The sequence below is a fragment of the Empidonax traillii genome, unplaced genomic scaffold (genome assembly GCF_003031625.1).
Source record: "Empidonax traillii isolate 1590-97213 ecotype Southwest subspecies unplaced genomic scaffold, ASM303162v1 scaffold205:size1172791, whole genome shotgun sequence".
NCBI classification, from domain to species: Eukaryota; Metazoa; Chordata; class Aves; order Passeriformes; family Tyrannidae; genus Empidonax; species Empidonax traillii.
In genome coordinates, this window is record NW_020955398.1 from 1,024,214 (window position 1) to 1,075,373 (window position 51,160).

General features: G+C 40.4%; 1 protein-coding gene across 3 annotated transcripts; it reads right to left on the reverse strand.

Moving 5' to 3' along the window:
* Window positions 1–4,624: 4,624 nt before the first annotated feature.
* On the reverse strand, window positions 4,625–36,679 carry PRKG2 (protein kinase cGMP-dependent 2). 3 transcript variants are annotated; one of them, XM_027887272.1, is made up of 19 exons: window positions 36,591–36,679; window positions 32,676–33,182; window positions 27,355–27,521; window positions 25,657–25,770; window positions 22,735–22,840; window positions 21,402–21,465; window positions 20,382–20,459; window positions 19,237–19,331; window positions 18,402–18,470; window positions 16,985–17,083; window positions 15,885–16,035; window positions 14,435–14,571; window positions 14,184–14,273; window positions 13,843–13,984; window positions 12,900–13,063; window positions 12,096–12,218; window positions 11,111–11,173; window positions 10,339–10,405; window positions 4,625–9,338 (listed from the first exon to the last, which is right to left on the reverse strand). In XM_027887272.1, exons 2-19 carry the CDS (start codon window positions 33,167–33,169, stop codon window positions 9,243–9,245), a joined length of 2,319 nt encoding a protein of 772 aa, XP_027743073.1. In that variant the 5' UTR covers window positions 33,170–33,182; window positions 36,591–36,679; the 3' UTR covers window positions 4,625–9,242. The 3 variants fall into 3 exon arrangements, with proteins under 3 accessions (XP_027743073.1, XP_027743074.1, XP_027743075.1); XM_027887273.1 differs by lacking the exon at window positions 10,339–10,405; XM_027887274.1 differs by lacking the exons at window positions 19,237–19,331; window positions 21,402–21,465; window positions 22,735–22,840; ... (2 more) ...; window positions 32,676–33,182; window positions 36,591–36,679 and having other exon boundaries at window positions 20,382–20,391.
* Between the last annotated feature and the right edge of the window lie 14,481 nt (window positions 36,680–51,160).

Below are 51,160 nucleotides of genomic sequence, written 5' to 3' on the forward strand. Positions count from 1 at the left end.
ATTAAGTGAATCCTATTACAGCTGAAAACTTATTTCTCTTGACAAGGGATGGTGAGTCTCTGTGAGCCCTTGTGATTGTGAACATGAGTGCATCTCCTTCTCCCCATGAGGATAACAGGCAAATTTCACAAGTCAGTAAGAATATTTGTGTTGCCATGGTCAGCATTGTGCCCCTAATGGCTTTTCCAGTCTTATTGCCTCTTGCCTGGCATGGGAGAGAAATGATCCTGACCTGACCTGTCTCCCTCCAGTGAGATGGGCATAACCCAAACAGTTTAGGGGGAAATAAATTCTGACATGATTTAAAACAGTTTTTCCACATCATAGAGGAAACTTTTAACATCACTTAGGAAGACAACCAGGCCAGTTGTGTTGCAGCATTTACATATTTTTAAAAAAAATATCACTAGTGTTAATGCAGCTTGGATCAAACCCATCCATTCTTCGCTGAGCCCACTCCAGGACAACAAATGTAGGGTAGTCTCTTGCCATGAACTCATCCCTCCGCTTTGTCTGGTAACATGCATTGTAATGGTGCCAGTGAAACTTCTACAGAAAAATTTGAGTTGCTCTGCAGGCTTCTGAGCTTCCCTGGCCCTGAGGAGAGGAGCTCCTGTCCTGCTGGCATATACTCCTTGCCAGACCAGGGAACAGGAAGGTGCCAGGTGAGAGTCACAACATTCAAGTGCAGCCCTACTTCACCTGCATCAGTCCAAAGGGGCGCAGGGATCCCCACAGGCCTCACCCCATGTCCTACTGCCCCAGCCAGGGAGCAGGGAAGGCTGGAATGAACTGGAACTGGGGGCAATTCCAGCCCAGGACTTGTGTGGCAACACAAGTCAGCAGGTCATCCCTGAGACCTTTTTTCAGTCATGAGCTCTCATGACAAATAAACATTGCTTTGTTGTGAAATAAACAGTGTCCTTACTGGAAGAGGGGAAGGTACAACCCCAGCAGTGTGATATTTGAAAGTTTAAGCATATCTGATTAACTATACTTACTGTTCTAAACCTCCTATCCTAAGGCTTCGGTTGAAACCCCAAGTCCCTGGCCTTTCTAATTATATTTATACTCTCATTTGGCACTGGGTGGCAGCAACCATATGAACACACTATTCACTAATTCATTTCTTCCTATTCCTCCTCCATATTTTCACAGTGTAAGTGCCAAAGCAATAAATTAGAAGTGGTTATCACTTTTTGACGCTCTTATATATATATATATATATATATGTATATATATATATATATATATATATATTTATGCAAAATATTTAATGACTTAACTGTTACCTTCCCTCTTGGAATGAGAAGAAAGGTGCATTTTTATAAAACTCTTAGATCAAATGTTCCTCGAGGTGGTGGGGGAGAGGGAAAAGGTTTTCCCTGTTTTCTGACTTCTTCCCTGCCTGTCTGACTGTCCAGCCCTATGATGATAATGGCACATCCAGAGTATTTTCTTTTCAAGCTGGTTTGTTTATGGATCCTCTGCTCTGACTGTTGCACTTCTTGGCTTCAAATTTCAGTCTCCCACAAGCTCCCCCGTGTCCTTAATGTGGCTGCATCAGTTAAATTAGTCAATTATGTTGCTGTTACTCCTTTAGCGCATTATAACATCCTAACAACTGCTAAATGCAAGTCCTCTGAAGTGACAGGATGGGAGTTTCATCCAGAAGTACCAGATTCCATGACTAGGCTGTATTTGTTTGTTGGTCATGGTTGTTGTGGTTTGTTGTCTGGGCTGTGGTTTTTGGCCTTTGATTTTGATGAATGTTCATGTGATCTAAACTAAATTTGTTTTCTATTAATCTTGCAGAATTATCTTAAAACATAATTGTTCAGTCTGAGTCGCTCAAAAAAGTAACATTTATACCCTTTTACAAAGCAAGCTAAAAGAAACTCCAGGCCCTGTATCCATTCAAAGTGAAATAAAAATATAGAGAGTTCACATTCCAGCACTGTTCTCCCTCATTGACTGAACCCCTCTAATTTATTTCTATATATTTGAGTCAAAGGATGTCTAGCCTGTGATTTCTGTGACAGCTGTCTCATTTTTGTGGAATGTTTCTGGGATGACACTGGCAGCTCTTGTCCTGTTCAGGCCAGGCCTCACAGCAAGTTCTGCTTCAATAAAAATGATAAGAGCCTTTTCTGGTTTTTCATTTTGTTTTCTTTTGGTTTTGTTTGGTTTGGGTTTTTTGTTTGGGTTTTGCCTCCGGTAATCACAACAGTGGGTGGATTTCCATCCCTTGTGATTCTAATAAGAAAGCTAGGAAAAAAGTCGGATGATAGAGGGGTTAGAGCTGTACACCGACAATTCTGGCCAGTGTATTCTGAAACCATGGCTGAATCTGTGCATCAGTTCTTTTCTAGTGCCAGCTGGAAAAACTGCTGAATGACCTCCAGTTGATATAAATCTACTTGGCTTCAGTGCTTCATGAAGAGGTTGTTGGTTTGCAACATCCAAGGCTCTTGATCTGGAGAAAAGATACAAGCCAGAATAAATATAAACTGGAAAGATAAAAGCCTCAACCACAAGACTTTCAGCTTGCTCTTGAAAGCACTTTTAATCAAAGCGTCGCTGAAATAACATATCCTGCAAATAGGTAATTAAAAAAACTCAACTTAAATTGGATGGCCCCTCTAATGATGTTATAGAAAAGCTATACAGTCAGAAATCACTTTAAATTCTCTTCTATTGGCTGAATTTTAAGTAATTTTAGGTTTTACATCTGTCACTAGGCCAATTCTTGATGGAACTACATTATCTTCCTTTTCAAAATGCCTTTCTTTCCTTTGTTGTGGTATGAAATGCCCATACAAACAGGGGAAAATAAATACTGTGCAGGGAAACCAGATAGTCAGAGCCACCATCAGCCTGTGAATACCAGTACAGGCCAAATTCTAGACCCTTTGAGCTCTAGTAACATTAAGAGTTTTTTGTAATGGGAGCTTTAAAAGCATTCAGGCAAGAGATGGTGAGAATATAGGGCATTTTGGATGGTGGGGGGATGGTTTGTTTGTTTGTTTTGGTTTTGATTTGGTTTGGGTTTTTGTGCTGTATCTATATGATATGCATACAGCAGCATTCTGGTAGTTTTTAGGCAGGAGGAACTTGAAAGTTATGAAGCTGTTATTTGGCCAGGCTGGAACCAAATCTGCAAGCCTTCTCTAAGGGAAATGGGCAGGAGAAAAGTCAGACACTCTATCTGCAAATCAGATGGACTTAAAAACTGGAAGACAAATGCTGTGCTTTCCTCCTGGCTGGACAGACAGACAGTTGCAGAAAACAAAAAGCTTTTCGCTGCTGTGTCTTGGTAATGAAAAAGAGCCTGTCTCTCTGGTGTGGAGCTGTTGTGTCTCCTGTCTTGACTTTAGGACGCTCAGAAGTAGTGATGTACACAGGCTGACTGTACAATAGGATTCACTTTTTAATCCATTGGTCACTCCTGGTATCACTGGGAGATGTGGAGAATGCCACCTGCTAAGCTGGAAGCAGGCTTGGATTTTTGGTAGACTTCAGACCCTGCAAGCAAAACCAGATGCAGTAGTTTCCAACAGTTGTCTTGTAACAGCTGAACAAATAAATACGTAGAATTTATAAAATTCAGTGTGACAATGCCTACTGTTAAAAACCACACCAGCTCAAACAATAAACCGAACTAAATCTAATCTTCAGTTTGTAGAGAGCTTGTTGCAAAATAGATTTCATAGAGCTTGACAAGACAACCTCAGTTTTGTGCCAATATATCCAATTTCTTTGTTCAAGGTGTGAGTAACACTATCACTAAAATAATTTCCTTTACAGTACTTTTGATGCTTTTGAGGTACACACCTCTGGGCCTCAGCAGAAAAGTGGGCCCTTCAGGGGCTCGGAACAGCTCCCCATGTTGCCTTCTGTTAGGATTACAGCATGTTCCTTTCTTAGAATAGTACTGATGTCCCAAAAGCAGCGTTCTTTCACCCAGTGTGCAAGAGCCAATCCACACACAATCAATATGTTTGATTTTATTTCATATCTGTGCCAAGATGGGTGCTAGGTGGTAAATCCACAAAGCTAGCACACCTTCAGTATGCCAGGTGCCCATTTTTATACACTTCAAATCAGTAGAAATCAACGTGTCCTGTATATGTAACAACATACATTAAAAAGCTATAGTGATTGGCTTATCATTGATTTGCCTCCATTTAAAGATACAGTACACACTTACCTTACTGTGCATGCTTTGTGAGGAAGGGGCTAATGTGAGCAAGGGAAAAGCTTTGCCTGTGGGCTAATCTTAGCCTGTGGGTATTTTACAATGTCAATGAGCCCAAAGTTTGAGCAGAGTTGTTCTTTGGCTTTGTAGTTTGATTTTTAGTGTCCTCCTGTTCCTCAGTTCTCTGGTCATAGCTCTTGGTTCCTCTAGGTTTGGTTATTCACTCTTTTTTCCTAAGTTTTTTTATTTGTTCTGTACTACACTTCAGGGATTCAGTGAATTTTTAACCTTCTCATGGTACTTCCTTTCATCAGCACCACACTGTATCTTCCCAAAGATACAGTGGAGAAAGTACCTTGCAGCTTTTTAACGGCCCATGGGAGGGCTGGGGGATTGTCAGCTTGCCCACAAGACAAAGAAGGGCAGTCAGTCTCCAGCAAAATATCTGCTTCTGGTGCCTAAGTACAATCCCTCTACGTGACAAACAATGCATAAGCTGAAGGAACCAGAACATGGCTCCCCTCTGCTTTGCTCTCAGCAGGATGAGGCACTGCAAGGAACATAGTTCAAGATAAGGCCTGGCATGTTTCTGTTGCTCCTCCTCTCCTGCAGGGAAGCTGATCAGAAACATCTCTACCGCAAGCTCTCGGCAGCCAGGCACTCCAGCAGTGTACCTGTACTTCATTTCTGACTCTTTTGAGTCCCATTAGAGTAGGTTTCAGCTTTCTTTTTCTGGAATGTTTTTGGCTTAGTAAGGCAGCATGGAAAACAATTGGGATGTCCCCAGTGACTAGCTAGACTATTCAGCAGCTGTGTCTCCTACTATTAGCCCCATAATTTAATTGGAATGTTCATTCTGTCTTTTGCTGTTGCTGGTCTGCATCTTGGTACAGGCAACAGATTTTGGCTCTGCAAGCGCGTCAGATGAGCTAAAAAAGAGAAGGGCCGCTTCTTATCTGCCACACATCAATGAAATGCTGGCTGGTGGGGGTCAGCCACAGTGTGCCTCTGATTTCTGTGGATGAGGAGCTTCCCGTATTTGAGTACTTTTGTCCCAAGTCCTGTCAATCAGCGATGAACCACAGAATATTAGGAGTTGCAATGAGCTCAAATTCAGGAGTTCTGCCAAAGGACGCACCTGACCTCTGATGTAACTCTTGCTGCTGTCCCCAAGACAGACTGCTGGGCACTATTTGTGTGGCAAACAACAGATCATGGATTTGTGAGAAAATAATTACCCACTTTTTCTGTGCCTGGTGTGCAACTCAGTTTGCTTTGAATTTATAACTCCCTGTCTGGCATCATGTTGCACACAATTGCTTTTGATGACAAGACAGTGACAAGAGCAGAGACTGACTAATAAAGGGAAAAGATGCTTCTCGCTGCTCGATCATTCCCTGCTGGCCCAGCCTACTGAATAAATCTGTGTTGGGTCTCAAAGTAACACTCAGCCCTCTCACCTGGAGGTGTCCCAGGTTCCCAAAGCCACAGGAACATAATGTTTGAGGAAGACAGGTTACATCTCTGCATGATTATGGATGCATTTAATTTTACATCTTCGCATCTGCTCTCTGCGCAGCCTCCTCCTTGCTTTCCACGTTTGGGAGGAATTAACGATTTTACTGATGCTACAACATTCAGGCACAAAGAACTTAAGAGATAAAGAGCACCAGTCCTGTGCTGCCTTGCACAAGGGAGGATGAATTTAGGACAGTGTGCTATGCTACAGTTGAGAAAGCTGTCTTTAATGGTCTCTTGTTTCCCACACTTTCTAAGCAATCTTGAAGAAGCCAAATTGTCAAACTGTCAAAGGTGTTAAAACCCAAAGCTACACACAGCTCGCTGAAGGGGCTTTAAAATCGTCAAGGGACTTAAATCTCCCAGGACTTTGTCAAATAAAGATAAAAATTATTCTTCTTGCTGCTACATCACAAGGTCCCTGGGGACCACAGCAGGGGAAAGCTGTGTCTGTTCAGAGGTAGCTTGTTGAGCAGGGGGAAGAGAAAGGGATCTCAGGTGCTCTGCATTGCAAGTAAGACCTGTTAAGTCCTGCCTAAAATTGCAGAGACTCCCTAAATATCAAGACAGCTATTTCTTCTCATTAAATGCAAAAATCTTACAGGCTTACACTCTCTAACATCCTCTCCACAGCCCCTTCTATGATCAAATGCAAATGTTTGTGGCACTGAAGTTACTTCTTCCCCTTTCTATTAAGAGGTGATGCATTCAGGCATTCGGGGTGGCCAACCTCACCCTTCTCAAAGCCTGAAGAAGCAGCTGTGAGGACAGGGTGAAAATTAATCATTTGCACTAAAAACTGGCTAGAATTATCACATGCCTGGGACTTTTCTCTCTCACTGTGCTTCTGCTCCTACCTACAAGTCTCTCTGAAGTGCTCACCTGCATCTTCACTCTGATGTGCTAGCTGGGGGAAGGCACTTTGATCTACCCAGCCCAGGCTAACTGTTCCTCATCTCTGCCCTCTGTCAGGAAGAAACATCATCCTTCCTGCCTCCTGAGGCATGTTCTCTTGTGGCAGAAGTACAGGTTAAAAAGCATGGCTACAGCTGGGTTTCTCAGGGAGCCACACAATAAAAGCAAAGCTGACAAGACAGGAAGGCAAAGCACAGATAAGAACACCAAGGACAGAACTCAGACAGTTACTAACATATCCACAGCATGATCAAAATCTATTATTCAATGGCGTTAAATTAGAAAAGGCAACAATAAGGACAATCTGATCATCATCGTAACTGTCCATTCAATTTTCCCATGATCTCCTGCACTGTGAAGCTACTTGAGCCTGAATCACTTATCTGCTTGTTTCACATCAGCATAACTCCACTGGTGCCATGCTGAAGTCTGAAGTACATCTGTTGTCATAGTTCAAGTAATGTTTAGCCTCTACTGTATCAGCTTCTGCTTGTTTCTGGAAAACTTCAGCTCAGTCAACTGCATATGTGCCAGAAATAAAATGAGTCAAATGTACCTGGGTACTCTACATAAGCAAGAAATGATCTGCGACCTCATTTACTGTAGCTTCTTATGCACTCATTTTCTCAACATCCACTAGAGAAAACATAATCTGACGGGGGGATATGCTGCAAGAAACAACATCAGTGACTCTGATGCCCCTTCAGGGTAGTCTTTCCTGCCTCAGTCTCTTCTGAATCTTGTAGACAAGAAGTATAAATCAGCACTACGAATCTGGACTGCTGTATGGAGTGCACTTCTAAAATATTAATGTCCTGCCCACTGCACTGTAAGCTTACTTTATTTGCACAAAAATAAACAAGATAAGTTAAACTTTATAAAGAAAATATATCCTACAGCTGCACAGACTTAATGCTAACTGAACTAAACTTATCATACAGCTACTTCTTCACTTAAAAAAAAATATATATACACACCATTATTATTTTTAATATATATATATATATAAGGAAACTACCTGTAAGTACAATGGAAAAATACATTCAAAAGCTTTTTATAAAACTTGGCGCAATATTATTTTGACTGTAATAAAAAATACTTATGGGAGAAAGAAAAATGCACAGAGAAACATAAATACCTAACTTTTAGTGCTTGTCTATATCCTGAAAAGAAAATCTGGTCTTTGGTATTGCTAAACAGAGCTAGTTGCAAGCATCTACAGTCTCAGCTTATAGCCTCTGCTCCATCCTCTCTGACTGTGTGTGTTCACCACCATTTTGCAAAGGCTTTGCTGGCTGAAAATTTCCATAAAAATTTGCAACCAAGCAGGGAAACAAAACCAGCCAAACATGTAGTGTCTTCTTTCAAGGGCTCAATCCAACCTTCATTAAATTAAATGGAAAATGTTCTACTGCCTTATTCAGTCTGAAGGTTATACAAAATATTTAAATTGATTTGCTGTCAAAGCAATGGCCACTCAGCAGTAAAGAATAATTATAACCGTGTAACAAACCATTGAACTGCCCCTGTGGCAGTCCCCCCCTCACCCGGTGGAAAAGTCATGACTAGCAGCAGCTAGGAAGACTATCCAGCAGTAACACAGTACAAGTTTCCTGGGAGGTTTTCCACCCAGCACGTGAAATGCAGTGCGCTGTGGGAGCTTCAGTACTGAAATTCAGATTGGACTTCATCTCTGTGGGAGCTGAAACAAATCCTAACAGGGTGCATCAATCTCATAAGCCCAGTAGGACAATCAGGAACAATCCTGTTTCAACAGCAGTTGTAGTTCTTCACTACAGAGCAACAGAATTTTTCTGTATAAACCATGAATGCACAACATCCAACTGCATTTTTTTTCCCCTGTAAGGTAAATGCTTTTTGTCCATCTATTTTATCTTCTCACTACATAAAAGCAAAACATTGTAAGAAATAGAAGCAGTAAGGGAAATATAAACCATAGTCTGCTTCTCTAGGCAACTTCTATTATGTATATACCTTGCTTCCTACTGGGCTTTCATTTGACCTGTGTCATATATTCAACCTGTTGCAAAACTCAACTGACAGAGAGGCAGCCTCCACAGTGATACTCTTTTAGCTGCAGCATCAGATCAAATTAACCTTTCAGTAACAGTCTCTTTTATACATATTTCTGGATTAATGCAATACTGGACATTACTGGGAAAAAGTGAAACACAGCAGACTTCAGATAAAATGAAAAATAAGTGCCTATAGTTGTCAGCTGATAAATGCCACAGAGTTATTGGCTTCCAATCCTCTCCATCCAAAATAAAGACATATGGTAACCTTTTTAATATCAAAGTATTAGCTACTGACATTTCTAACAGGAAAACCATAAATCCAACCCACAGTGTCTGAAAATACTCGTAGGGACACTGTGTATCAAAACACACTCAGGCTATATCTGTTGACTGAATGCATGCCCTTGTTATAAAGAGATGGACACGGATTTTGGTGCATTGTCCAATCAAGCTCTGGTTGCTTCATGGTCTTCTATTCTTCAAGAAGAACTGTAGTTTGTAGTAAGAAACAAGATAGCAGGTTTAGAACTGAAGCCTATGAGTCTCTATAAATGCCCCAGAAGAAACAATTATCAGAAATCCTTGTCCCAGCCTGAAAGTTCATCTGGAGGGGTTCCCTCTTCAGGTGGATAGCTGTCAAAGTAGCTGTAATCAGTCGGCCCAGACAACTAGGACATTAAAAACACAAACAAATGGTTGTTTCAGAAAGTAACTTTTGAAAATGTTCATCACTGATTATGCATAATTTTTATTGCTACCACTGTGGAGATGAAAGGCTGGTATGATACAGGTGACTTGTTTCAATGGAGGCAATTCCTCATTCTTTAAAAGATAAACTTCCAGTAATTAGATTGTACAACAGAGCAATGGCAGTAGCCTTCCTATACAAAAGTACTTCCCAAATATTATCAACCCCAAGATTTCACCAAAGCCCTGTAAAGTCAGTAAGAAAGCTGGGCCACACTGCACACAATTTTGATTCGATTTTCTTTGAAATCAAATCTACATTCATATAGTAGCTACTCAAAGCAGATCTCTGAATAATTTTTTTGTTTCGAACTGAGGTCAAAGTGAGTTTCAAATTCTTTACTCTCAATCTCTTTGCATTTTAGGGAAAAAAAATTGGCCATTTAAAAGAGGGAGCTTACTAAAGGGCGCGTTGTAACTCAATAGTAAGAGAATGCAGGAATTTGTACTCTGCACAGTAATGTGAACAATGCGTCTTAATAATGTGCCCATTACCAAGGAAAATATGTTTTTTTCAGTATTAGTTTCTGACCAAACACCATTTATTCTAGCAACGGTGAAAATCTAATGCAAAGTACAAAGGCAGAATAATATTTCCATTATTTATATTTTATTTATATTTTATTTATTTATATTTCATTTATAGTTTATTTATATATATTTATATATTTATATATTTATATTTATTATTTATAATTTATATTTATATTTTTATATATTTTATATATAAATATATATTTATATATTTTATTATTTATGTATTGCTTGCTGTCTCTCTTTCTTTCATGCAATTTTCACTAAAAACATAAAACTATAATAATTCAAATGCACCTATGGGAAATTTTGCTATTGCCATCAGTTGTTCTTTGAAGCCAAGCTATATTAGTAAAGCATTATGATATTGAAAGCCAAAGCCAGTACCTCTCTTTTTAAAGGTGACGTTAATTTCCTCACTTTCAGACTATCCCAGTTAAATCCACTCAACCACCTGATTAAAAGAAAATGAAAGACAGACAGGGAGAGACCAAAAGAGGCTTGTTTTCTGTCATTATGATATGAACAGCTGAAAAACATGTGAATAAGGGCTATAAGAATTTTTTTTATGACAGCTCCTGCCCATGTAACAACATAGTTATTAGAAAGAGGAAACTCAAACACTGTCATTGCCATACAAGGAAGGGAGAGCTTCAGGACCACCAGAAACACTGGCACTTCTGTACAGAGGAGATGCAGTGACAGGCAGGTTAATACAGGTTAGTATTGCCATGCAAAGACTTATGTGTCCCCTTGGAATTCATCCCTCTTTACAGCATGAGAAGAAGGAAAGAAGCAGAAAAGTCAAAGAACATGCACGAAGTGCATGGTTTAGAAACAACTCAGACAAAAAGAGAAAGCAGAAAATGTTTGATCTACAGAGGACTGTCTTCATTAGCAAGAGGACAAAAACCTAGTATTGCTTTGGAGCTCTTAACTACTCATTCTTAAAAAGCAACTGTTTAAAGGTCAGGAGGTCTGAAAGGCAGATGCTGAACACGTTGCGGATTTATGCTCATATCATCACTTAGTGTAGCTGCACATATACTCAATAGTAATAGAAATCTCTCTTTATGGGTTTACCAGACTGGGTTCTAAAATATTAAAAATATATCAAATTAAATCCCAAATTTTCTTCTTGGCAGATTCTTTTGTTTACCTGTGCTTCTTGATGTCATTAATTCCATTCCTCAAATTGCCTAATCTTTCTGTAGGGTTTTGCCTTAAAAGAAAGAGAAAAAAAAAAGGATAAGAATTTATAAAATATTCCTATTTATTTAAACAGCATTTATAGGTCCTAACTGCTTGCTTTTAACAGTTACACAGGGATGGAGCTTGCATAAAACACGTGGCCTCTTAAGGAGACATAATGAGGTGTTGCTCACTGCTCCCCTCTTTTAAGGATGGAGAAACCTTCTAGGGAGCCAAAACAGTGTAAATGGGCTGTGAGAAGCAGCAGAGTGAAATCAACTGGATGAATTTTGGTTGCACATCCTTTTTTTCGCTTGACCAGCAGGCTTGGTCATGAGTTACAAAAGGAGCCAAATCAAATTTTACAAAGTTCCTTTCAAATGCTGATAGACAAGCATGTTGTACACTGTTCCTAGTGCCACAGATGAAATCCCATAGGAACTGGGAGTTCAAAATCAGCAGTGTCACTAGCTATGCATGCCACTGTGCACTAATGCTTCTGAGTTATGCTGGCCCTTTTGAAATACTGCCTTTTGCATTTTCAAATGCGCTTAAGTCAGTCTTTAGTGCCCTATGTTTTCTGTAGAAACTATAGGACTAAGTAAGTTTGGAAGTATTTGGGTTTTTTTTAACCAGTGTGCTTAATAGCAAAATCAAATCCCTTAGCTCTTTCCTCAGCCCACGCTTTGCAAGTTTTCCCTAAGATGTGTTTCAGAAAAAAAGTCACAGCTACAGAGAGAGCCCAGAGCCAACATTTGTAGATGCTACCTCTGCCGACTGAGAGGTGTGATACATATTCAGAGGCATGCAATGCATACTGAATATAATCAGAATGGCCCATACTATGCATAACAATTCTAAATCAAGTTGTCAGGAATGCAACACTCTAGTCTGAATTCTAAAAGAGTTCAATCTACCTACACCCAGGCTTTGCCACAAACTGCCCCTCCTACCTGCACAGTCTGCGGATCAAATCCTCAGGCCGCCTTGTTATTGTTTTAGGAAAATCCAGCTTTTCAATGCCTTTGAGAATCAAATTATATGTCATCATCTGATCAGCCCCAGAGAATGGTGGACTAGGAAAAGAAAGTCACACTGACAAATGGAACGTCTGACAAGAGCAGATGTGGCCATTACTTATCAAACCAAATATTTGAGAATATGGAAAAAAAGCACACCTTTCCAGTTTTGCAACCCTCACCCTTTCAGCCTCTTTAAGATATTAGAAAGGTTGGAGAATGAGAAGCTTCCTGTAGGTATCAGGGAAAATGCATGACCATATGTGCCCCTCTAAGCCAGCTCTGCCTCTGGTCTAACTCAGAGAAGCTTCCATGTTGTATTACCACTGAGCATTTGCAAAGAATTGTCATGGGAATGTGTATGGAGGAAAAGAATGAGCCCTGCTTACAGTTCACCCACCCCACTGTACCCCTTCACCCTCTAAGGAGGAAAATAACGGTCTTTTGTAAGTTGTTCCTCACAGGAAACATCATTATCATCGTCATCAAAGGAGCTCTACACCAGCTAATTATAGGCTGTGCCTGGCCCTTTCCTTGGATAAGTAAGCCAGAACTGAGTGTATGTACCACACTTTGTCTGTGGCATTGCTGAATGATGGAAGGTAAGACATGCGTAAGAGGCAAAACCAAATATCATTTTGCAAGTCTCCAACAAAACCTGTTTATTTTGAAAGTAACTTTAAAAAGGTCTCTAGAAACAAACAAAAAAAGTAAGAACTTGGAATAGGAGGCACTTACCTGCCAGTAAGGAGTTCATACACAAGAATCCCAAGGGACCAAAAATCCACACTAAAGTCATGGCCTTTACTCAGAATGACTTCAGGAGCAACATACTCAGGAGTTCCACAAAACGTCCAGGTTTTCTGCCCTGATCCAATCTTCTTTGCAAATCCAAAATCAACCTGATCAAAATCAACATGTGCCGCATAATGCAGAGGTGTTTCATGCTGGGAACCCTTAAAGTCTTAATTGCTTCCTGCCCTCCTGCAAAGATCTCAGAGTTGCTAGTTTAGATCTAAAACAACTACAAAGTGTAGCTGTGACGGAGAGAGAAGTAATTCCACTAGATCATTCAATGTTATAAAACAGATCCATTTATTATCACAAGTAATTTTCTGAATTATTTTCCTTTTGAAGACAACAACCCATGATTTCCTTGAGGACATGAGATTTACCGCCCCTGGAACACACCGGGTTGCTCACTGTCCTCAGACAGGATATTTCAAGTTCTTTGAGGGGCATTCTTGTTGCCCTTTTTACAGACATAGTCAGGTATGGCAGTTCTTTATTGTGTTCCCTTCTACAAAGAGAGGGAACCTCTGATTGTAGATTAAACGAATGAATGTAGAACCTAAGATTGCTTGAGGCTGGACAGGGAGGTAATTCTGCATCCAGGAAATGTAGGTCCTGTCTTTACAATAAAACTAGCTGCTGGGAGAATTTTTTTTTGCTATTTATGCTGTGGCAAGAACTCTCAGAGACTGCAAATCCCCAATTTGTCTGTCGCTTACAATGCCTTTGTTTCTCATTGTGCAACGAGAAGCCTTCCCTCTATTCTGCTGAAGCACAAGAGTTATTGAACTCTGGGATCTTGGTTCTATAATTATATGCTGTCTATTTATATTCCTCTTGCAAAGAAACAGGAGACAAAAGGACAGCATTACAGTGGATTACATCTTACCAGTTTTATATATCCTTCAGCATCCAAAATTAAGTTTTCTGGCTTCAGGTCTCTGTAGATTATTCCTATGTGATGTAGATAGTCAAAAGCCTCTGTCACACACCCAACACAGAACTTGGTGGTGAATTCATCAAAGCTGCCTCTGGAAGAAACGCAATCAATATCCTTACAGACAGTTAAGTTCTAAAAATGCCTCACTTATTACCCAGATAACATACAAAATATGAACCAAACTGAAACAAACATCTTTTCACTCGACAGCCCTTGAATAGAGAACCTACTCAGTAGACACGTGGAGCTGACTGGTGATTTTAAAGGGCAAGGTTACACTTTGTTGTTACCTGTCTCTCAGCAAGCTCCACAATTCCCCTCCAAGGCAAGCCTCCAGGAGCATGTATACATACTTATTATCCTTGAACGTGCGATATAGTCTGTGGAGACAAATGGTAGCAATGTAGGAAAAGCAAAATAAAATGCAAGACTTGCAGTGTCTTTTCCTCAGAACTCATATATGCCAAACCTCACTCCTAATAATGCTGTTCAGTTGGTCAGCTGGGGGTCAACATTCAAGGAAACCTTACGGTCAACTTACTTTACAATGAATGGAGAACATATCTGCTCAAGGATTTTCTTTTCAGAATAGATATGCTCTTGTTGTTTGGTGTCCACTACGTGTTTCTTCTTTATACACTTCATAGCAAAAGCCACATTCTCATTTTTCACTTTAACCTGTGAATAAAAATGATGAATATATATGAGGCAAAGAAAGGACATTTTACCAATCAGTTCTCAGTAGGTATACTGATATCCATCTTTTCAAACACAGCACAGGACCAAAATTGCTGGCTGCAATGAGGACAAATTCCAGATATCTTGCAGAACTGTTATGGATTACTTTAAGTCAAGAATCAGATCTTTTTAGTTTCCCAGTCCCCACTTGCAAAGGGAAATAGCAGCAGTCTGGATAGGTACTACACATTACAATGAGTTTATACCACAGTGGGTCCTAATTTCAATTTAAGATTTCTAACTACCAGCATAATACAAAAGAACAAAAAGTAGAGGCAGTTTAGGAAGAATATTTACAAATTATTTTGCATTATGCTGAAATATTATCCAATATGCAATAAAAAGATGGAAGCTAAAACAGGGCTTCTTAGAAACCAAGGAAGCAGTTATCTGCGTTCTACAGCTGGATGAGAATTCAATTTTTAGCTTATTATTCAGGTGAAGCTGTAGAATTCCCAGTGTGAAAGTTCTGTGGTTTTTTTTTTTTGTTTTGTTTTTGTTTTTTTTTTTTTTTTTTTTTTTTTTTTTTTTTTTTTTTTTTTTTTTTTTTTTTTTGTTTTTTTGGGTGAAACATGAATCAGAATAAAACAATTGATGGTTTAACTACTGTGAAGGATTATTGACTTCACTAAAACCACAAAGTCTCCTTTAATTTACCTGCACCTTCAGCAGCCTGCACAAAATGCTCTCAGGTTTTTCTCAGATGTTTGCTACTCAGCCAGGGGAGAGTGGAATTTAAGACTTTAGGCTCACAAAGCTCTTGGTATCCCAGAAACACAGCTGTTCATGCTATTGAATATGACTCAAAAGAGCCATTAAAAAATGTTGGAAATTTCACAGTCAACACAGCTCAGAGACAGATCACACCAGTTATTAGCTGTTGTGGGGCATCCTGAAGCAATTCTAACAACAGACTGTGTGATGCTGTGGAGATTATTTCAGGTGCACACAGAGTCTTGGCAAAAGGCCTGCAATTCAGGGAACACAATGCAGGTAGGCACATCTAAAAACTCCACATGCACAAACTGATGACTGTGTCTAGTGACCAGGAAGATACTTTTAACAGCAGGAGATGGATTTCCTTCTTTGCATGTCCAAGTCCTGAAATATTTTTAAACTAAGCATTGCTTTATACAGTTTTTCTGCCTGAGAGGCACAATCATGTAATATATTAAAATCCTTCATATTATTCAGTGGCTAAATCAATCATCTAAGGCAGAAAACTATTTGAATATGTTTAAAACAAATCTTACAAGCTCAACCCTTCCGAACCCACCAACACCCAGAGTTGTGACAACTTCTAAATTCTTGAATGGGGAAGGAGGGAACTGGGCTACTTTCTCCTTCAGCTCTATCATCTCCAAAGACACCTCTTTAGACAGCTGTCCACAGCAGGATCTTCCTCTGCATTGAGAAAATTAACATAGGTTAGTGCTCTTCCTTGCTATTACCTTTAACGCTTCTATATAGAGGAAAGAAAGGGAAAAGGAAAGGAAAAGGACAAGAAAAGAAAAAGGACAAGGAAAGGAGAAGAAGGAAAGGAGAAGAAGGGATGGAAAGCTTGCTTATTTCCTAAGAGAATCCTGACTTTATTTTGTGCAGAAGCACTTTCTTTCTGGACATCCTATGGAAGTAAATTAGAAGCAAAATGCTGCTGAAGTTCACTGAGTACAATCAACAGTATTTTTATCAAGAGAGGATTCATTATGAGAATCCTACTTTAATGTGGTCAGCTGCAAACCTTTGGGTGCTCCAAGTTGGAGAACCAATGTTGGAAGGACTGTGTACCAGTTCCAGTAGAATGATCAGAAATAAGAATGCATCTGCACTTCTAAACAGAAGAAAAACATACTCTACTAATATTTCCAGTAGTGCTCAGGTTGAAATCATGTGGCCCACAGCTAAAAGCAGACATCAGTATCATCAGTGCTACACTGAAACATTAAAAATAAACTGTCTTCTTTATGTATGCTCGTTTCTTTCCGAAATGACAATTAGTCTTTTGCACGGTAATACAGTTTCATTAACTCAGTCAGGAGTCAGAGTAGGATTTTTACCAGTCAAAGAACTTCCCATGAGAATGCAAAATTTATTTGAGCACAGCATCACTTCTGTTCTGTGCTCAGTTTTCTTGGGATAGAGAGAATTCTTGTTTCAAAGTCAATATACTGAGATTCTATGCAACTTTTGCTTCAGGAAAAGTTTCTTGGACTCCATAAGCATATACAGACTGTTTTACTACAATGACTGCTGTCCATCTCCATCAACTACCATGCATGATTTTGTTTACGTATCTGTCACTCTTTTTTATGATCACCTACTAAAGATATACCTACCAAATGATCTGACTTACTTCGCATGTCGCTTTTCATCAGCCTGGGCCAGATCGGCCACATAACCTTCAAGGTAAGTTTGGAGCTCCTCGTAAGTTCCAACAGTTTGATTAAAGGTCCTAAAAACAGGAATGAAATATTATAAAATGCTGAACACTCAAGTCATGATCCAGACAAAGCTTTACATTATCACTTTGACAGGATTTTAAGAGCTTTGAAGAGGCAGGAACCCGGTGAAATACCAAACTCTTGCCAGAGGGCAGGGAGACAGAGTGCCTGATTTCCTCAGGTCATTTCATGCTATGTTTAAATAATTTAGAGCAGGCTGGTACTTTGCCTCCCACATGCGCTGTGGTTATTAAGTGTGGTTCCACCATTCCTACACTGGGAAACAGCTTGGCATGAGTCCAGGCAGTCAGTCCTGCCCCAATGGATAAAACCTTTGGTACACAGTGCCAAAGGGACTGAGATCACCTCTCCTGCATGACAGGTGAGTAACAGCACTGTGGGAAGAAAAGACTTAGAATAGACTATTTCTGTTGGAAGGTACCTACAACCACCACCTTGTCCAACTGCCTGATCATCTCAGGGTGAACCAAGCTGAAGCATATTATTTAAGTGCATTGTCTAAATGCACTGAGCATCTCACTAGGAAGCCTATTCCAGTGTTTCAAGAGAGCCAACTTTAGCCTTTTCAGGGACCTTCTTGGAAAAATCCCACAGAAACAGGCCCTGCAGGAAAGAGGAGTCCAAGAGAGTTGGTTGATATTCAAGGATTACTTCCTCCAGACTCAAGAAATGAGCAAGAAATTGGGCAAAGGGGGCAAGAGACCTGTCTGGGTAAATAAAGAACTCCAGTCATTACTCAAGCATAAGCAGGAAACACACAGGACATGGAAGCACCCAGGAGATGGGCCACTTGGAATGAATATAGAAAGGTTGTAAGTGTGAGTAGAGATGAGACAAGGAAGGCCAATTCCCATCTAGAATTAAATCTGGCCAAGGATGTCAAGGACAACAGGAAGGGCTTCTTCAAATACATCAGTAACAAAAGGAAAACAAAGGACAATGTAGGCCTGTTACTAAATGGAGGGGGGACCCTGGTAACAGAGGACACAGAGAGAGCAGAGTTACTGAACATCTTCTCTGCACTGGTCTTCACTGACAAGACTCAGGAATCTCTGACTCAGGATAAACATCACCACTATAAGGGGAGAAAGAAAAGAATAACTTTGAGCCACTCTTAAGCTTCTGTGTGCAGGCATCTGCTGTCAGCCTCTTTTTCTTAGTACTTCAAAACCATAAACACTCATTCAGTGTTCCCTTCAGAAAAGATTGTGATTTTGTCTATAGTGAAGTCACATAAGCCTTCTGAAAGTCACATGTTAACCTACTAAAAGAGGATGCAAGTCTTTTATTGAACTGCAGAGTACTTACTCTCTGTCTATAACGAGGCACTCCACGTTGTACTCATCTGCAATAACGTTTGCTGATCTGACGTCGTCACTAAGAATTGAAATGTACTTTTTCAGAAACATATCAAATATATCAAAATCCTCGAAATAGTGAGGATTCACACTGTACCTCACACTGTACCCATGGAGGATCCCAGCTTCTACAGGTGAAACTCCTCAAAGGACTTTGCAGCCTGTATCTGAATTAATATTGCTGAACCAAATACAAAATTGTACCATTTTACTAGTCATTATTATCATCCAGCACAGTATTTTTTCTGGTTTCAGTAGGGTTTGGATCATGACATCCTTTAGCAACCTTCTAAGAAATTAGGGTGAGCTGTAATTAGCACTATATCAGGATTTACTACTTAATTCTGAAATGATCCTTGAATATAAAACATTCCACAAAACCAAAAAATTCCCTACTCAATCACTCATAAATATGTACTATATGACTCCTTCTGTTTCTTACTATCATGGGCGAGGGAAACAACAGCTCAGTCCAGTCATGATGGAGCTTATCCATTTTAAAGTCATATAGATCCTGGAACAAGTTTTCATCACATCTTTTACTGAAATATAAACAATAAGCCACAGCGCAGAGAGGGCCAGCATTTGACTTCTAAAGGGAAAACTAAAGGTAGATGACAGTGTATAGTTTTAAGTTCTATCTGCAAAAACCCAAAACATTAAGGCAAAGTCAGTCACTACCATAATCTACTTTACAATCAAAACATATGTTCCAAAGAATCGAATACATAGTGATAAGGACAACTGAAATACTACATATCATGAATCAGACAATGGGAACTAACCTAATAAGAGCCTTTTCTCCAAAGTAATCCCCTTTATGTAGATTTTTAATCAGCTGAGGCTGTGAGTGATCTGCTGTACTTTGGGTAACTACCACCTGGAAAGTACAGGAATAAACATTTGGTAAGGTTTCCTTTCTTTTATGTGTATTTCATAAATGTCTTGAACTCTGTAATGTTGCAGAGAGAGTTATAAATATATTTAATTACTCTTCCCTCTCAAAAATTTAAACCAAACCCTGACACATCTCTGATTTTTGCTGAGAAGAAGGAATATATTCATTATTGCCCACCCCCAAATATTTTCTCCTCATACCTTTTAAAACAGAGCAAAAATAAGTCACATTTTAATGAAAAACTGAAAAATACTTCAGTTCCCACCATGGGCAGGGATCATATGAACTTTTTGTCTTCTCAGCTAAACCAATAGCCTCCAGAAGAATTAACTAGCATTTCCCCCCTCATGAAACTCTGCTTCCACAGTAGCACACATTCTGCTATGCCCACATTAGCAAAAACCAAATCAGAATATCTCCAGACACAGAAACATTTTGGAAATCCTCCTGGAAATTTATTGATGAAAATTCCTCTGATTTCTTTCTTCAGAGTCCCATGTCAGCTGCCAATGTAACAGCTGATGGATAAAGGCTGCTGCCTTATTCCTCTGGGACTAACAAATGACAGGAATAGATTCTGAAACACCTAGAAGGGCATTCTCCATTAAGCCTAAGACTTCATTACTTTTTAGACATTTCACAAACCTATGTTTTGACCATCAGATTTTAAATCTAAGGAGAAGACATAGGATCAAAGCTCATTTACAAAAAAACTGACTTTACATCTCTGCTGCAGTGTCAAGAGGCTTCAGGACACACTTTAATTACATTATAATTAGAACAGTATAACATGGGTTCATTGTGAATGGAAAATTAGTCTCCCTGAATCTCTGAAATGCTGCTCCAGGCTTTCATCACGGTATTGTGGATACTCGATACAGTGATACAGCATCCTCAAAAACACTCTGCACAGATTTTACTGAAGATCACACCCTTCAAAGTAGCTTTTGAATTGTAAGTGTTTGTACATAACCTACTTCATGCAGGTTTATGTATGTACTTACTTTATAAGTTAGGTTTATAAAATCTTACCTTTCCTTTTGCTATTATGAAGAAGGTGTTCCCTTCTTCTCCTTCCCGAATAACATAATCTCCCTTGTTATAGTACTCCTGTTGGGGAGGGAAGGGAGAGACAATATTCTCTAATGAGCTGTTAGCCTTTTTGAAAGTTCTCATTACTATGCAGAGTTCTTAATACCTGTGCATCTTCCATTAATGTTTAACTTCCTATCTCCTTCATACATTATATCCCATATTGTGCAACCATTCCACTACAGAAAGAGAGAGGCCAATCTTAATGCAGCAGCACATTATTTGTTTAAAAAAACCACAACTCTTGTGTCCTCCTTATGAAGCAAGGGAAAACAAAGGAAAAAAAAATTCGAAAACTCTTAAAAGAGTTCTAAATCAAAAACCTATTTCCAAAAGTAATTTCAGGCTTGACATCTCAGTGGGAATGCCTAAGTTATCTGTTGCAAGCTACCAAGGCACCAATTTGTCTGTGTCTGCTAAGGAATCCTGACCACCATTACCATTCATTACAATGCAGGTAATGAATTACCTGATTATTTAACTTTCAATCAAGCATTTTTTCCGTGTTAACTTCCAGCTTTGTGATCTCAGTGTTTCCTACAAGTTCTCCCTTGCCAGGAGCCCCACGATAAAGAAAAAAAAAAACAGCCACTGTTTAGGATATTGCTGTGCTAAGGCCATTTGCCATTTCACATAATCAACACCATGATCTCCTCATCCCCATGTGTTATGGCCACGCATCACTTGATCTGCCTCCTTCAACTTTGTACTTAAACTTAATAAAGGCTAGATTATAGATCTCCTATCTACTTGCTCGACTACTTCATTGCCAAAAACATAATATTTAGTGACATAATATTAAGTTATTATTTGCTGCAACCTGGAATTCCACTTTGATCAATACAAACCCACACTCGTATTACAGAAAGCTTGGTTGGTTTTTATTTTTAATGATTTATTCTTCTTTGTTATTTTGAAAGCTTACTGAACATTACTTAGAAGAACTTAACAGTATCTTACCACCTCCAGGCAGTCCATGATCTTGGTTAATTTATCTTCAGGTAAGTTTTTCAGCAGGGACACACTTCCAGAAAACAGAAATGCAGAACAAAAAAAAAACCAAACCCAAAGTTGTCGTTAACACTTTTTTCATGATCTGATCTATACAATCTGTACAATCACATTTTATAGCTAGTTAAACTGGTGGTGAACACAATACACAACTAAACCTTAATTTGGAAGGTTCAAGCATTCTTATCTTGTTTTTCAGAGAAACAAAACTCGCACAGCTTACAACTTAGAAACGTGGCAAACATTGGTCAGTTTGTAAATCAACTTTGTATTTCAGCAGCGGAAAAAACTCTAATGGGCATAGGGATTGATTTCAAAATTCATTCATACAGAATCCAGTAACTGCAAAACCAAGTCATTATAGTAGTCCAAGGACGTATTTTCAAATGCACTGCAGAGACTTCAAAATCAGACAAAGGTAAAAATTTCAGCACTCCTTGGAAAACTGTTAAAAGAGAATCCAATTACAGTGATGACTTAATGAACTTGGCGGTAAGAATGAAAAAGCTTTCCACCCTGATCACTCAGACTAGTAAAAATTAGGAAATTATAGAACTTTCTAGCTACTCAGGCTCAAAAAAGAATTATATATAGAAGGGAGAGATGGATGTAAAAATACACATGACATTCTATGCATGGGTAGGCTTGATTCTGTTATGCCTTCAAATCTTGATTTGAAGGCATAACAGAATGGTCATTCTTTATTTAAAAAATCAAAATATGAAATGAGCTAATTATGGTTTGGAACCTTTAATTTCACTATCTTCCTAAGGAGAAGCATGGTACAATGCCCAGTGTTCCCTGCAGGAGAGAGAATTATTCTACTCTGCAAATTTCCTGGTAATTTACGTTGGAATCAGTTCATAAGCTGAGAGACATGCAGATCTCCTATTCAAGTCTCCAAGGGATAAGGAATATTCCTTAATCTACTCCAGCAGCAAATCAACTACTAGTTGGAGGATTTACTTAACTCTATTTATTCATTATACTGTTTTACTTCTAAACAGGTAACTTTTCTACACATTTATTCTATTACTTAAAAGCATTCAAGCACCTCTTGAAGTCTCCTAATATAATGTGCAGGAGAAAAACAATTAAAATGGGAAAAACTCTCTTATGAATCTTACAAAAAAAAAAAAAGGAAATAGGTAAATAGGCTTTTGAGGCTGTATTTACATTAGGAGCATTTTTTTCTCTCTGTTTACAAGACAGACATAGTATTGTTGTGCACCTTAGTAAGTAGCCCAAAACAATATCAGAATTAGGAACTCATTATATTTACCTTCTAAGGAAGTTTCTGTATTGCTCTTGTCTTGTTTGTGCTGTCACTCTCATGATATTTTGAAACACTTCTCTGTCCAATGCCCATGTTTTAACATTAGTGATTGCTTTTAGAAAACAAAAAACCAAGAACAAAGTCAACAACGTTTTCAAATTATTTGACGGACGATATTACAGTTTGAGGTCATGGTACAAGACAGATGAGCACTTTCAAAAGGCCCAAGGGCAAATTTTAAAACATCCAGCACCTACTGCAATCAGACTTTTAAGAGAATTCAACTCCCACTTAAACAATGCCCACTAAAGTAAGGCATAGATTTTCAAATGGTTCCTCCATGGAGCACTTTCCACGTAACCCCATAGGCTGAGTAACCTTGAAAATCCAGCCATTTACTACGAGCACAAACAAGGCTGAACACTTGTGAAGATCTACTCTTATCACAGACAGTCATTGCACCCAAAAGCTGCAATCTGCAAAGGAACTGATTTGAAAGAAACAAAAACTTGGCTGAAGTTTTCCAAACTCTGTGATGCTGAATTCTGCGGTTTGGGTTCATCTCTAATTCAGATTACATGCAAATGTGTGTGACATATCCAATAAGATAGAAATAACAGAAGTCAAGAAACATGTTTAATTTCATTTAATCCTGTGATCCTCACACAGTTTTCCTCCAGTGTATCCATCTTATAAGGAAATAAAGGGTAATTGAAACATTAATGATTACCTTTCAAAAGACAATCAAAATATTAATACAGTAAGCATGCACAAGATTCAGCATCAAAGATGCAAACCACTAAGCAGCCTCCGTGGGCAATCATTGACACAACAGAACACACTGCATCTTTAATTTTTTTAAGCAAAAGAAGTGATCCTGTTTAATTTATTCTCTTCATTTTAAGGATGTTACACCATATACAGCAGTTTTCCTTCTGTCATGAATAAGAACAAAACTGCTTTGTCTGGGATAAAGAAAAGCTCCAGAAAAATTGAGTGCAATTTACTTCCTCAATTTATCATAAACATAAAATAATTTTACAGGAAAGAAAAATACCAGTTTTAAAACGATGCACAGTCATTGGTTGTTGTACACATGATATAACCATATACTCTGCCATTTAGCAAAACAGCTCAAAAGATATTTTTGGATGCTGGATGGGAGAACAAAGATATTGCTTTGGTTTTGTTTTTGTCCTAAATGACATCTTTCAGTTTACCTTCCATGAAGAAAATATGGCAAGTATCCAGGCTATTGTGAAATATTATTTCCTGTTTCTTGCACCTTAGCTAAATAAAGCAGTTATATGGCTAGAAAAAAGCCTGCCGTCTCAAGGGCGAACTTAAAAAAAAGACAGAAATTCAGAAACGTAGGAGTAAATCTCACTGCCAATTTCAAATACAGCTAGTGCACGTGAAGATGCTGCTGAGTAGCAGCAGCCACTGAAAAGCTGTTTGGATAAAGTCCTTTACTTGTCACTTCTCAAAGACTGCAGGAGAAGGGTGTCACTAGATCCAGCATAAGAAAGGGTTTCCCCATGTGTATTTACGAATCATGCTCAGTTATGTCATTGTACTGCTCTTCCTCCACAAGAAACACGGGAAAGCTACTGGGGAGGGGTAGGTTCCTGCAGTGATTTCAAGTATTCAAATACCCTTTTGTGTCCATAATTGGACAATTCTTGTCCTACCTCAAAACCAATTAATGTTAACAAAGGTCTAAAGCAGCTTGACATCTTATTATGCAGAAACACTACTTTCTAATGCTAATACTGTACAGCAGGCAAAAAAGAAAAGTAGGGAATATACTCAAGTAGAACAGCATGCTAGTAAAGTAATCACATTACTGATGCTGCTCTGTTTATCAGGCAGCAACAAAAACAGATTACATGTAATAACTTCCATCTGCACAGCCAGCAATGATTAAGTGCCTCAACTGGGTGCAGGAAGAAAGACCAAAAGCTTTTAAAATAAAATAACTTCTTGTTTTATTCCATTTGCCCCTTATTAAGTCAAGATGAACTTGTCATAACCAGTAATGGTGGTTCAAAGTCCCTGCAGATTTAGATGAGAACAGAAATTAGTCTTCAAACACAAGTAATACTTACAGAATGGTGGAGAGGAAAAATGATGAACTTAATCATATTTGGTCATTTACTTGTTTGTCACAGAAAAATTATGGCAGGTTAGAAAAGGAATCAAGGGTTATTTAACAGATGAATACTCAGGAAGGGGGATATTTGTATCAGAGCAACACTTAACAACTCCACCCTTGTCAGTCCACAAACACAAAATGCAAAAAGCCTTTGCCTCAGATAAGCAGCATGTCTCATCTGGAAGTTTCATTTCTCCCACCAGCATATCTGAAGTCAAAATCAAATCTCCCAAATGCCAGCTGCAAATTAATCTAGGCAAGACTCAGTAACATAATGACAATACAGAACTAAAAGAAGTACAAAAGAAACTAATTCCTATGTATCATATTTCCTCTTGAATTAGACTTTATCTCCTCTAGTAGAAACACCATGGTTCTAATATCTTTTCAAATTCATTGTAATTTAGCCTCAGGTTTGCGTCTGACACAAGCACATAAGAGCCAAAGATCATCACCACTACTAAAGCATCCAAAATTAAAACACAGTCCTTCCTTGGTAGTTAGTATGGTACAGATCAGGCTAACCAGCATACTTTGGAGATGCCTAATTGTTTATCAAGGGTTATGCTAGACATGGAATTATATTCATGGCATAGTGTTATTAGAGTTCCCAAGCAGAAAGAACACAAGGAAGGAAACATGAGCTTACTGCAGACACTCAAGAAATGCAAACATTTATGAAATAAAAACTTCAAAATGAATCTAGATATAACAGGGACCTCACAAAAATACACAGTTTTCATTTTGAGCAATATTGTTATTGTTAGGTATACCTTTCACAGAAGCTGTCCGTGTGCAGTTGTATAAAATGGCTAGTTCACCAAATGCTGTCCACACAGGTATTGAGGATAGCAGCTTATTCTGCTGAAAGACTTCCAGACTGCCCTCTGTCAAAAATCATCACGATAACAGGTATTAAAAACTGTGCTCAACTGTACAAAGTGAATGGAAAACAAATCAATATATTTCTGACTTTGCCACTCCCTGGAACACAGGAATGGGAGCAAGGATGCAAACAGTGCTTTGAAACACACATACAAACCCGTAGAGATTTAGCTTTTTGTAAATGTTCTGCTAATCTACAAATCTGCTCTCAAAGGGAAGGCCTTTGTAAATTCTAAAGGGATAAATCTTGGCTACAACAAACAGTCAGTAATGGTTCAGGTAGTTTAGTGTGGTGTAGACAAACTTAAGGTCTTAAAACATACAGTCCACTGAAGAAATTACTCATGAGGTTTGTCTGTTCATACACATGTATGTGTATATGTGTGCAGAATGCAAGATTAAAAATTAAAAGCACATTATATCTTTCCTCAAGAAATTGTCTTACTACAAATTGTCTTACTACAAATCTAGCAAAGTCTGAATTTCTTCATAGGTTGTGGCCCAGAAAAAATTTCCAGGTGCACATCTTCTTTCTAATATTTCATCTTTTTTCAAAATGTTATCATTGTGTCTTGCAAGAATATGACTATCTCATTACAAATCCCACCTCCTCTTCCTCTCCCAGCACCATTTATGTTATCCTAACACAGATACCATCTTTTTTTCAAACTAATCCATCTTTATGAAAGCAGAAGACAGAAAATGTTTTTCCAACATAAAGCAGGATGCTTCTGGATTAAATATTCCTGCCTCAACAGAACATACTCCTTACAGCGTGAACTCCAATTCATATGAGTCTCTGGGCCTTTTAGTGGTCCAAAATTGACAAAATATGCAAATTAATTTTTAATGGTGAGATGATGAAAGAGACAATTGCTCCCAGGAGCAACTTCCAGGTGTTAAACTTGGGGTCCGCTATGACTGATCTGCAATTAGAGATTTCTGTGTAAACACAGTAGCAGTCAGCACAGATGACTGCAGAGAGATTACTTCAGACCTGTTGGCATAGTCTTATGAAAGCTTTTTTATCCTAAAGCTTTTTATTTGCCTTGTTGTTTGTTTGACTTTTTCCTTTTTTTTCTTTTTTTTTCCCCCAAGAAAAATCCAAACAGGTCTTTAAAAAATACCCAAAAAACCTTGCAGCTTTGAGAGCAGTAAATGCAGACCTCATCTCAATTTCAAATGCACAGAAAACTAGTATAAGCCCTCATGAATGTTGAAAGCACGTTTATTTCAGAAGTGGCTTCACCATTGAGAAGTTTTCTATATTTTACATAATCCCTGTTCTTTCTTTTGAGAAAAAGGGCTTGGCTGCACAAACAACAAAAAGGATTTGCTTGCCTCTATGTTTTTAGAAGTGAAAGAGGTCATGAAATAGCATTAAATCAAGATTCAAGTTTCCAAGGTGCTTTTCGTTTTTCTCACTCTGTTTCATAAAAGTCACAGGTAAAACTTGCATTGCCCTCATCAGGGCCAGCATAAATTATTTAGGAGCACAAATACCATCACTGTGGCTTTCTGCCCAAACTTCTGAACTACTTTCTTGTTTCTTCCACTTGTGTGTTATATAAGCAAGCAATATTCACCTTTGAGCACAAAAATGTGATTGCCGTGTTCTCCCTGTCTGATGATGTAGCTGCCTTGCTGAAAAGTTCTTTCATACATACATTCCACCATATCTCGTGTCTGGTGAGGCTCCAGTCTCTTCAAGAACTGATTTCTGCTTAGGGCATCCGTGATAAGCTTCTTCTCACTGGTTGCAAAGAAAAAAACAAAGTTTAAAATACCCAGCATGGTTGTGGTATATTATTCACCAAGCATTCATTCCTCTCAAGATGCTCCCCTTTATTTCTCATACTTGCTCAGCCAGTACCACTGACAAATATTCCAATCCTTGCAGGATTTTACAGTCCTTGCAGGAAGACAGGCTCCCCAGAAAGTTTTGCACTGTTTCTTACGATATTCTTTCCCCATTGCACAACTCAGATATGTAGCCCCGCTTATCTGAAGGAAAGAAAACTGAAATGTATGTCTTCACATAGCACTGCCTGCATTAGGATTGCCAGCTTTTCTAAGATTCCAAAGCAATTTTTTCTAATATCCAGCAAAAACACAGCACCGATGATTTGAAAGTCAACATTGATTGAACTAAAACCTCATCAAGAGTTTCTCTTTGAGTTGTGCAAAGATGCAAGTAAGTTAAAGTATGCAAAAACATGATTAACAGGTATTGTTTTTTCTTAGGAGAATGTTAGAAGATACTGGTGGTGGGTAAAACGAAGCAAGTTGTAGATGGGTGTGGCTGAAAAATGACTACAAAGTACTTCCCTTGCATGGGTAAAATAACATTGATCCTGTGGCATTCCCTGTTTATAGCTACGAAGCAAACTGATTTGAACATTGTTCCAAAATTCACAAAGTAAGTCCAGGACATAGGAGAGGTGTGTGTGGAGGTGGAGGATTAGTGCTGATCCTTTCCTGCACCACTCTTTGCCTTCCATCCACATCCCTGAAAAACTCTTCCTACCCCTACTGTGCTCACTTCCTTTGCACAGATGACAACAAACAGCATAAATGCTACTACCTGAGGAAAAATCCTGCATAGTTTGGTCAGGTGGGATGCCAAATATTTTCTTAAGAATGACCAAACATGGGAGAATCTTCCCAAAGCAGGCCCTTTCCTTTACTGCTTCTCAGAATTTTTTGACTATAATTGGAAGTTGCCAAGCCACTCTCCATGATATTTGAAAAGTCATGGTAGTCAGGTGAAGTTCCAGGTGACTGGAAAAAGGGAAACCCTATACCCATCTGACTAGAGTCAGATCTGTCAGAGCCCTGAGGGCAGTAATAGGCCTTACCTACACTGCTCAGCCTCCTTTGGGACCACCACACATCCTCTGCCCATCAGAATGCATACTCTCTTAAAGCTCAGGTCTGGGCATTCAGTTCTTGTCTGGGCTATGGTATAGAAACAATTGATTTTGGTTTTGCCTTCTGGATGGGTATTGGTCCAATACTGTAAGTACTTTTTTTCTGTCTCTTGGTTAGAGCTTGCATCTGATTGCTTCTTCTGTGGGACTCTTGATGGACCCTGTTATCACCACCTGCTCAGCCCACCCTGTCCAGACCTGGTTAGTGAGGGAATTGTCTGTGCTATAGTAACCTGGTCCACTTATTCCTGTGGAGCAATCTTGTTCTCGCTGCTCCCAGAGACAGTCCCTGCATCATTTCCTGTCTTCGTAAATACACAGGTATGAGAGAGTTGTAAAGACAAGAGCAGTCTATATTTGAGCTGCTGGTGGAAGAGTCCAGTGACTGGACTTTAGGAAGAAGAAAATATGGGAAAATAAACAGTGGATGAATTCACTAATAATAACTAACCACTTGAGATAAAGCAGGCTATACATACCTACTGGGCAATCTATGAGTTTTCATTGACTTGTGTATGTCTGGGGTCAAGGGCTTCCTATAAAGCAGTGCTTTGAATCCATGTCAGAAATGGACACAATCAAACAACTGCTGCACTGATGGAGCTTTTATGATTAGGTTTCCTTTACTGCTGAAATGAAATATAAATTCTGCCTGTAAGTCCCATGTTCCTAACATGCATGTAAGGTAGTGTAACAAAGTCTGCACCCTGATAGTTTCTGAGGCATTTAAGACCTACTCTAATCAAGTTAGCTATGGTAAGGACTATGTTTAGAAAAGGAGATCATAACTCATGAAAGCAACAGGGTTATTGGAACATAATCTCTAACTTAGTTTTCTGCTAAAACCAAACTTGCTAATTTAATTCACCCTGGCCTGCATCATGCATACAATGCTGCAATAAAATAGAGTAATTCCATATAACCAAATACTTAAAACGAGTACAAAATCTTCCAGAACTACATAGGAGACTATGCTGTTTCCAGGAAGCGCAGTTGGCCACAGAGTGAAGGACTCATGAGTATGGTAACTATAGCTCAGGCTCTCGAATCAGTTGCTTGCTCACTTCTGGGCATCCAGCACACTAACAGTTGTCCCTTCATGTCTCCTATACCTGCTCCACTTTTGAGAATGGCTGCTGGAAATAATTAGATGTCCTGAGAAGACAGAAGACATGTAGTGCAGTACTTGGTGTCGGTCGCTGTCCTTATGAGAACTACTAAAATGTAAAAAGGGGGTGCACAGAGACATCGAATCTTCTGGTGTTGAGGTATCTCTTGGTCCCACTGTTACTAGGACTTCACTGCCCAGGGCGAGTTTTGCCACAGCATCCTTCTTCAGCTAACAGCTAACCTGCTGTTAGCTTTCACAGAAATGTTCCCCCTGCTTCTTTCAACAGATTCCCAGTCAAACTCTAGAAACAGCACCTGAAAGCCTAAGAATAGTTTTTTGTGAACAGGACTGGGAATTTATTCCCATCATAAGACAGATGTTACCTCACAGGTGCAAAGGTACAACATGCGTTTTGCTGTGCAATGCTTTCTCTTAATATACCTTTCTGCTACTAATGAGAGATTTTTGGCAATCTGCTCGCATTGGCTGATAAAAGATATCAATGTCAACGGTCAAGACAGTTCCTCCCCAGCCCATAATGGCTGATAACAGAACTGGGTCATGGTGCTGAGCCCGTAATAGGAAGGGACTTGATAAAGGCAGTTTAAATGCTGCTGATGGTAATAGCATTCTCTGTAAGGACACGGAAAAATGGAGAACTATCCTACAGATAATGAGACACCTGCATTGTTAACACTGCAAAGGTTAAGAGATTAAAAATATTTTCCATTTGAAAGATTTTGAGAGATCTGTTCTCATATACCATGGTAAAACTCTGAAATATTCAGGCTTTAGTTAAATTTTCAATGCTTAAACTCCCATTAAGGAAAAAACCTCATTTTTTGAAACTGAGATGGATTTATCCAAGTAGCTCAAGAGAAGAAAAAACATGAAAAAACATCCACTCATATAGGATAGATAAGAACCATTGAAAGCTTCTAAAACTTTCATTAAAATCAGTCATGCTGAGATACTCCCAACAAAAACATGGCACTTAAAACCCTACTAAATGAATAGTATTAAATTATGCCATTTGTTTTATAAATATTTTTAAAAGGGATAGGTGACACTCTGGACTCAATGCAAATTCAAGGACATAGCATGGAGCTTCCCCTCCTTCTGAAATAACTGCATTCACAAGTGTGTACCAACACTGTGCAATTATCTTATGGAGAAGTGAGGCTTCATTAAGTCATTTCTCTGTAAAGGAGAGGCAGCCACTGGTATGAGCAACTCTAAACACTTCTATAGACACAGTTAGGCTAAAGAATCAGTATTTGCTAGTTACAGTGGGCAGAATTCTGTAGACAGAAAAGGTCAGACTTTGTTCTTACATGTATGCCACCTATCTGAACTTGACCTACTACAGTATTTACTGCCTAGGTAAGGAAACTAAACGTACCTTTCAGCATTTGTTTGTCTCAGTTGGAAAGTGATGATGTTAAACAAGTGTGTATCACAGGCTTATCTAACTGAAAAGCAAAGTAGTGCACAGCAGTACAGTTTTGCTTCCAAAGTATTTGGAAGATCAAATGATACTTTGCCCTCTATCACATCAAAAGATGATGTGCATTACATTTAGATTGCTTAAGCTGCAATACTTGGTTTTGTTCTGACTGCTGCACTTAGCCAATCAACTGGCTCTTTCTTGCCTTTGCTCCTCACTGCTGTTACAATTCTGTCTCTGAAAGCACCCTAGAAAACCATCTGGTGGGCAACAGTTCAAGGACCATGTCAAGGAGAAGACAGGTAGGTGATTACAAGTAGAACACTCCTAAAACAACTGTGATTTAAAGTGCCCAGGTACTTGTGATAAAATATTAATGCAGTTCTCTTGTGGAAAAACACTGCTAGCTGAAGTTCTCAGTGCTTTATGGTGACTCAGGCAGCCTTTCTGATTCACAGGACACACTCTAATGTGTAATGCTGGGCATGATGGACGAGAAATCAAGTCTCATAACTCTCAGAAGTACTACGGCACACTCATATATGCCATGATTTTTTTAACAGAATAATAAAACTCCCTGCAAATCTGAGGCACTTAAGCCACTAGCTGAAGTCCAGACGGATTCTGGCTACCACCATGTTAAAACAGATACTCAAGTTTTGTCTACACTGTGAGGTCCTTACGTTTAAGGATACCAGTCTAATACATCTGTCCACAAGGTCAGCTGTGACCACAGGTATTTCTGAGTCTTTCAGAGTCTAGAAAGCATAACTGGATTCAAAGAGGAAAAGTACAATTCAGTTTCTACACCATGACTACCAGAAGCTGGAGGGCAGGAGGAAGCTAAGAGGACAATCACATCGTACAAAATATTTCACTGCATTCTGCACCAGACCGAGTTGAAACTATGCTGACAAACTTTGTGCACAGCTCAGGAACGGTGTCCATGTTGCATTTGGGAGAGCTGATCTGGGGTCACCTGCTCCTTCCCAACCCATTCGTGCTGTAGGATTAAGAATGAGACTGGGTGAAAGCATCCAGGCACCTTCTCATCAGTGTTCCAGAGGACAGCTTAAGCTGCAAGCACTAGGCAAACCTACACCTGAGAGGCTTAGATCTAGCCTAGAAGACACGTAGGCTCTGCTTAGCTGGCTGTAAAGATAAAGCCCAAAGAGACTGTAAGAGTCTCATCTAAAATACAGAGCCTGCCCACCACTCCTCATCTGAAGTCTGTGTGACACAGACGAGTCTTGGTTAAAGAATCACACAAACTCAACCAGCATTTCACTACCACAGCGACAAAGCCTAGATGAAAAAGATGGTTACTTTAATCTGGATTTATCATGAGAACAGTATATCATTGTGATAAAAGGAATATCCTTGTAACACAATTATATAAGCCCTCTGAAATGAGCTCACCTGGAATCCTTTCGGACTGTTGCTTTTTCAAGGGAAAACATGGCTTTCTTGCTCAAATCATACAGCCGTGTTGTTGGCTCTGCAGATACACCTTCCTTGGCTCCTCTTCTCCTATTGGCAGAAACTTTCAACGGAGAAGGCTGAAGAGAGCGCTCTCCTTGAGTGCTAACAACATCCTGGAGCTTGTTCAACTGGATACACTTGCTCTCAAGTTCCTTGGTGAGTTCTGCTATGACCTTAGTCTGCATAGCCAGCTGTTCCTGAAGCTCAGCAACATGACTTTGACTGTCTTGCAACTCTTGGTCTTTTCTCTTCAGCTCCTTTTCCAGTTCAAGTATCTTGCTGCAAAGAACATCAGCTTGCCCATTGATCACACTGATGCCTAGGCATGGGTCCATCAAAAACTTATGGTTGGCAGCACAGCCAATAGCGAGATTTGCTACATGTCTGTCTGGCTGCCTCAGATGTTTGGGTTTCACTACTCTATTCCCCATTTTGTCCAAAGACCTAGGTAAGAAAATAAATTTGCAGTTTTATTTCACTCTCCAAGAAGAATAAAAAATAAAATAAAAATCATGGAATGATAAACAATGACTTTAGTACTTAACTGGCAGCTGAATTTGCCATAAACAATTATAGTAAACACTGTTGATTGCTTTCATCTTTTCCAGTCCTGCTAGTCAGTGTAGTAAAGGGCAAAGAAAAGAGGTAGGGAGGGTGGTAGAGACCAAGTAGAAGATCTGATGGCTAACACTGCATTTTTTTGAGTCAAAGGGATGTGTAAGCTCCTATCAGCCTAACCAAGACAAGACAAACAGCAGGAAGCAGAAAAGCTCGTGCTTGACCGCTGAAGCAAGAAAATTGTTGGAGGCAAAAAATAAAAATTGGATCACTTCTCTATTGAGGAATAATTATTGAGTACATAGACTAATTTAACCAGTGGCTGCATACCAGCCTGACATAAAGGAAATGTGGTTATTAAAAGTAAGTGTTAAGAATAATTTTTGGGAAAAAAAATTAGAATTATGACCATACTGATCAAAAGAGGAGTCTAGCTAGCTTGTAACTGTCGCCAAACATAGCTGTAGGGAGACGCCCAGGAAAGGGTATCAACAGAATGAGCATATAGGCAGCTAGACTGAAATGCTCTCTGAAAATTCAGATTTTCTGGGCCTGATATGTTTTATTTAATCCTCAATGGACCTCTAATCCTGATACTTGTCTCAGTTCCCTTCCAACCCTTGTAAACTTCTTATCTGCAGACCATGGCAGGACCTTAGTGAGGAGTTGCATAGGTGTGCTTATTCCATGAAGAACTATCTCCTTTTATTTGTTTCTTCCGGTACAAAACCAAGGATGCCAAAATTTTCAAGGAAAAGCCAGTTGAAAGACTTCTCTCTATTAATCTCTTCCATATGATTCTGTAAATTTCTAGGCTAGTTTTCTGCCTGAGCATATGCCTGAATTCTTTCCCAGAATGACAAGGTTTTCCTCATACAGACATCACTCCAAAAGTTTGACCAACCCAGCTGTCTTTTGCTGATTACAAATTCAGGACAGCACAGAGTTAAACCCAACTTACCCCTATCAAGGGCAGGCAGTCGGCATAATTTCTGCAGCTCACTTAATAATTTAAAGCTGGCTCGTATATGTTAGTGTAGCAGCTGCTATTGCTGTCAAGGAACAATTATCCTTTTATGGGGAATTACCTCCTTCCATTGGCTACTCATGAAAAGTGACCAGGCAAAACAAAAAGAAAAAGGTCCTGGGCTCCTGAGAACAGCTATGCTCCCAGCACTTGCTGCAAAGAGAAGCCTTCAGTAGATTTGCAGTGACCCACCTTTTTCCTTGGACACCACCTTTGGCATATTTTACTGTATCACTTAAAGAGGAGCAAGGAAGAAGTGCCTGCTGCTTTGGTCAAACTGTATTAAATGCACAAGTTGATAGGGGAAAAAACCTAACATATTACTTTTCAGACTCTAGTGTTCAACAATCACCAGACCACTGCACCCCAAAACCAGTCTTGGGGAGCAAGGCCTGCCTGTAAATCCCATCTGAGCACCACAACAGGGATAGGTTACAGTTTGGTTTGGCTCATGCCTAAGGAGACCTCCACCAGGAGAGAAAGAATGAGCTTAAGGCCATATTGTTCAGGCCTCAGCTGCACACAGAACTTTTCCCAAAACCCCTGATCAGGTTCCTGTACAACTGTATTCTGCAGAAAACTACAGCACAGAAAACACCTGCCTTCCTTAGATGAAGCACAAAATTGTTTCCTTTGACTCTGATTTTTGCCTTATCAATGAGCTATTTTAATAAGTTTTATGAAAGCACCGGTGCACTAACCAGGTAATCATGCTGCTATTGTGATCAGGCATTAGGAGGCCCAAAGTAGCTGTTTTTCTGCCTCATAAATGCAGAACAACTTTTTCAGGTTGAATGCCAAGTGATATGGTTTAAGCTAATGTCTTTTACCATTTCACTGGAACTGAGTATGAACATGTCACTGACAAGGTACACTGATCAGACAACAAGAAATAAATTTGAAAGCTTCAGCAATTTCCTCTACTGGTTAGCCTAACCATACTTCTAACAGATCCACCATTCTGTTCTGGTTTACAGCCTTCAAATGGGTTAGAATTGAAATAGTTGACAACAGTTGAATTCATTGCAAATCTAGTTTTCCTTAAAACAGTCTTTCTTCTAAACTCTGTCTTGCTTATTGTGACTCTGCATAATATTTTCCTTTTGTCCCAATTTCTTGGATGCATTTTGACAACTGGTGCCTTAGCTTTTTAGCAGGGTAGTATGTCAGAAATAAAGGCAAATCTGTACTGCATAGGAGAATTTAAACACATTGCACATCAAGGTACCAAACCATGTAACTCTGAAGAGGGACCTATGTATCACTAAACATGGTTTAACCAAAGATCTAAGCTCAGCATGCAACCATATTTAAAAAAACAAAAACAACCAACAACAACAACAAAACCCCAACAAAACAAAACAATAAGCAATGTAGACTGTATGTTACAATACAGAAAGTAGAAATGAAGATTATGGGAAACACACCATCACACACAACATGGTAGCATTCTCTGTTACTGCTGCCACTGCGGTGACAGTCACCACATTTCAAATAAAGGATATCACACTTTAAAATTATCTTTATATAGGGCAAGGTGCCCCAGGGCACAGAAAAACCTGCTAACTGGATTGTATCCAGAAACAACAGGTTTACTGTGTGATGATTAAAATCCATAAGATATCAATCCAGCTAAAGTGAAAATATTAGGAACTTCTGTCTCCCCATTCCATATGCACAATTAATTGTCAGCGTAGAATGGAACAAGCCATCGGATTGGCCACTTGTGTAGGAAACTCACGACCAAGTATCCGGCAGGACTGAAGAAAAGACTGACCGGTGATTTTGTTAATTCAACATCACATTAGCCAGTTCTAACAGATAACTTGAAACCTCACGCCTCCGAGGTCTGACCAACCTCTACCCACAGCTAGAGGCAAAAAGCAAAGCCAGAGCATGCACTGTGTTTTACTACAGTGCATCTCACACGCTCTTTCGAGGTCACTGGACAGACACGACCAGGGACCGGGCAGAGTCAAAACCCACGCAGGGGAACAGAGGGTGCCCGCGCCCGCAGCGGGATGTTCATGGGATGCTCAAGGGGTGCTCACAGGATCCAGCGCCAGCCGGAACGAGGTCCGCCGTAGGCCCGCGGGGGGAGGGTGTTGCCTGTCCAGGACCCCCGCCCGGCCCCCGCTCCGCCGGAGCCTGGCGTCGCCCCGGGGAGGCCGCAGCTCTTCCGAGATCCCCGACAGCCTCTCCCGGCCTCCTCCGCTTCCCGCACTCACCCGCCGGCTCCTCTCGGTGCCTGCTGCGCGGTCCCTCACCTGCGTGCTCAGCTGGCCCCGGGCCCCGATCCTGGATGGGGCTGGGCGGCGGCAGGGACGGAGCGATGCTGCCTTGGAGCCGGGCAGGGACGGAGCGATGCTGCCTTAGAGCCGGGCAGGGCGGTAACGCTGCTCCCGCCTGCTCGCAGCCTGTCACGGGAGCGGGGGAGAGGGGCGGGAGCGGCGATGTCCGCCCGTATCTCCCTCCTCCTTCCCTCTCTCTCTCCTTCCCTCCCCTCTTTCCTTTTCTCCTTCCCTCCCTCCTTCGGCCGTGCGGGGGCTGTGGGGGCGCTGCGCTGTCCCCAGCCCAGAGAGGGGCAGGGGCTTGCAGGGCGTGGGGAGCCTCCGGTGCGGTTGCCGGGCTCGGCAAGGAGGCGGACACCCCGTCCCAGGCGGGCAGGCACAAGCCGGGCTCCTCAAGGCATTCCACTTGGCACAGAGGTAAATGCAGGGCCCAGCTCGGGCCGTGCTGACAAGTGTTTGTCCTGTTTGCTTTTCGCTGCCCTACGGATAGGTCTTGGCGTGACTATCGGGCACACAGCCGTAAAGACCCTGCAGCCCTTGTAATCTACAGCTGACCCTCAGGCACCAGTACGCAGCCCTCCCCCAAGGAACCTGCTCGCTTCCCGGGGTGTGTCCTCACTCGGGCTGGAGCATCACGGCTCGCCCCAGAGCGGAGTATTGCCTCTATGCTCAACACTGACTCTTGGTAGAGTACAGGCTTCACAAGGGCTGTTCTCTGCTGTGCTTACCTTTATGTTGATTCAAAACCTCTGTCCTCAAATCAAGGCTTGCTAGACACAAACAGCCTGACAAACCAGGGGTGAAAGGATTTTACAAAAGGCTGCATGCACATCCCTCCTACCGATGTTGTCAAGCAAATGGTCTAACCCCAATCTGTAGCCTCTAGGACTGACTCTCCAGTTTTCTCCTCTACACTTACCATCTTTATTTGAGAATCTCTTTCTTTACATTGACCCCAAATTCTTTCCTGACCCACAGTTAAGAAAACTTTCCTGTCTGACCATCCAGGAGCCACTCTGGCAGTCACACTTACACCACCACAGGCTGTCATTGCCGGGACTGAAGCCCCTTCATAGCAGGTGACTCCAGTGACCCAATGGGTGCCCTGCTTGACTCCCTACATATCCCACACTCACACAGTCAGACAGGTTTCCCATAGCAGAGCCCCAGATGTCTTAAATAATTTCATAGTGGTGCAGCAACACCATAACAGCTTGAGCTGCTGCCTCTGGGGAGGGACCGCCAACAGAGTAGTCACAGGGTTTTTATACCCTTACAGTCAGTGCAACCATTCCTCACTGCTCTTCAAGCTCCTTGCACATGCCTTTTGATCTGGGGTCTTGTTCTTTATTTGGGTTCTATGGAGTTTCTGGGTGACAGCCAGCACCACAGGTTCTCATGCCCTTTGTCAGGCACATGGTTGGCACCAAGTCACAGCCCTTTGCTTGGGGCTCCAGCCATTCCTCCACCCAGGGTACAGCATGCAGCTCCCACTGCATATGCACACCAACCTACTAGCACTAGGTACATTCTTCAACACCATTCACGAACTTCAAATTGCTTATCAAAATACCAGCCAGCGCTGGTATTGCACCTATGTGCAATTCTGGCAGCCCCACTGGCAAGAAACCTCTACAAATGTCTATCTATTTAATAGTCCAGGCAACTTCACCACATGCACCAATGTCAGTTTGCCTACCTCAAAATCTTCCTTTGGTTTCAACAGATCTCAGTGTTCAGCATGGCTTCCACAATCACTGCTGATGTCTGGGACTAAGCAGCTCACGTAAATCCTAATAGGAATAGTAGGAGAAGGGCTCAGTTCTTCCACTTGCGATGGAGTTCTCAGTCACTAGAGAAAAACTTGTAAAAAAATGTTGGTCACATACATTTCATTGACTAGTCAATACCTCAAGACAGAAATGTTATTGTAATCAGAGAAGCGCGTGATGAAAAAAGTTGTCCCAGTATCTGCTTACGCTCTGGAAGTAAGCTGCTCTGGGAAGCAGCAACTGACTTGGACTCTCCGCAGTGTGAGGCAGTTTGACAGCACCCTCTTTTCCTGCTACAAAGTTCATAAGAAATGCAGTCAGGAATCTGGAGACTGCTAAATGGAGTCTTGCTCTTTGCTGGTAAAAGTGGAAAAGGTAACGGGCACCCCCCACACACTTCACCTGCCAGGAGCCTTCAGAGGTCAGCATCACATACCTGAAGCCAGCCACTGCATGACAGAGATCAGGTGCAGGTCACTGTCTGGAGGGCTTCATGCCTGCTAGGGCAAGTATAGCTGTCACACCTATTCTAAAAAAATTCCTTAGATATGTTACAGAGCCTTTTTTTTTCCCCCCTCGGAACTTGTTTCAGGGTAGCAATATGTTTGGGTTACAGTTAGGGATGCTTTGGTCAATCTAGACTGGAAGTTCATTTGATATGAGTTAGCTTAAAAACTTAGAAAACATGCAACTCGTTTTGGTCTTATTGGGAAAGAAAAAGCTGTACGGTCACATTACACAAGCCCTATATTCTGTAAGTCTTACTGTCCTGTCTGCAAACTTCAGGGGCAGCAATAAACATACAAGGCACTACAGGAGTGTCCTGTTGTTAATCCTTTCCATTTGTACTGCTGTCGTAGCAAGAAATGGATATTTATTGCCATGAAGGACTGAGAAGCAGGAGCTTGAAAAGATGGGGGTTTAGATTGTATCTTGCTGCTGCTGAGTTCATGTTTTGAAGCAAAATAAAATTGATGGTGTTAAATGTTGCTTTGTTGGTGTTTGGTTTCTTTTGTGTTTGTTTTTTTTGTTTGTTTGTTTGTTTGTGGTTTTTTTTTAGATAGAAATCAAACAGGTAGGGATTACAAAGTAACAATGCTTCTGCTTCTTTCATGCTTTGGAAAATACTTCTGTATTCTAAGAAATTTGCTCTAAATTTTGTGACTATCCTGTTGAATGAGTAATCCAGAAGATGGACTTCAACTGAAACACAACACAGTCTCACTTGCCCACTGAAATTCCAGAGAAAGAGTTTTGTTTGGAGTTGATCCCTTCTTCCCCTCCACCCCATAGAAAAGATTTTTTTTGTTTGTATGGTTGGTTCTTTTGTTTTGTTTTGTTTTTTGGTTTGTGGAGGTGTGTGGGGGTGTGTGTGGGGGTGTATGGATGTATTTTTGGGGTTTTGGCTCATCTAGCACCTCTGGACATTAACAATCTTTGGAGCAGTACCACAATTAAAAATCAAACAATCAAAAACCATTGTTTGAAACTTAAAGCACATAAATCATCTTAGCTCTTCTGCTTTCAAGGAAACAAAAAAGTGTTTTGTTTGCTAGAATGTATAAATAGTGAAAGGTTTTGTTTGTCGTCATGCTGGCTTTGTGGATTTGCCACCCAACACACCTTTCTGCGCAGAACTGTAAGTAAATCAAATACCTTGACTCTGTGTGGATTTTTCTCTTGCACCCTGGGTGAGGGAACCTGTTTTGGAACAACATCCTTGGCGAGAGGTGGTGCTGCAGTCCTGGTTTGAGGCCAGGATCACGACAGTGGTTGTTCAGAAGACAGCAGATAACAGAGATCCTGCTTTTCTTTCTGTCACCAGTTGCCAGAAAAATCCTCCTCCTTAGCCTTGTAGGAAAGACAGCTTCTCATGCTGCTAAAATGATCACTGGGCAGGGTTCACCACATTTTATTGCCTCTCTTAATCACTTATCAACAAATTGAATGATGCTAGAATGTCTTGAGCAGTCTCTTTAGACAGATTATAATAAAGATTATGGCATACAAAAGAGGGACTGTACGAGGGAAATGGCATTGCTTCTTAGTTCTCAAACAGAAACCAGTCATTTGATTACATGAAATAATGGATATTTATTGCCATCTGTACCCCAGATAATAAACAAGCCTTTGAACATTGCCTTAGGCAGAGCCAGTTCACTCACCAGGCTAGTTTCTACTTGGACATAACTTCCTCCAGCCAAGAATAACCCTTGGAAAGAAAAGCACAGCAAGGGCACATCTTGTGGCAGTTTAATAGGACTTCTGCACGGGAAAATTCTTGCCCCAGTCCTTCAGTTCCAACACTCTCACTCTGACAAAAGAATACTGCAAGCTGGAGCAGTGCAAAATCCTGGAAAGAAAAGAACTGCATCAGAACTTCACCTTGACACAGATCATTTTGCCACCTTTGCTGGCTCTTCTGTTTTTTTTTTTTTTTCACTGTATTGAAAGCAAGCCACTTCTTGTCCATCTTCACAAGATGTTGAGCATCAGCCCAATGTCATCTGCTTTATCATCAGGTAAAGCAGTCCATCAGGTATGGACTATGAACATGAACACAAAGCAATAAGGGGCAACTAAAGGGCCACCTAAAGGGCCTGTGCTGGTATGTTAAAGAGCTTCTGGGCCATATAAATCATTCTGGCTGAAAATAGTGCTATTAGCTGTCAGAAACAGTCCCATGCAATTCATTTGAACCATTTAGGTATAAATGTATAGTATGTGTGGAGTCCTTTATGCTGGCCTTCTACATACTGGGTCTAGGTCAGTTCCAATCTGCTGTCCTCTCCCACTCCGAATGAAGAACCTCTCAAAAGCAAAAAGGAATACAGATTGTGTGTACCCATTACAGCACAAATCATGGAAACTCAAATGGCTTTAAATCTAAAGAGATACAGTAGTTATGGGCTGGCCTATGGTGATGCTATCCTGCACTGTTTAGCTCACTGGGCAAGTTTTAGATTCCTGTTATAACATCTATAATCAATGGGGAGTCTGAACTGCAACTTCTCCTGTGGTGATATGAAGATTTGGCATTTTCCATGTTTTTAGTGTTCTTCAAGAGGTAAAATTTGCTGATTTCTATCCCTGGTCAGCCTTTCAAAATTGAAATTCCAATATTGAAAATGTTTTAATATGAGTTTTATAATATTTCAAAACTACATTTATTTGACACTAGAAGTAAAAACAAAATGGTAATTCAAACAGAAGGTTAATATTATGGAAGAAATTTTTTCTTGATTTGACCCAACACAGTATAAATCAAAGCTTCCCATGAGGGTAGTATCTTGCTAATGTTTTTCAGGAATAGACATCTTATAAGTTGTAAACAAACTACTACATTCTTTAACAGGAACCCAGTTACAGCTGCCTGTGCCATTTCTCCTGAAGCAACCTGGAAGATACATCTTTTATAACAATACAACTGTAGCATGTCTAAATGCACTGTGTGACCTTAACAACTGCAATCTAATTAAAATGCTACAACAACATTTTTGAGGTAACTATTTAGCTATTAGTTTTGCAACACAGGACGTCACTGCTCTTGACCATTTGCAGTGGCAGAGAGCATATCTTGATTCTACTGAACCCGCTAAGCAAAATCATATTGACATCATACAACAAAGTCACGCTGAGGTGGATATAGAGATAACTGGCTACTCTGTTTCTGAATTCCATGGCCATCGTTTTAAGGTTTCGTTGTGGTCTGACTACATACATGTTACATACTACATATGTACTTCAGGCTGTACGTTTTAACCACAAGAACTGACTCATTGAGGTTCCAAACAGAAACAGAGCCAGGAACCACATCACATATTACCATAGAAGCTCTTTGCTCCACACTACTTTTCGGTTAACACCTTATAAAGACACGACTATATTTTTTTTCTCTCCAGTAGATGCACAATGACTATCGCTTCTCTATCTCAAAAATCTTTTACAGAACTCTTTCCTGTTCAAATCCTTCATTCAGCTTTCCCACACTCCCTTGAGTGGCACACAGACTCTTATGTGTTAATGTTTAGAAGAAAATTAGATCAGGGCACTCCAGGATGGCACTTCGTAGAAAAGAAAAAAAATCCCAAGACTAATAAAACAGAATGGAAAGATAGAATTTAATTATAGGGACCGAGAAACAGGGGAGCAAAAATTGGAGGTAGATCTTGCACATTACAAAGGAGTCATGTGCAAGTTCATGACATGCCAGAAGCTCTGGCTCACAAGGAATGCAACTGTACTACATCTAAAGAAAAGGCCAGAAGAATTTAGGGAGCTTCCTCAGACTACAAAATCATAAATCTAAGCATATTGTGCAGGTACACATTTTCCTGTCTTTAATTACATGCATGGTTCCTTCTATGGTTTCTTCATATGATTGTGGTACTCACAATGTCAGCTGCTTTATGCTGCCCAACTCATTTCCCTTGATTTAGCAAAACTGACTCTTGCTTAAGACCATGTACGTTTCTTTTTTCCTCTGTGGGGTGACAGCTCTTTTCAGCCTAGAAGAAAAAAATCCAGTCAAAAATGAGAGGAATATAAGCAAAAAGTGTCTTGTTTGACCCATGAGGATACACAGCCAGATATCTGTACTTCAGGAGTTCATATAAGCAGAGACAGCACAAACAGAAAAAAACTATTGTAACTGGAAATTTCTAAGTGAAAAAGTGCGAGGGAATTGTCTGCTGCTTTAATTCATCAGACGTGATAGCATTTCTTGTAACACTGTAAATGGAAGAGTATTTAAGATTACAATTAAATTGCTCTTTATCTCTTCAGGCAGTTTCCATAGAAGATCGCTTAAACACGTATGTGCGTGTCTACACACTTGTACAAAAGTTCCAAGGTGAAGGTTAACTCTGGAACTAGAAGACCAGGGAAGCACAGTGCAAAGACACCTGCACCAGCTACACCCAAGCCTGGACACCATGCTGCTGGACCTGCACAGGCCACATTTGCTGTGTGGACCTAGCAAGGCTGTGTCCAGGTCCTAAGTCGTGTCCTGTCCTACCACTGAACTTGAGCATCTTCAGGACACCTCTTTCCTCTGAGTTCTGCCCGTCTAATCAGACAGGACAGGTGAAATGTTCCCTAACATTCATGCCAAATGAGTACTATCACTATATTCTACACTAGGTAAAACTGGAAGAACTTCCCTTTTCCCACCCACTTTCCAAAGAGATCATCGCAGCTCAGCATCTCTGGTAGTGAGAACATAGTCCTGGACTGTGAAACAAAGGCTCAGTAGTAGAGGCCTAAGGGTCATCCCTGCCTCAAGCCTGTTCAGACCTTAGAGGTCCCTTTGTAATTTCCCTCCCTGCCGCTTTGGCCTCTTTCCTATTTTCCCAGCTGCTCTTCTCAGGGCTACATTTCAGTTTTCTGTTCGGTGCAGACATCTGGTGGTCAAGCTGGGGACGGCAGCTGCACAAGGGAAGCCAAACAAGGGAGAGATGCAGAGTCTTTTTTTCCTACACTTTGGCCTAGTGGTAGAAAAACCAAATTCTGCTATGCAGCAAGGATTGATTTTCACTTTTGTTCCTTCTCTGCCTTGCTGCTCATTAACACCTAATTTTTTTTAAATAATTTTTTCATGTATCATCTCCAATCTTTTCCTAGATGTAACTCATCTTTCTCATTAGACTTACTGTGGCATCATCACAACATTATTGTCTTGTGAAACTGAACTTTAAACCCAAACTGATTTCAGTGTTACCTAGATTACCTGCCACAGTAAACAAAATCCTGAGAGATAGTCCTTGACTGATCAAGCCAGGACACAAGGAATAGCAAAAGTGAGTGTACAGCATGTATGGAATACTCCCCAAAATAATGAATTCCATAGGAACAAAGTAGAAAGATACACTTTTAACTTAAATACGAACTTTGTGACAATGCAGTTTCTAACTGCTCAGCAGAGAGCAAGAAACCCACTTCTGAAGCAACAGCAGTGTTACAGTTTATAATCCTGTCAAAATTTGGTCAAATTTCAGCTATTTATTATATACATACTGAATAAACTAAACATGCACCACCACCATCCTCAGTATAAAAAATGGACCAACTCATACCAAGTACATGCTCCTACTGAAAACAAAACGTGTTTATATGCTAAAGAAATCTCCCCCTTTGGAATGAAAGGCTAAAACCTCATTTTCTCCTAAGGAGATTTTGACAGATGGAGGGTGAGAAACACAAACTCACTTCCCAATCCAAGGATTCATGCACCTGACTAACACTTTTTTGGCTGGGAATGTAAGGTTTTCTGTAGGGCAAAAAATGATGACACTCATGATGACAGTTTCCTGGCTTTGTGCTGATTAGTCACATAACTTCCTAGAGGGAAGGTCCTCACCCCTAGAGATTCTCTTTCTCCAGGGCACTTAGGCATGGCTTTAAGTAAGCCGTTATACCACTCTATCTTTCCATCTGGCCAAGGTGACAGGCAATATGGTGTACCCAGTCTATTTATTCCATGATCTGCAGCCCATTCCTGGATGGCTTTGTTTTTGAAAGAGCTTTCATTATCTGACTCGAGCTCAAGTGGCACTCTATGGTGACATATATGCTTGTTTATTCCTCCTAGGATTCTACTCCTGTTTGCTTTCCCAGCAGAAAGCTTCTAGTCACCATGGTGATAGCTGTGCCACTGTGAGACTGCAGCACCTGCCAGTCTTGACAGAACCAAGGGGACCACATTAACCTGGTGGCCAATCTTCATCTAACAGGCTTTTCTCCCATCATGTGTGCTGTTTCATCACTCACACTTAGCAAGCGTGTTGTAACATTCCACAGATCTCACACTGCCTAACTACCATCTTACAGCTTCCCAGGAGAAGCCTGATCTCTGTTCTCTGTCCCTCTGTAAGAAATTCAATCCCTTGCAGCATGTCCAGCAGTTTTTGTTGGCCCACCTGGTTGCAAGTGGTTCTCCATTATGATCTGATTCTAAATCTATGGGTTAAGGTCAGGCCAGGTGGTCAGCCTGCTCATCATGTTTCTTCTTCTGAATTGCCTTTGAGACAGGTAAAATGTCAGGAAATGAGATATCCTAAAGATGACCACAAGAAGAACAGTAAAAGCTATTTCTCTTTGTTGTTATTTTCTGGTTTTAGTTCAGTGAATGCAATGATTATAGTACAAGTGGGAATGGGGGAAAATAACGTCTTAACAATATCTAATAGTAATTTGTAGCATTCGAAGCTCTGCCAGCCTTTGCTTTGGCTGTGCAGTGCAAGGAGGGGAAAGAGTTACACATCACTTTGTTTTAGTACATGCTGAAAAATTGCTCTATGTGAAACACAGATCCTCCAGTGTATAATGTATCTGGAAGGGCCTTCAAGTTCTTCCATAGAGATACCATGCAGGTAGAACACATAGAGAGAATAGAAACACAGAAATATGTAGGGTCAAGAACTACTCCATTCTCCATCTGCTAAAGGTAGGATCAACCCTATTTTTACCTTTTCCAGGAACTGCAGCAAAGAGGGAGATTACTTCACCTGAGAAGAGATGAATCAAGTTCTGGAGGTACCTCGTTCTCTCCAGTGTCTACATGCGTAACATCCTGGCTTGTAAATGTGACGTCAGGTCAGTCTCTCAGTATACAAAGCTCTTTTGCCTGAAGAGCCAAAAACAAATATAATTTGATACAAAAGGCTAATCTCAAGAATGAGCAGATAATCCCAACCTCTAGCTGTGTTCTCTATTTCTGTTCAGTGTTTCTTCAAAACTTAGTGTTTCCAAGACAAGCAATTTCCTCAACTTCAGACAACTATTTTAACGCCATTTTGTTTTCAGTTGTTTGTAGCTGGAAAAGCCAGAGCCAGCCTGCTGACTTGAGCTCACTTCCATTACATTATTTATTCTATAACCATGTAAATGCTAAATTGTAAATTAGATTACTTGTCTGCTTACAGGAGGTTGTGGAAGCAATGTGATACCAAACTGATACTTGAATGGACTGACAAAAGCAGCAGGAATGTGATTGAAATCAACATCGTGAGAGATAGCAATTACAACTAACATTTTTGCATTTGACCAATGATGGGGCAGGGGGAAGGGGAGAGAGGGAAAATGAATTTATCTAAAAATATTTTTTATACTCATTGGGTTAATTCCGCAAGTGCTTGAGTATATATGTGTGTAATGGCAGGTTTGCTGCTTTTTTGTCCACAGAAAGTTAAAGTTCTTTTTGGAGTTCGAGGTTTCCACCTCTCCTTCTGCAGTTAGAGGAAATAAAGGAATTAAGAGAAAATTTATGTTGAATTATATGCCCCATATGGTCAGTCCCATGAGAGACATTTCAATAAGTTCAATTTTGACTCAGTAGGTTGTAAAATTACAGAGAGAAATTTCTGACCATGCTCTTGATGCTTTTGTTTCTTTAGTTTTGCATTTTACTCTGTCTCCAACTCAGAATATCTGAACACTTTTCAGTAGGGCATTAAGTAAAATAGCATTTGCCATGTGCTGAGGGAACTTTCCCTGTGACAATCATTTACATGATGGCCAAATTGTTCCAGCTCTCACCCTGTCCATATGCAGCTGGAGACTTCTCTATCCCATGGAAGAAACCCAGAAACTCCTTCTGTGGTGTGCCAGTCCCCTGGCCCCTTCAGTGAAATCAGCTGCAATATGGGCTAAGTTAAAACATGTTGGTGGAAGTTGAAGAGTTTGCAAATAAAGCAGTTGCTGGCTGCTGGGTATGGTCACAATCTAAACTTCTTGTGGACCTTCATTCTTATTTCCTCAAGTCCTCCCAGATTGTTTCATTTATATCACAAGAGGGCACTCTCCGTCAGACTACAGTTTGCCTTCCACATCTTGAAAACAGGAAAGTCCTTGGACTGAAATGGGCTTACAGGGAGAGGGGCACTGAAGAAAGAGCCACAAGGCAACAACCAGTTGCACCTGCAATGCCAGTGCCTTGGTTGAGAGGGATGAACATCCCTCTCCTTGGGTGAGAGGGATGAACATTCACTCTCCTTTTTCCTCAGTAGGAAGAAGACTCCTGCAATTTTTAAAACTGAATTCAACAGTAGCAGACTAAAAATAAGGCATGTAAACAAAACAACTGTATGACACTCTTCAGTGGAAACTCAGTTATGCTGCAGCTAGTTGAAATGCAACTCTTCCTTTCTTTCCTTCACTGCTAACTACTCAGACCTCCAAGCAAACCAACAGCCAAAGCAATTTTAAAATGATTTTGACAGGTTATGGAAACAGCACCATTTTGGCTGTCAGCTGCTTGGCATTCTCCACTGCTAACAAGGTCCCAGGCTCCCAGTGAGAATTGTGCCTGAAATATTCTGTGTGCTACCAGTAGGTGCCCGTAATTGCCCATGATCAGACTTTGCCCTCTAGGCCCCTTCTGCCTCTTCAAGACATACTGAGGGTTTCTCCCTGTAGCTCCTTTGGAAGGATCTAGGTCTCCTGTATCTCCTGGGTCACAAGTGAAGAGTATCTAACACCCCAGGACACCTGAACTCCTGCTCTGCCTGTAGGAAACAGAAGTGCATCCCTGGGGTACCAACTTCAGACATCACTAAAGCGGTTGTTTAAAACAAACCAAGCCCCTGATATATTAATTTCATTACTATATTAACAAATAATTACTGAAAACCAGCTAAATATACAACTGATACTCTTCACAAGACATTATGTAACTATTATTTTGCAAGGCAGTTATTAAAAAGAAGGAGTTTGATTCTTTGTGAAGAAAAGCAGCACTTAAATAATCCAATTAAGTATGCTTCTATTATATACATGGAAATTTGTATAGACAGGAGTAAATATGGACTTAAATAAATGAAAACTTTGCCCCTAAAGGTGATTGTTTCTTAAGTATAACAAGTATCTAATACCTCTTTGTGATGGTCTTCTATATACAACATTCTCTCAAGAAAAACACATTTACAAAGCAGGAAGGCATTCTACGTGTCAATGCTACTGAGTTATCAGACAATAAGGACTGGTTAAGGCTGGTTCTTTCTAAGGAAAGTTGTTTAATCTTTTGACCACTTGATCAAACTTTGGGGCCTGCAGAAATCCCGCTGTAACACCAAGACAGGTATTTTGTTTGGTTTATTGCTGTCTGGGATGTACTTGCTCCAGATGCTGCTTTCCCCTGCAGCTAGAAGTCCACCTAAGGACCACTTCCCCTTTCAACTTCTGGACTTCACAAGGCAGGGGAGAAAAACACTACCAGAAAGCAGAAAATCCTGCCCCAGAGCATTACTGGCACTCCAACTGCTTTGGCTACATAAATAACCGATGAAAAACAGCTGCTTTACTCACATTATCTTCTACATTTTTCTTCCTGAAAAGCAATCTTCACAAAAGAAGGACAGTGTACTTGGCTTATAATGAGACATCCTTTTGGGTCACACTATAGCTAAAACTTTCCAGTAAAGGAGAAAGAATAAACTATATTCCACAAGAGCTTAATGCAGCATAATGACAAAATGTCGGTATCACCCTTTCTGACGCTAAACTCTCACTTCTAAGCTCACTGATCAATTTTCAAGTGTGAAGGGTCAGTTTAGCACATGACTAGCCACAGTAAAGTTGTAAATAGTCTAGTTTCTGTGAATATCCTTGCCAGCCACGTTTTCAAGATAAAAAACAACTGATGACACAGGACCCCGTGAGCATAAAGCACAGGATACAGCTGCTTAGTAGAAGCAGCCTGTCTGGATCTGACTGACAGCAGCAGAACAGATGCAATGGTGAGGGAATGCATCTCTAAGGGATTAACCTTCCCCTTTATGTGGGAAAAATCTGCTCAGCATGACCAAGATGAGACAGAGGAGCCGAGAGAAAAAGCAGACACTGATGCACTACTAAAGGACTGTTCTTTTCCAGCAGAAATACTGCAAGAAGCCCATAAGGGAGCCTGCTACACACAACTAGTACAAGGAAAGCCTTCCAGAATAACAGGGAATATTCCCTAGAATAACAGAAGTCTTGTAAAGTGAATGACATTTTGTCTATTAGCCAAAAAAAAAAAAAAAAAAAATTCTTTTTAGTGCCCGATCAAGTGTCACTTCCGGCTCTGTCAAGAAAAGTCTGTCTGGGAAGGTTCACAAAAAACACCAACCCAAACACAAAATACCCTCATTGAGGCATAGGTTCTTGCTTGCTCTTTCAGAGATGACAGTTGTTAATAGGCTTTTGCACATTTTTGCATGCAACTTACTATTCTATTCATGATAATGCCATGAAGATTTTTCCAAATAGGAGAAAAGGGTAACAGCTGGATGACAATGACAGGTACTATTCTTGTGGGCTTAGTCAGACATTTAGACACTTTTGAACACGTTGGTTCGCATGGGTACATAAGACAGAGTTTTTGTCTCTGCACCACAAAAAGAAAGTGCACCACAAAGAAATAAGCAATGTTAGAGCCATTTATACAGGAGACATTGGTGTTGCTTCAGTCCCCATTAAGCTCTGAGCATCTGTCAGAACTGAGGTGGGACTTTCAGTCGTGTCTGAACACTCAGCTTGTAGAATTAATGAGTTCTTGTAACTCCTCATTTCAGAGAGTTTGTGTTGTTTCCTTTAGGAGCTGGTTGACCACAAAAGAATCAGTAATTTTCTCTCTTATTTGCTATAGACAGATGTGAATGGCTGTTTCCAAGCCAGCGGTTCAACAGTCTGACAGTAACTCAGGATGTTCAAAATTTAAACTCAGTACAGTGGCTGCACCCAGTGATGTAGCAGAGGGCACAGTGATTCTAACATCAAACACAGAATTCAATAATGGTTACAGGACAGCCCCTGGCTTGCCTGAGGCTGGGGAATTTGCATTCCCCTTTCAAGCAGCAGTCACAAGCTCACACACCTGCTACTGATCTTCTATGCTATGGCAGCAGCCACCTCGCCATACCTTGAGCTCTCTCTGTACCAAAGCTCCTCTTTGTGCTCCCTTTTCTGACCCACAAAATACACAGAGCCCCCTCTCTGGAGGAGGCTGAGTAATGCTATTTCTCTTTTTATTTTCAAAGGCTTCAATCCAACTGCATAAATAACAAATCCATTTCTACACCAGGCTAGCAGTCAAACTGCATTACAGTGGAGGAGGGAAGAAAAATTCTTTTTACAGGTAAGCTAACACTTTGTTCAATCCTCTGGTTTTGGCTAGAACCAAAAATGTAAAAAAAGCAGGTTAATGAGGATAGAAAATGTTCCATGATGAATCATGGAAGCTCATTTCTTTAACTTATTATCATATCATCCTACTTTCAGAAGATATGGAAGAGGAATACACAGTTTTCCCCACCTTTGTACATAAACTAAGCCTTGCCTATAAGCCTTAACAAGACGGAAAGGATGTAAAGGGAAGGACGGAAAAGATCTCACCTGATGAAAGCTGGGAGGCCAGTCTGTGAACTGCAGAAGCAGTCTGCTCCTTTCCAAGAGTTAGCCTCTTCTTTCTCCTTTGCCTTAACTCCATGAATGAGAGAGGAGGAAGGGAATCCTCCTCCACTGGCAGGACTCAAGGCCCTTATGGAATATGTAACTTCCAGCACCTTGTACCAGCAAACAGGCTGTAGTTAAGGACAGTATCACCATTGGTGAACGCTGCTTCAGTAGTTCTTACAGAACTCAAAATTAAAATACTTGCCTGAAAAGTCCTGCACAGAACATAAAAACCAGCTTATCTGAAAACTCAAGAGATGCAGTGCAACAAATATATATATTTATTCTTATTTATTTTCTTTTTTCTTTTTTTTTAAATAACAGCAGCAGAATAATTGCAAATAT

Bases quoted from the DNA above. Each gene is read 5' to 3' on its own strand.
- PRKG2 (XM_027887272.1), bottom strand. From the start codon at position 33,169: ATGGGGAATAGAGTAGTGAAACCCAAACATCTGAGGCAGCCAGACAGA. The intron at 13,064-13,842 runs GTAAGATGTAAT...GATTTTGATCAG, and splicing joins CTGAAGGATATATAAAACTG to GTTGATTTTGGATTTGCAAA. The intron at 11,174-12,095 runs GTAGGAGGGGCA...CTTTCTTTTAAG, and splicing joins TTGATCCGCAGACTGTGCAG to GCAAAACCCTACAGAAAGAT.